Source organism: Lactuca saligna, chromosome 6 (assembly GCF_052625555.1).
Source record: "Lactuca saligna cultivar CGN05327 chromosome 6, ASM5262555v1, whole genome shotgun sequence".
NCBI classification, from domain to species: Eukaryota; Viridiplantae; Streptophyta; class Magnoliopsida; order Asterales; family Asteraceae; genus Lactuca; species Lactuca saligna.
Window position 1 is genome coordinate 102,524,940 of NC_136422.1, and position 72,089 is coordinate 102,597,028.

General features: G+C 37.1%; 1 protein-coding gene across 1 annotated transcript; it reads right to left on the bottom strand.

Moving 5' to 3' along the window:
* Window positions 1–24,245: 24,245 nt before the first annotated feature.
* LOC145002804 (phytyl ester synthase 1, chloroplastic-like) lies at window positions 24,246–58,433 on the bottom strand. Its single transcript, XM_078961998.1, has 18 exons — window positions 58,399–58,433; window positions 57,701–57,829; window positions 55,912–56,327; window positions 55,620–55,783; window positions 55,397–55,556; window positions 55,175–55,276; window positions 28,523–28,579; window positions 27,556–27,607; window positions 27,324–27,379; window positions 26,955–27,113; window positions 26,780–26,886; window positions 26,579–26,700; window positions 26,356–26,464; window positions 26,007–26,137; window positions 25,231–25,594; window positions 24,996–25,109; window positions 24,726–24,811; window positions 24,246–24,599 (listed from the first exon to the last, which is right to left on the bottom strand). The coding sequence occupies exons 1-18, from the start codon at window positions 58,431–58,433 to the stop codon at window positions 24,296–24,298; spliced, it is 2,667 nt and encodes an 888-aa protein (XP_078818124.1). The 3' UTR covers window positions 24,246–24,295.
* Window positions 58,434–72,089: the final 13,656 nt, after the last annotated feature.

The following is a 72,089-nucleotide window of genomic DNA, read 5'->3' on the forward strand; positions in this document are numbered from 1 at the left end:
CAGTTGCAAGGGGCATCTTGGTTTTCCAAGATCGATCTGAGATCAGGGTACCATCAGGTAAGAGTGCGGGATGAGGACGTCCAGAAGACAGCATTCAGGACGCGGTATGGGCATTACGAGTTCGTGGTGATGCCTTTTGGGCTCACCAATGCCCCGGCAGTGTTCATGGACCTCATGAACATGGTATGCAGGCCGATGCTGGATCGGTCTGTGATTGTATTTATCGACGACATCCTAGTATATTCGCGAACCAGAGAGCAACATGAGAGTCATTTGAGGGAGGTCCTTGAGGTACTGAGGTCGGAGAAGTTATATGCAAAATTCTCCAAATGTGACTTCTGGTTGCGGGAGGTCCAATTCCTTGGACATGTGGTTAATCAGGCAGGGATATTGGTCGATCCGGCCAAGGTGGAAGCAGTGATGAGTTGGGAGGCACCAAAGTCGCCTTCCGAGATCAGGAGTTTCCTTGGGTTGGCGGGGTACTATCGGAGGTTTATTAGGGACTTCTCCAAGATCGCAGTACCGCTCACCAGGTTGACCCGGAAGGGTGTTACATTCTCATGGGGACCCGAGCAGCAGACTTCCTTCGAGACACTTCGTCAGAGACTATGCGAAGCCCCGGTATTAGCTCTCCCGGAAGGGATGGAGGATTTTGTCGTATATTGCGACGCATCGATTTCGGGACTGGGTGCGGTGTTGATGCAGAGAGGTCATGTGATAGCTTATGCGTCGAGGCAGCTGAAGCCTCATGAGGCGAGATACCCCACACATGATTTAGAGTTGGGGGCAGTGGTGTTCGCTCTCAAAATATGGCGTCACTACCTGTACGGGGTTCGTTGTACTATATACACTGACCATAAGAGTTTGAAGTATCTGATGGATCAACCCAACCTAAATATGCGTCAGAGGAGATGGTTGGACGTGGTTAAGGATTATGATTGTGAGATCCTATACCACCCAGGCAAGGCTAATGTGGTAGCCGATGCATTGAGTCGTAAAGCGGGAAACACTCTATTGCGAGACGTATGTTTGAGACTGACAGTGATGACCCCGATATTGGACGCGATTCGTGGGGCGCAGGCCGAGGCTGTGAGATCCGAAATGCAGAAGAAAGAGAGAGTCGTTGGGTTAATCTCAGAGTTCGTTAAGGATAGACGAGGACTTCTGACGTTTCAGGGTCGGATTTGGGTACCATTCGTGGGCGGTACGCGTGCTACTTTGATGGAGGAGGCTCATAGGTCGAAATTCTCGATCCATCCCGGTGCTACGAAGATGTATTTGGACTTGAGGAGGGAATATTGGTGGCCTTGCATGAAAAGAGACGTCGCGTGGTTCGTTGAGAGGTGTTTGACCTGCCGTAGGGTCAAAGTCGAGCATCAGAGACCGCATGGTAAGTTGCAGCCTTTGGAGATTCCTGAGTGGAAGTGGGAACAGATTACTATGGATTTCATCACCAAATTGCCGAGAACTGCCAGAGGAGTCGATGCAATTTGGGTGATTGTGGATAGACTGACGAAAAGTGCACACTTCCTTGCCATCAGCGGAGAAGTTAGCGGAGTTATATGTGAGAGAAGTAGTATCTCGGCATGGAGTGCCGATCTCGATTGTTTCGGACCGTGATGTACGTTTCACTTCCAGGTTCTGGAAGAAATTTCATGAGGAGTTGGGTACTAAACTGCATTTTAGTACCGCATACCATCCCCAGACCGACGGACAGAGCGAGCGGACGATTCAAACGTTGGAGGACATGCTTCGAGCGTGTGTGTTAGACTTCGGGGGTAGCTGGGATGCGTATTTACCTTTGGCAGAGTTTTCCTACAACAACAGCCATCATTCGAGCATTGGTATGCCACCTTTTGAGTTGTTGTATGGTAGGAGGTGTCGGACTCCCATTTGCTGGGGAGAGGTGGGACAGAGAGTGATGGGTAGTACGGAAATCGTACTCCAGACGATAGAGCAGATTCAGCAAGTTAGGCAGAGATTATTGACCGCCCAGAGCCGACAGAAGAGTTATGCGGACAGACGCCGGTCCGAGCTGGAATTCCAGGTTGGCGATTTCGTTCTCCTGAAGGTTTCTCCTTGGAAGGGAGTGATCCGGTTTAGAAAGAGGGGCAAGTTGGGGCCTCGGTTCATAGGTCCATTTCGTGTGGTTGCGAGGGTAGGTCGGGTAGCCTATCGATTGGAGTTGCCAGCAGAGTTGGGAAAGATACATAATACCTTTCACGTATCACAGTTGAGGAAGTGCATAGCCGATGAATCGGCAGTGGTACCGTTAGAGGATATTCAGGTGGATGCGAGCCTGAATTACGCCGAGAGACCGGTAGCTATTAGGGATCGGAAGATCAAGGTTCTGCGGAACAAGGAAGTACCTCTGGTGTTGGTTCAGTGGCAAAATCGGAAAGGATCGGAGATGACTTGGGAGCCGGAGCGTGAGATGCGGGAGCAACATCCGGAGTTATTCGCAGAGTGAGACTTCGAGGACGAAGTCTAGTTCTAGTGGGGGAGAGTTGTAACAGCCCGGAATTTCAGGTATTGCTTTAAAAATTGCTTTGGGGGCATTTTTGGTTGGGACTCGGCGAGTTGGAGCCAGACTCGCCGAGTAGGGTCACAGACTTGGTCGCGGGTTCGCGACTGGACTCGACGAGTCCAGAATGGACTCGGCGAGTCGACGCTGCTCAGCAGAAACCCTAGCCGTTTGGTTGCGATCGTATATAACGCCTCTTAGGCCGTCATTGCCGTCTTTTGGTCGATTGGAGAAGCACCTAAACATCTGCGAACATTTAGAATCGAAGGGAAGGTGGTTGGGGCTTTGAAGGAATTGCTAGACAAGAAGAAGGAAAGTTTGGCCAAAGGAAGATCAAGTGGGTCGAGTTCTGAAGCTTGAGGACACAGAGAACACGTTCCAGGTATCATTTCGATTCGTTTCTGTTATTTTGATGTGTTCATGGATTTAGGGTTTAGGAAACCCATTTGGGTGGTTTGAGGGATTGTTATGCTGTTATACGAACGTTTATACTCCAGTAATAGAATGTCTAGAGGTACAGGAAGTCCCACGAGTGTGTGGTTCGGAATCATACGTAATTCAGGAAGCAGTTGATCGACTGCATGGCATGGACTCGCCGAGTCGTATGAACAGACTCGGCGAGTAGCTTGAAGATTTACTGGGACTCGCCGAGTTGCTCTTCAGACTCGGCGAGTAGCTTGAAGGTTCACTGGAACTCGCCGAGTTGTTCTTCAGACTCGGCGAGTGGAGTCGGGGTGGCCCCGCGATTCTTCCACGTGGATCTCGTCGAGTCAAGGGGGATACTCGACGAGTAGAAAAGGGAACATCAGGGAAAGTTGGGGAGGACGTCTCGACTCGTCGAGTCACCTTGGTACTCGACGAGTCCGGTCCAGTTGACCGTTGACCAGAGTTGACCTACAGAATGAAAAGATTATTAATAAGGGTATATGGTATTATAGGGAGTCTGCAGATCGGCGGATCGAGTGCGAGTGATTTCAAGAGTTGATAGTATTCATTACCACGAGGTGAGTCTTCTCACTATACTGTACCCGGAAGGGTTTGATTGTGTGACCGGAAGGTCGGATATGTTATGTGTTATATATGCTATATATGTGTTATGTGATATGTATGTTATGTTTGTTCTATGGGCCGGGAGGCAATGCACTATGTGACAGTAAGGCAAGGTCAGGCATGAAATAAGATATATGTGCTATATGTGTTTAAGTAATTGTATTATGTGTTGAATATGTTACGGGCCGGAAGGCAATCACCTCATGGGTCGGAAGGCGTTGTACTGTGGACCGGAAGGTCAGGGCCTGGAAAGGCGTGTATGTGTAAGTGGTATACTGGGGGACTCACTAAGCATTTATGCTTACAAGTTGTTATGTATGTGTTTCAGGTACTAGCGAGGACCGTGGGAAGGCGCCGACATGATGTATACACACTGCTGCTGATTGAGATCTTGTGGGATTTATTTATGTATTGATATGAAATATGAAATAAATATTTTGGTTGAATGAAATCACTTTATTTTAAATGAAAAATTTATTTGAAAATTTGCGTTGTTACAAATACAGTCCTTTCCAACAACTTACATCATACTTCCAACTTTCCCTGAGCAACCAATCTTTGGCGAACCTCAGATTGTCCTCGACAATTGCTTAATCACTTTAGTCATATCCAGTTCTAGACTTTTCCCTTCTCAATGCCCTGAGCATTTGGAAAATTTAGATAGGATGAATATTATAACACATGAAATCGATCCTATATCCGAAGCATATGGGACACGATTCATGATGTCTCACATAAAGACATGATACTAGACCATTCTTTTGCTACAATATTTTTTATTTGCCATGTTTCAAGATTTAACTATGAAGAGGGATGTCGTAGTCATAATTGAATTTTGAGAACGCAATATATATAGAATTTCCTTAAGTCGAACCATTCAGACATAAAATTCATATATATGTCCTTGACTAAAGATGATCAAAATCTCAATCCAAGCTTCTAGAATTGAAATGAAGTATAATTTTCTCTCCCTTAATTATAGCAAAACGACTTTTCAACCCCTGCAACTTCACGAATTGAAACTTTTGTTTTTCTATAATTAACATTGCTAGCTTGCAATCCTAATCATAATTATCATGCTCCCACTAACCCTTTCTTAGATAGCTCACATGTGCGTCTAAACAATTTTCAGAACTATGAAAAGGGATGACGTAATCATAGTCTCAATTGCTTAGGCATTTGCCATTTCTCACAAATCCATGTTAGTGTGCCGGTTAACCACACGCGCTCCACTAACGACTTTTGAAAATGCAAATAACACAATTCATATCTACATAAAATCTACTTAGTGAAAGCGTTTCCTCACCATCATTTTCATGAATCGGAGTGAAACCTTAAGACACTTAGATTTTATAGTGTATGATTTCCTATCCATGTGAATTTGTCAAAACCATAATCACAAGATAAGGTTAGTGACAAATTCAGCCTTACATGGATTAAACTTGTTCAATCTTAGTTTCTTGTCACCTTGGTAGCACAAGGCCCACCAATGCTTCCAAGTTGAACTCTGACAACTCACATGCAAATTCAACTTATTTGAAGTAGGTACAAAAATAAGAATTATGTCAACACGATAGGTTGCAAACCTTAAGTCGTGTGCTAGTGATAAATTACAGGTTTTACTCTTGATTAAATCTTGAAACTCTTTTAGGATCTTTAAGGCTCCTACTGTCCCCTTGACATATAAGTTTCCCTAGTCAAGAACCATTCCTTGAAAAAACAAATATTCAAGGGGTAGTGCGGATTCTTATCAAGACTAACACTTCACACAATTGGTCTTAGTTGGTCTTTGTCTCATCCAAGACATCACAACTTACCAATCTCAAATGTACAAGGGTAGAAAACATTTTACTCTTACATTTGACTAGTGTTAATAAATCTTCCTTTATGTCACTCAAGGTTACAATCTTAGAGTATGACTCTAAGAATTGTTTTGGAACGAAGTATGACTCATCTTCTTGATTTTAACCAATCCATTCGCCATAACAATGCACTAAGATGTCCTTAGAGTATGAATTTGTGATATGGTATCTTAATCATTAAGATGATCATGAAATATGATACTAAAGTACTCTCCCATCCTTTCAAATTTGAGAAACTTTTATCTTTCTGCCTATGTTGATTCTTCTCATTTGTTTTGTCATACATTGCATCCTTTCCAATGTTACAGAATTATACTTAACCTTATAAGTATAATCATATTTACTAATCTTTAGTAAATCATGACAAATCAATCTTTGTGGTGGACCTTGACCAGTGCACACCCAGTGTGCCTAATTCCTTAGTCCTTCAATTGACTCACATATACATGTGATCAAAGAATTAGTCTTAATTTTCAAAGATGAAAATTCTCATTCATCATACAATACAACTTGTATGATTCCAGGTTTCTGTCCAATTGAAACTTGGGTGATGAAAAACTTTCTTCATTTGGTAAATTCAGACACTACCACAAATGAAAGAATCAAATCCACTTTCCAATATTGCTATTACTGGAAACATATAAGCAACAATTTTCCACAGATGCCATTGTAAGGATATTTTTAAAAATAAATAAAATTAAAACCCTTTTTTTATTTTAAAACTTTGCGGAAAAACTTATCCTTACAATCCACATGAAAACCTTGTTGTTATCTATTCATAAGCAATATATTATAACTCTTAAGCAACAGCTCAAAATTCTGATTACCGAACCATGCGATCGAAACCCATCTTCACAATCAGAATCAACATATACTTACTTTAAGCTTCCTATCTTTTCTTTGATTCTTAAAACATCAGCATGTGACCCATTCACATTATGTAATAAGAATCTCCAAATAGGAACTTAATAGAGTTAGACAGTGGACTTTACCCGAAGTAGAGTCAAACCTCTTGACTTGATCAACCTTATGACCTTTCAGGCGAATAGGGAAGCTTCGCAATTTATGTCCCTTCCTTTGGCAACAAAACACATGGACCCTTTGGTAATGGCACATGAGACTATCTCAGAATTTGCCTTTCTCTTTACTATTTGGTCAACCGAGTTGACTATAGCCGATCCCTTTCCATTGGGAAGAGAAATCCTTTTCTAGATATCCAATGCTACCATTGTCAATGTCCATTTAAGACTTGGGAAGTTGTTCTTTTAATCAAATTTTCTTTACTAGTGTTCCAAATCTTTGCTGATTCCACAACACCAAGCAAATAGATAACATCATTAAGGGTTATGTCATAGTCTGTCTCATAGTAGTCCCAAATAGATTCACTATGTTACTAAGAAAGTGATTGAACATCCAACTTTCCCGAGACTTTGGCACCCAACTCTCCCGGCTTGTCAATATGTGACTTTTATCTCCAACATGTGAGCACACATAGACTACGCTTGCCAATAGGGATTGAGTGACTTTAAACTTTTCAAGAACTTGTGGGTTGAGGGAGAATAATTGGAGGAGGTGGAGGAAGTGAAGCATGATGTTGAGGGACACCATCTTCAAGAGATTTGGGAAGATCATAGTTATCTGAACCAGACATCTATAATGGGAGAAAATCAAGTTAGTTGGTTCAAAGTCCTTAATATACCACCCAATATGAAATATTAAGGCTAGGACCCAACACAATATTTTATAACTTGGAAAAGGGATGCCGTAATCCAAGCTAGAGAATATTTGAAGGTAGGCGAATGACGATTCACCAATTTCCACCATGAAAAACGAAATAATTTATTAGGTTTTAATTGGATTTGAAATTCCTAGATCTTTTGAGATTCATTGAACTTTTCAATGGCATGTTTCAATCTCGAGTGTGCCCTCTCAAATTTTGTGACTGTGATGCCGAGGATCACAAAACAAGGTGTGAATAACCATACCGATTCACTTGGTACCCTTAATATTATCACCTAATCAATGTGCCGGTTAACCACACACGCTCCATTGATCTATGACAAACATTAAGTCACCCTTCGTGATCCTTACTAGTCCAAGTTAGTGTGCCGGTTAACCACACACGCTCCACCAACGACTTGGTAAGGTACAAAGTGTGAATTCCATGGGCTAGCACCAAATTCACATTTTTCCTAAAGTAACTAAGATTGGGAATTAAATAAAACATATTTAGTTACTTTATAATAATCATTATACTTTTAATGAGAATTTAAAATCATTGTCCTACCCGTTCGGCTAACGACCCTCCACCGATCAAGCAAGCGGTGGGTGAGAGTGGACACCCATTAAGTCGCCATTTTATAGGCAACAACCTTATACCCACCTTATAGACCGACTTCGTGAATGAGGCCTACTAACGGTAAAACGACTTGTTCTTATACATACATATGTATATATATATATATATATATATATATATATATATATATATATATATATATATATATATATATATATATATAATTAACCATTAATGTTATAAATAGTATAAGTGTTGAATTTTAACTTTTAGAATTCTAAGTGTTGGAATTAAAGTTTATTAAAGTGTGTGAAACTTTTCCAAATTCCAAAACTTGAGGGCAAGTTTTGTAACTCTTCAAAACTTTTCATTTCATAACTTATGAATTAAAGGTTCATAAAATGAAGACCCTTCATTTTATGTAACTTATGTGTTTTTTAATGTGTGTTAAAGAAAAGTGACCTTTGGATATCCATAACTTGAGGACAAATTATGGACTCCATTAAAACACATAAATGATCAAGAATTAATCTAAACAATTCAGCAAATAATTCCTATCATCTTCTAAATTCATAAGAACATGAACATGATTATCAAAGTTTCAAGAATTATATGAACACATACAAAGCATGAAATTTTGATATATGCTATTGTAAATGGATTAGAACAACCATTACACCAACTAAAATAAGTTTTAAAACATCAAAACAGTTTAGGGTAAAGTTTCTAGTCCATTTCCAGCAGCAAAAGTCGAAAATCTGCATTCTGAACCTTCTACTCGCCGAGTGCACGAACCTACTCAGCGAGTAGGATGAATTTTGCCTTGGACTCAGCGAGTCCCCCCATGAACTCGGCGAGTCCATCATGCAGAAAGCAAAAAATTTCGACTTTTTTCACTATTTTGCATCAAGTATCAAACAAGCAAGCCTTGGCTCTGATACCACTGTTGGGTTTTGAGCAATCTAACACTTCCTAAGTGTGCATGCAACCCTAATAAACCTTGGATCTATGTTTGTCTAAATACATGCAAAATAATAATTTTGCAAGGTTCATAACCTATCTAACATGGCATGGGGTACTTTTAAACATAAAAGAGTTAGAAGAGATTACATACCTTTTTGATGAGTTTGATTCTTAAGGAGTTTGAGGGCCAAGCACCAATAGTGTGAATGCCTCAAATGGAATCACAAATCACCACAAACTCTTGGAAAACTTTGAGAGAGTATACACACACTAATTTCAGCCACACACAAACACACACAAGCTAGCTACACTAGTGTTCTTAGCAAGCCATTTCATGCAACATAAGCATGCTTATATAGTGTGCATGGTTAGGGTGAAACCCTAATAACCCATGTCTTTTCCTTTCCAAGGATACATGGGTTAAAAGCTCCATGGATCATCCATGGAATTCCATATTAGCTTAGCCCATTAACAAATGAGTGTTAGCCCACACCATATAAAACCAATAGCCCACAATCTAATTAGTCTTCCTTTTAATCTCTAAATTAATTCATAATTAATTTAAGACTAAGACTAATTAAATAACATGACTTCATATTAATATATTATAACTTATAATATATTAATAATCATATGTGTATAACTCTCATAAAATTATCCATAAATAGTTTGGATGAAATGCAACCCAAATGGACCATGCCGGGTCGGGTCAAGTATATACCAAATAAGTTATGGACTTAGACACCTTATCCAACAGAAAACATATACACTTACCTAAGAAATGACTCCTTGCCCAATGTACAGGAGGAATCTGCTTCAACCATTGACATGCCTCCTTATCATACTCACTAAACTCTTTCATCAAATGTTCAAACTCAGGAATGGTGGTTGCTGATGCACACCTCCATAAATGGTCCCTTTACTCAGTTTCCCCCCACTTCTTTCTCATATTGTCATGAATATGTCTAATACAATACCTATGCTCAGCATTGGGAAACAACTGATCAAATGCAATTTGTAATCCCTACATGACTCAACATACAATAATTATAATTAATTTCTTGGTAAAAAAACACAATCTAAATGATCAATTGATGAATTGTAATTTACCTTTTTCCTGTCACTTATGAAAGTATAGTTTGAGTTGCTCCCAAGCTCCAAGTCATCCCCAAGGTTTTCTAAAAACCACTTCCAGCTAGCTGTGTTTTTAGACTCAACAATTGCATAGACCAAAGGATAAATTCCATTGTTGGAATCTAGACCAACTGCTGTAAGAACCTGACCAGGGAATGGGCCTTTCATGAAGGCACCATCCAAACCTACTAAGTCTCTAAGACATGCTTTGAAACCTTTTTTTCAGTGGACCCAAGCATACATAAGTCCTTCTAAAATGCCTTGTTGGGGATGCAGGGTTGCCATTAGGACACACATCTATTTTGATTGTTGTGTCTGGGTTTGTAGCTTGAAGTTCAAGAGCATAGTCCCTCAACAACTCAAACTGTTTTGTGTAGTCCCCGGTTACATGCTTTCTTGCCATATCTTTTGCCCTAAACACCTTATCCATCGAAATACCCACCTGGTAGGTCTTTTGAAAGTGATCTTGTATGGATCTCAAAGGAATCTTCGGATCTGCCTCAACTTGATCTATGATTTTCTTGCAGATTAAAGAAGCACTACAATCTCTAAGTTTTCTTATTTGTAAGCATGTATGAGTTTGGTTTAAGGTCCTTATAAACCAGACAGATTCGGGGGTTTGACCTAGATGCATGTATATACCAACCACATGTTTCTTTTTGTGTATTTACTTCTTTTCCCTTGCTTTTTGAAGTGGTAGGTTGAGTCCCCACTTGACCTTTATTGATGACAGGTACAACTCCTTTGCACTGTGCCCTAAGCCTTTGATTGTAATTTTTTTAAAGAATAGATTCCTTCTTGTTTCTATTGCGTGCACATCAATTAACTCCTTTAATTCTATTTTACTTTTAAACTTTTGCCCCACTGAGAATGACTGTATATGTACTGACCCAAGGCTGCACCTTTTTTCTTTTCCCAAATTTTTTATGAGAGCTCTTCTTTCTTTGTCTTGGTCTGATCCTTCATCCAATGATTCGAACTCTTCATTGTTGATCACTTCCATATCTTCAGGTTCATGACCATCATTAATACATGATCCTTCAACATCACTTTCAACATTTAGAAAGAAGTTCTTCATGTCCACATCAACATCTTCTATATTGTTCTCCTCATCCATTATGTCATCCAGTTTATCTTCATTTTCTGATTGTTTCCCATCATGATCATCACCTTCATCCTTTTCATACTCTTCATCACTCTCTTCAGATTCATCATCCCCTTCATACTCTTCAACATCCTCATCACTTCCAATTAAATTTTCCATAAGGTTATCAAAAAACTCATTATATTGTTCATCATCATTAATAGGTGGGGTGTTGTAGCATCCATCAATATGGTCATTATCATGAACCCCAATCATCTCATCTACATTAGTAATATTTGAAGTAAATGGATTGTAGCATCCTTCAACAACAGTTGCAGCCTCATGAACCTCCTTAACTCCCTCATTAGTGTTTTACTTCTCTTTTAAATCATCAATATCCTCTAAATTAAGCCTCTTGCTACAAGAACCTTCCTCTCTTTTTGAATTCCCAACTCTACCCCTTATATACTCTAGAGAGAATGCATCAGTTTTACTCCCAAAAAGAATCAAAGACATGTACTCACCAATTGGCTCATCATTAACATGGTTCATATTTCTCAATGGAGATTCTAGATGAACTTCAGGCTCATATTTAGCCCCTTGATCATCATTTTGTGGTAATTCCTCAATGACAACTTTACCCTTTGCATTTGGAGACATGAAGTATGTGAGTAGATTTGTCTTCCCATGTTCTGTGTGTTGGGTTAGTGTCTAAGCTAGTAACCATATTTGGTAAATACTTGACCCGATTGTGCATGGTCCTTTTGGGTTGCCTTCACCAAAGCAACTTGACTGGAGAAATAATAGAGAAAAAGGTTATTATGATTTATTAATATGTTATAAGAATAATATATTAAAGGAGAAATCATATTTGTTTAATTAATATTGGTTAATAATTAATTAAGAATTAATTTTGTGATCAAATGTAATTAATTAAACTAGAGGGGCTGAATTGTAATTATGTGATAGTTACAAAATAGGGTAAGGATTATCCTAAGGATAGGTTGGACGAATTTAAGGTGATAAGGCCTTAGAATTCGTCCATGATAAGGATTCAAGGCTTATCTTATGGGTTGCTTGGTGGGCAAGCAACTAGATAAGGATAAGGACTGCAACCCTATCTCAACACCTATATAAACACCCCTTTGGCTCATGATTTCGTCCATACCTTCCCAAGGCTTCTTAGGGACGAATTTTTATACCTCTCCTCTCTCTCTCTCTATAGCCTCTCCAATTGCTCTTGGTGTTTGTGAGCCATTAGAGGCACTACACTTGTGGTGCTTGCTTTCAAGACTTAGGGTTTGAAGATTCAAGTTGTTATTACAATATAACTACAAGAGGTATGTAATCTAACATTCTTGGTTAATTTCGAAATTAGCAATCATCACTAGGGTTTTATTATGTGTTCATAATGTTGTGTATCTAATAGTGAAGACATAGATCCAAATCTAGGGTTGCATGCACACATATGATTGTTTGTATAAAACCCAACAGTGGTATCAGAGCCTTTGGTTATCTTGTTTTCAATTAGTTTATTCAATTGTATGAACTTGACATATTAGGGTTTATTTCCAATAAACCCTAGGAGGCTAAGTTTTTTCGAGATTAGGGTTTGCAAACCCTAATTTGCAAGAGTTTGAATAAGATCTTCAAATCCTTTCCTTAAACCCTTAAATTTCGAAATGTAGGGTTTGTCTTAATCCATTGATTTTCGAAATTAGCCTCCTCCCCAAGATAAGATCCTAAATTATAGGGATTTGGATTATCCCATATCTTGTAATTATCCTCTAATTGTTATATATGGTAATTATAGATTTTGCATTATCCTAACCATAATTTCGAAATCTAAAGAGATAATTAAGGGATTAGGATATCTTAAATGTATAAATGGTAATTATCCTCATGATTTAGATAATCCCTTATGATTTAATAATTAAATTAATAGTCTAATTCAAGATAATTATTAAATCAAGAGTTTAAATATTTAAAATTTTAATTTACATGTCATAAATTCGAAAAAAAATTTTAAGAGAAATTAAAACTAAATTGTTTTGAAAAGTTTCAAAACTTGCCCTCAAGTTTTGGAATTTAAATTTTGATTAAAAGTTTAATTTTGATGCATATTTAAATTCTAAACCCTAATGTTTTGAAATGTTTCAAAACTTTCCCTCAAGTTTTGGAATTTAAAAGTTGATTAAAAGTTTAATTTAGGAATGTTAAATTCTAAAACCCTAGTATTGTTTTGAAAAATTCAAATCACACCCTTATGGTTTTATTAATTAATTAAGGTGTATAATTAAAAGAAGTTTAATAAATCCATAAATGTCACAACTGGCATTTTGCTAGGAAATTCTATTCTCATATAAACATCATCCATTGTAAGAGCCTATACTCTAAGTGAATACTATACTCTATTCCTATTCAAATATATCTCATATGTTCAAATAAGGGTTGGAAACCCTAGGAATCCCGACTCAAGTTCTTTATGGACAAGGATTCTCTTATTGGGCCTAATGGACCAATAAACTTTCAAATCGACTATTCGGACTCTACTTGGACCCACAATCATGAAACTAGATTTTTTGGGCCATGTGGGCCTAAAATAATTCATTTTTATCTCTAATAGGCCTTCTTGGGCCATAAACTCCATTTCTTTTATTCAAAAGGGGTCGTGAAACGTCCTTTAGCGCAATGGGCCGAAAAATAATATTGGACATATGAAATTTGATCAATGCCAAGAAATTGAGCCCAAAACCATTTTTTTTCATCCCATTAGACCCATTTTCGGCCCAAGGTAAAAAAAGGGGGTAAATTACATGGTGACACATCATTTTTACATGTAGGGTTCCCATGCTAAATACCTTCCATGCAAAAACTAATCTCATGCATCAAGACTTCTATCACTTCAAACTTCTCTTCTCTTATCCCCTCTCTCCTTCTTAATCTCGGCCATAGAGACCAAAAATCACCCACACACTCATTTTACTCACAAAATCTCTTAAGGAAAGCTCTCAAGAACTCCTACAACTTCCTCTAAATTTCGAGATTTTAGGTGCATCTTCAAAGATTTTTTTCATCTAGATCATCATCCCTTGGTAATTTAATTACAAAATCTATTGTTTTGATTCAAGTTTATGCTAAGAATCCTTCCCTTACTCTCCAATTTTCATGACTATGGACCTTAGAACAACCATCATTTCAAAAAAAAAAAATTCACCAAGAACACAAGCTAGGCTCAAGCTTCTTCTTCTTCTTCATCTATATCTCAAAAACCCCCAAGGTGAGCTTCATACCCCCTTATTTTCGGTTTTTATAAGTTTTTGTGGGGGAGAATACAAGTAAAGGTGTAGATCCATCATTATGTGTATGTTTTGGTTGATTTCTATGCTTATATGTATGTTTTGTATGATTTTGATGCTAGATCTAGTTATGAATTGCTAAAAACCGAGATATATCTTATACTAGCATGAAATATACTACTACATACAAAGTATACCAAGAAAAATAGCTAAGTGGCTTAACAATACATACTTTGGGCTAAAAACTCATTTTTTTGACATAAATGTTAAAAATACAAAGTTAAAGGGCCCAAAATGAAATATTTCGAAATCTGATGGGTGAGATGAGTCAAAACAGATTCCATAATGTATTTTCTGAAAATATACTCTTTTGGAAGATCAAAAACATAAATTTCAAGCTTAATGGGCTAAAAATGACAATTTCGGCCCAATAGGGCCCATTATGCGAAATTTTCTGTTTTGGAGGGCCAAAACTGTGTTTTCCTGTAAAACAGTGGACTATTAGTGTTACATGTACTTTTCAAAGGTTTAAAACGCTTTTCAAATTTAAAAAGGACCAAAGTTGCAAAAATTTTCCAAATTGGGCCAAAAATGTAAAAATTGCGAAAAAGAGGGGTTATAACCGAGAAAACTGCAATTTCAGGGACTTAAACTGTTTTAAATGAAAAATATGCTGAAAAATATTAATTTCAATAATTTTTGGTGTTAAAATGTCAAGAAAAATGGTTTAAGGACTAAACCGGAAATTATTTTACCTAAAGGGGTGAAAAAGTAAATTTACAAAATTAAGAGGGGTTGTAAACAGAAAATTTTCAAGGGTAATTCAATACACTCGTTGTGAACAAAGATTGACACTACGACTTTCGATAAATTACAATACACAATATCACCAACAATCGTTATCAAACGAATTGATTCGGTCTCGAATCAATAACAAATCCAAAACTACTAACACTATAACGCTCAATACACATATGAAACTCTTGGAACTCTTTACTCTCGTGGAATTACTCAATACGTCGACGTACACTCCTTAGGCCCAAAGGTTGCAAATCATGCTTGTCGAGCCTAGCTAGCCCGATGACATGATCTTTAGGCCCAAAGGACACTTGCTTACATGTAGTTGGGTCTAATGCGACTCGACCACGTGTAAAAGGACTTTCAATGGCAAACATGCTGCTGGTCCCCAAGGGTCCTTCAATGCTGCTAGTAAAGTCGGTAACTCACGATTGTGGGTCGGGCTTCGGGCCCTTCGCAATTGCAATGGTCTTGAACGACGCAGGGAAATACCGAGGGTTTCGCACCTTCTCTTTTTCCCTCCGGTCGTGGGACTACACAAGTCCGGGAGGATTGAGTTGTGTGAATAAGTGCAAGCGACGCCCAAGGGATCGCTGGTACGGTTGTCGACTGTACGTTTTCATTAACGGACGTTACAACAATTCACCACCCACTGTATACTCAATGCCTCCGGAGCTCAACGAATACCTCTAACGTAACGAAATAACAGTACACAAACTAAGTAAAGCAAAGTGATAGGAAAACGTCAGGTTTTCCTAGGGTTTTCAACAAGTACACTTATGAACTACATGTCGAATTTTCACAACTCTTACGCTTACATCTATAGAATTCAAACAAGCATACTCACGGATCTTCACACTTTTTTTTTACGCTATACTATTTTCAGAAAATATCGGATTTTCTGGTGGTTTTCGAAACAATACAAACATTGGATTTCAAACATTACTTATGAACTCACCAACATTTCATATGTTCACGTTTTTCAAAATACTTATATTCTCAAGTAACAGATAAAATGAAGGGATAAGTGTACTCAGTGACGTTTTGCTGCTTGTTTAATTAGCACCGAAAAATCTACTTTTTGGGCTTCTAATGTTAGGGAACAATGTACTAAATGTAAACGCTACCAGTTGTATTATTCCAATGCTTGGTGATGTATGATGTTATGTTTCATGTATATTCATTGTGATGGTATTCAATTGAGTCACGACATCCCCCGGACATTTCCGCCGTCTGGTTCGGGGGTGTGACAATAAAAGTTTTGGTTTACAATTAAAAGTATAATTGTTATATTTGACCACCTAACATTTTAAAAGTGTAAAATACACCCTATACTATATATAACATTAAAAGTCTAACATTATATATATATATATATATATATATATATATATATATATATATATATATATATATATATATATGTATGAGTAAAAGTCAGTCTTACCGTTAGTAGGCCTCATTCACGAAGCCGGTCTATAAGGGGTGTTTAAGGAAATTACCTATAAAATGGCGATTGAATGGGTCTCCACCCTTACCCACTGCACTCTTAACTAGTGGAGGGTCGTTAGCCGAACGGGTAGGATAGGACAAAACTTTCCATTATAAGTATAATGAAGTACAAAAGTAATTAAATGTTTTACAAATTCCCAATCTTAGTTACTTAGGCAAAAGTGAATTGATGCAATTCCATGAAATTACACTTTGTGCCCTTGCGAAGATGTTAGTGGAGCGTGTGTGGTTTACCGGCACACTAAATGGTTCTAAGAAAAGGTAGCAAAGGGTGACTCAATGTTTGTCATAGTTCGGTGGAACGTGTGTGGCTTACCGACACATCGAATTTATGACTGTAACATGTGAGGGCGCCATGTAAGTTTGCATGGTTATTCACACCCGCTTTGTGATCCTCGGCATCCCAGTCACAAACAAGAGGGGCATATCGAGATTTAAACATGCCATTGAAAGTTCAATGAATCTCAAAGGATCTAGGAGTTTTCATAGATTTAAAACTTAAATTTCTTTTTCGTTTTCGTGGTGGAAATTAGTGAATCCTCGTTCACTTACCTTCAAATATTCTGCAATTAGGGTTACGACATCCCTCTCCCGAGTTGTGGAATTTTGTGTTGGGTCCTAGCCTTAGTATTTCATTTGGGTGATTTACTAAGGACTCAATCAATCAACTAACTTGAATTTGTTTCTCCCGTTTTGTAGATGTCAAAGTTCGACAACTATGGTCTTCCCAAATCCCGTGGAACAAGCATTCCACATGAAGATGGTATTCCACGATTCGATCAAGGAACAAGAAATCATGCTTCACTTCCTCCACCTCCTCCAATTGTTCTCCCTAACCCACAAGATCGAAGAATTGAAAGGTTCAATATCACTAAGCCCTATTGGAAATGAAACATGAAGATGGTAAATCCGTGTGTGCCCACAGTCTAGGAATGAAATCACACATCGATAGGTTGATTATGTTGGGTGTGTCATTTCCCGATGAGTTGGCTGTGAACTGGGTTCTGCAGTCACTCCCTGAATCATATAATGAGTTCAAAAGAAAGTATTATATGATGGATCATGATGATAACCTCATTGACCTAACTTACATGCTCATTGCTGCTGAATCAGAAATGATTTGGCGAAGTAATGGAGTGTATTTGTTGGGAAAGTCAACCGACCATGCTTCTAAGGATGTTTTAAGAGAAGCGACATGCGTTTGCTGCCAAGAGAAAGGGCGTTGGATCGGAGTCTGCCCCAAGAGCCTGAAGATTCCAAAGATGGGAGAGTCAAAGAGTATGGCTGTGCTTCAGGATCGGTGAAAAGAAAGGAAGCTTGATGAAAGAGCAAGATGAGTCTAATCACAAAGAAATGGATCTCGATCACATGGTCTTGAAGATTAGATTTTGAGCTTATATATTTATGATAGAATTGTTAGGAATATTCGACTACATAGTTTTCAATGGATTTTGCATTGTAAGGACAAATGTTTTCTGCTGCTTTTATAAATAAAATAAATTTTGTTTGACTTATTTATTTATTTGTTTATTTCCTTGCAATGAAATCGTTATGAAAATTGATGTTTACATATTTCTACAACGAATGGATATGATTCTTATTTATGGAAATGTCGAGAATTTACCAAATAGGGAGAGTTTCTCATCGCCCAAATTTCAATTAGACTGAAATTTGGAATCACGCAACTTGGTTGCATGATGAATGAGAAATTTCATATTTGGAAATTAGACTAATTCGTTGACAAAGTGTCAAGTGAAGGACTAGGAGATCGAGCACACAAAGTTGTGTGTTGATCAAGTCCACCATAAAAGTAACAAAGATATTCGTCATGATTTACTAAAGGTTAATAAATATGATAAGATTAAGTGTAATTCGGAATTGATTAAAAAGGTTTAAATCAATGGCAGAACGAATAAGAAGAATCAAGTAAAGGTTCTCCATTCTAAGAAGAAGGGAGAGTACCTTTTATGTTTTATGATAGGTCTTAATGATTAAGAACCATATCTCAAATGATCCTCTAAGTGAGTCTTAGTACAATTGTATGTTTAAGAAGAGGAATCAAGAATTGAAGAAATGGTTAAATGAAGAAGTCAATCATACTTCGTTTCAAAACAAGTCTTAGAGTTAAGATTGTGACAATGAGTGACAAGTATTAAAAGGTTTATAACGTTCATCAAATGTGGAAAGTTGTGATGTCTTGGAAAAGACAAAGACCAACCAGGACCAATTTATGAGGTGTTTTGATAAAAACTACACTAACTCTTGAATATTTGTTTGTCAAGAAATGTTTATTGACAAGAGAATCTTATATGTCAAGGAGTCAGTGGGAGTCTTAATGGTCTTGAAAGGTTTCAAGAACAAATCAAATAAACCTTATCGATCATCACTAGCACACGAGTTGATGTTAACAACCTATCGTGTTGACATTATTTTGTTTCTGTGCTGTTCCAATTGAGTTAATTATGCATGTGAGTCCTATGAGTTCTCATTTGAATGCATAAAAGGCAAGGACCTTGATCAATGGAACGTACATTGATAGGAAAAGGTGAGTTGCTTAACTACTTGGATGACATGGTGGGCAACCGTGCTACCCTAAGGCAAGAAATCAAGATTAAGAAAGTTCGATCCATATGAATTTGAATTTGTCGTAAACCTTGGTTTTAACAAATTCACATGGATAGGAACACATACACCGTTTAAATCTAAGTGTCATAAGATTTCCTCCTTCATGAAAATGATTGTAAGAAAATGCTTTCACTAAGAAAGATTTTAAGAAGATAGTGATTGTAAAATTGCATTCTCGAATTCGATTATGGTTACGGTATCCCTTTCAATGATTTGAATTGTGAGGTTTGGCAATTAGTCTTAATTGTTTAGACACGCATATGAACTATCTAAGGCAATGGTGTATAAGTTCAAGAAACATTGATAAAAGATTATCAAAGCACTAAGTATTAGAAACATGAACTTAAGAAATTCAATAAGTATTGTTTTTCTGAAAGTTAAGTTGTTTCTGAATACATGTCAAAGCTAGTGGGAGCATAAGTGTTATGTTTTATAATAATCATCATGATAGTGGGAGCATAAATTTTATGATTGTATGATTATTAAGGCACGTATTGCAACTTAGCAATATTAATTATAGAAAACAAGAGTTATACCTTGCAAAGTCGTAAGGGTTGTAAAGTTGTTTTGCTATAATTAAGGGAGAGAATATTATGATTCATTACAAATCTAAAGGCTTAGGTTGAGAAATGTTAATAAATTTAGTCAAAGGTACATAGTGTGTTCTTAAAATTTCGATTATGATTACGGCATTCCTCTTCACAATTCGAATTTTGAGAACATAGCAAATAAAACATTATGCATCGTGTACCATACGCTTCGGGTATAGTGTCGATTGCAAATGCTTTAATATTTGACCATTCTAAAATTTTCCAAAGGGACTAGAATCGGTTTTGACTAAAATAATTAAACAACTATCAAAGGACAATCCAAAGTTCGATGAGGATTGGTTGCTTGTGAGTAGTTGGAAGCATGGTATTGGATGGACCATATCGACATTATTATGAATAGAAAAGATTCTATTAAGAATGAGTTGTCATATGGAAAATATGGAGATGTTTCCATATTGGATGGACCATATCGACATTATTATGAATAGATAAGATTCTATTAAGAATAAGTTGTCATATGGAAAATATGGAAACATGTCCATATTGGGAATTGAATATTGAAAATCTATGTCTAGATTAGAAACATTTATGCAAAAGGATGTTCAAAGGAATGTAATTTGAGTGAGAGATATCATATCTAAGGAATTGTCTTGTAACAATATCCGATAGAGGACTTTGTAATATCATTGGCAATAGTCTTTGTGACTTTGGTGCAGTGACGTTACGAAAGGATCATTGCATAAAATGTTAGAATCTAACATATTCTATAAGTAACAAGAATTTGATATTCTTTCACTTATGGAAAAGGATTTGGAGTTGTGAAATGAGAATGATTGGAAATGTGTTCAATTTGATCTATTTCACAAAGAAAGAACCATAGGTAAACATTGTGTGCATGCGGAAGAGCATGGGACAAGTGTAATAATTTAAGTAAGAAATTGATTACCCGAAACGACAAATAATGAGTAATCGATATGGTGATAAATAAAAGGTGTTTTATTTATGCTCAAAGGGCTGAGGCCATATGGGTTAGTATTATTCTTGTGTTTCACTTTGCATGTTTTGACTTCCTGAATAATTTAATTGATTAAGAACAGTCAAATTATTCGAACGGGCCACAGTCGTTCATATGTTGGAAGTAGGTATGAATGAAGACTGTCATGAATTGATTTGTAGATTTTCTAGAGCATATTAGACATAGCAAAGGTTTGCTACAACGTTCATGAGTGCTTATGAATATGATTTTGAGCATTGGATTAAACCCACGTTCACTTGGATCGCTTCATGGATTTTATCACGAGCGATTGGTGAGACGATAATATCTTGTATTCTTGAAACCGAGATGTGTGAGCTGTATCTTGCGAATTGGTTTCACATTGATAATATGTAAACGCACCGATAAATCGGTGTTATAAAACTTATTGTTGTGTGTGATTTGGTGAGTGAGTGCAAGCAAACATTGAGTCGAAGTTTATCCATTCCTTTTACCCAAATTGGGATAAAAGCGATATCTGTGGGCCCCTCGATGATTTAGTGATGACAAACGTAAATGCTCGGCCGGGCTAGGGCTGATTTGATTTGTTCAATTAGTCGGTCATCGTAAATCGGAAATCGAGAAACAACACATAGACTGAGAGAATAATTTCAATCCATGTCTCATCTCTATACGATATCTAGAATGGAGGAATATATGATCCCTTATCTGAAGGACAGGTTACTGATAAGATCAGAGTTTGACAGCGTCTTTGAGAGCTACGATTGCAAATCGAGGTGTACTTACATTTGTAGTTACTAGACTTATCCAAGTGGGAGACTGTTGGATTAGTGTTTAAGCCAGTAACCATATTTGGTAAATACTTGACCCGATTGTGCATGGTCCTTTTGGGTTGCCTTCACCAAAGCAACTTGACTGGAGAAATAATAGAGAAAGAGGTTATTATGATTTATTAATATGTTATAAGAATAATATATTAAAGGAGAAATCATATTTGTTTAATTAATATTGATCAATAATTAATTAAGAATTAATTTTGTGATCAAATGTAATTAATTAAACTAGAGGGGCTGAATTGTAATTATGTGATAGTTACAAAATAGGGTAAGGATTATCCTAAGGATAGGTTGGACGAATTTAAGGTGATAAGGCCTTAGAATTCGTCCATGATAAGGATTCAAGGCTTATCTTATGGGTTGCTTGGTGGGCAAGCAACTAGATAAGGATAAGGACTGAAACCCTATCTCAACACCTATATAAACACCCCTCCAATCATGATTTCGTCCATACCTTCCCAAGGCTTCTTAAGGACGAGTTTTTATACCTCTCCTCTCTCTTTATAGCCTCTCCAATTGCTCTTGGTGTTTGTGAGCCATTAAAGGCACTACACTAGTGGTGCTTGCTTTCAAGACTTAGGGTTTGATGATTCAAGTTGTCATTACAATATAACAACAAGAGGTATGTAATTTAACCTTCTTGGTTAATTTCGAAATTAGCAATCATCATTAGGATTTTATTATGTGTTCATAATGTTGTGTATCTAATAGTGAAGACATAGATCCAAATCTAGGGTTGCATGCACACATAGGATTGTTTGTATAAAACCCAACACTGTGTACACCTCAATCAACTTGTTATTTTGAATAAATTTAGAAAGATTGATAACATCCTGATCATTCCCTAAAGCTCTAAGACCAAATTGAAAGTCACCACTGGGTATCCTGAAATGGTAGTATATCACTGGGGATTCATCAGTCAATTCAATCATCCGTGGGTCTGGGTAACCTAGGTCAAGCATTATGGCATTAAGTTCATGTACAGAAAACTCATCTATGTCCACATAATCAACATAACATACTTCACCTCCAGTATACTTTATGTCAGGTAACTTAGTAAACTTCCCACCGTGATGAAGCGTAATACTAAACCATGTGGGTGCACCCGCTACAAGTCAAAATTGTACATGATAACAAAGTCAAAATTTGGTGGATTTTAGTATAAATCAAGGGTAAAATGAAAAATAGGAATGTTTAAGAAAACAGAGCAACTTACCATATAAGGATGATACGTCGGCAACTTCATTTTTTGGTCTGATCTGCCACATTACGTACACCATTTCGACTTTAAAGTATGACCTTGTCTCCTTTTGCTTCGATTAGGTTCTTTGGATAACGAAATATGTTTTTTTGCAGGTTTAATGGAGCAGAAGGAAGAAGGAGGGAGGTGGGGAGTTGATGGGTGTTTGGGATTGTAAATGAGGGATAAAAGGTAGAAGGAAACGTTGACATTTGTATGCAAAAATGATCCATGTAAGTAAAAAGACAGAAATACCCTCACGTGCAAGGCACATGAGGGGGTTAACGGATTTTTTTAACGGGTGTTAAGTATAGGGACCATTCTCACAAACAAACCAGTCCAAAAGGACTACAAAACCAAAAAACCTCGTGGTTTGGACCAGAACCCCAAAAAAATGCATACCACAGAGATCATTTTTGCAATTTTGTCATCCAAAAAAATAACACTTACTAATAGATAAATATTATATTTTAAAAATAATATTTATTAATATATAATAATCCAACAAAAAAGAATTAATGCAATAAAGAAAGAAATTAAGAAAATCATTTAAAAAATAATAATAATAAAGTAATATTTATTAATATATAAATATAATATATTAAAAATAATATTTATTAATATATAATAATACAATAAAAAAAGTTAAAACGAAAAAAGTAATTAAAATAATTAATATATAATACTTAAATGAAAAAGAAAAATTGCATAATTGATCCTTATAGTTTGGTAAAAAGATAAACTTCAAAAATGGTCCCAAGGGTAAATCAATCATTTGCTAAAAGTTAACAGTCATGTTATTAAACTTAACGAGATTGGGACCAAAACTGCACCAAAACCATCAAATAGGGACCTTTTTTGTTAATAAAAGTTTTTTGGACTTACCCACAGAAATTGACAAACCATAGGGACCATTTTTACAATTTTATCTATTATTAATCAAAAGCAATCTACTTCGATGGCAAAAAGAATTATGGTTGATTATTACTATTTAAGAAACCAAAAGGAATGATGTTGATCTATTTGTTCTTAGAAGTGTTTGGGAAATTTTTCTTTTGATTTTGCTACTAGTTCGGCTCATGGTTGTTCAGGGGGATTTTATCAATGTGGCATCCGTCTTTATTTATTTATTTATTTATTTATTTATTAATTAAAAACAAGATTATTTGCACTAATAATGTGGTTATTGTCCAAGGGGAATGGATGCTTTCTAAATTTCAATGTTTTATAGTTAATGTTTATGCTCCTTGGGAGGAAGGCCAAAAAAAAAAAAGTTATGGAGCTTTCTTTTGGCGTTTATGAATAAGAATAATGTGACTTACATGTTTTTTTCGGTGATTTCAATGTTGTCTTAAGTACGAACGAGAGATTATAAAATAAAATACCTTTAACTAAAAAAAAGTACCAAACTATAACATATATATAAATGAAAACTGAATACTATAATACACAAATACATGAAAGTACATTGCTATTTCCTGCATTTAGCCAATTATAAAATACAGTATCCAAGTCATGTGTCATCTAAGGTTCAAATGTCGGAACTTGATCGAAAGGAGTTTGTGTTTTTGCTTGATACACAACCCTCTTCACAAATCCTCGATAAGGATCCTCCTCTCGCTTCTTAATCAAATACGCAATATTCTTTTCAACCTCATTCTTTATTTGCAAGTACAATGCATTCGCGTTCTCTTTGTCCTTCAATATCTTCTCAAGTCCCTTTGTTTTTATAGGCTTCCCAAAAAGATAGTAAAATCGCCCGGGAATCTTGGGTATAACCAATGGTAAATGAAGTTGTTGGTTAGCAACCTCCCCTTCCTTATCTTGCCTATTTACCATAACAAAACAAATCTCAAATTTCATTACTCACATTATTATATTATTAAACACATGTTCAACATTTAACAAAATGGTTAAACATAAGTAAAACATAAAGAAAAAAGTTTGTGTTTACCTCAAAAGAAGTGATTTCTCATTACTTTCTTCTAAATAGTCACTGACTGCAGCATTTTTCTTCCAGTCATTGTAATCCAAGATCATCTGCATATATTTTAAACCATCAAAATAAAATCATATCCATGGAGATACAGATTACATATATACAATCTACTTTCAAAAAAAAATCTTATCAAACAAAAGAATTGTACTTTTTAAAACCTATTGGCTTCCTAAAAAAATAATAATAATAATTACGATTATCTAAAAAAAAAAAGTTATTTCTTACTTCTGACACATCATCTTCCCCTACACATCCGAAAGGTACAATAGTGGCCCCAAACTTTGCAGCCATTCTTACAAACTCTTGTTGTTCAGGCCAAAATAACTTATGAACTTCACCCTGAGAAACAATTAAAACATCAACACACACTTTTACAACAAAGCCTTATAGAAAGTAGATTGCTATTTATTGCATTTAACCCTTGAAAATATAAGCCAGATGAAGTGGTGAGGTGGCGGACCTTACGGTGGAGGGCTTCACGTGCGCCGCCAGGGTAAAGAAGCACGTATGATTTGGTAGAAAATAATTTAAAAAAATTGATCGGAGTCACAGGCAACATTCCAAAGACTCGTAAAATAATTGAAATATATGGAATCCCGGATTGAATGTCAAGTTTAAGACCTTCTGGATGCCCTAATCCACGAAGAATTATTTTTTTTTCTTTCAAAAATTGTAAGAGAAGTATTAAAAGATCGAGCCCCATGAGCATATGATTCCCAACAAATAATACGGGGCCCTCTTTTGGAATCCCGTTTAATCCCGTTACTATTTTTTCATCCTCCATTGTTGAAAGCATCACTGGACTTGTAGCAAGGTGATATAACCTGTATTAGTGAGATTAGATGATATATATATATATATATATATATATATATATATATATATATATATAATGAGTGTTTCTTTTTTATTTAATGTAGAAACTAGAAAGAAATGAGTGAATATAGGCTATTCAAGCATCCAATTTTCATTTCTTCCTATTACAAGTTACAACTTTGTAGTTTATGCAACTAAAGAAATGTCATTGAAGTATAAAGGGATATAAAAGGGTAGATTTTTTAATAAGAAAAAACTGAAAGCAGAATGCTTTAATATAAAGCAATGAACGTAAGATGTTATGATACGCATATAAATGAAAGTACATTGTTATTTCATACGAAGCAACTTTCTCAAGATGAAATAAAAAAAATTTAAAAGAAAAAGAAAACTGAAATAGGCACATGTTGAGTTAGTTACCAATGGCCTTCGGTTTCCTTTTTGTACTCTGACATACTGGGAGGGAGATGATCCTTGACCTCATCATGGAATGAGGTATGTCTGTATTTTGAAGAACCTTTTATAATTGTTAATAAATTCCTATCATTTTCCTGCACTAAAAATACAAATAAATCACCTAATACTATCAATGAGCAATCGACACATATTTTGTTGTAAGTAAAGATGTGTTGATTGAGTCAAGTAGTCATGTATTGATAAGAATCTCAAGTTTTTGTTCATAAAAGGGCATTTAATGAGGATGAAAAAAAAAAAAAAGATTATACATTGATCAATATAAAAGAACCAAAAGTATAAGAGTTCACATTACCAATAGGATCATGTGACCTTTTCCTTTTAAGAAGTGTAAGCTGCAATTTTTTAACAATCCTGTAAGCCTTAGTGCCTCATCTTCACTAGGGAGTAGCTTATCCTTATAACTGAAAAGTTATTCCACCAAATTAATAAATTATTATGACACTAATAAAAGAGATGATGATAATAATAACTAATTTTTTATAATAGTAATAATGATGCTCGAGGAAGAAAGAAACCTAGCCAAAACCAAAACTTCAGCAGTAATGGAATGAAGATGAGAATTAGCATATGCAGCAGCTGATTTAAGTAGTTTCAATCGCCAAATAAGAGCATCTTTTGGTAATATATCAACTAAACCCTGCCAACAAATAAACATACTCTTATCAGATGAACATAAGTTGAGTATAAGCTCAAAGAAAGAGGTCACATTCACATACACGTATTGTAGATAAGAAGATTGAACTCAAGGCGCCATAAAGTAGATTAGGAAGAGACTCGATTAGAAAAAGAAAAGTTGGAAGTTGTGATTTCTCAAAAGAAGTTGCTGAAACAGATAGAAGAAAGATGGGTGATTGGATTTTAAAAAAATAAAAATTAATTAGAAATACTGACCTGGATTCACAAGTATAATTACCAAGTCAATTGTAGGATTATGAGCAGCAACTGCAAGAGCTAAACATCCACCAAAGGAATCTCCAACCAGATAAATTGGCTTCTTTGGAGATGAAGCATGCTCCAGCCTCACACTTTCTTCAACAAATTTAATCAAATCTTCATGCAACAAAATTCATGAATTAAATCAGTTTCTACTAATGTGTGTGTGTGTCTATGTACATGAATTTAATCAAGTAGTTACTTTTTGGTTCGGTTTATATATATATATATATATATATATATATATATATATATATATATATATATATATATATATATATATATATATATATATATATATATATATATGCAAGTGAAACTAAATACCTTCAAGTGATGTTCTATCTTGAACAGGAATATGCAAAGCTCGAACTTCAAAAACTCTGTAATAAAGCAAGCTGCATGTTATAAGCTAGTATTGCAAAGGATTGGATATGAAATAGTAAATACCAATCCTTTTATAAGAGCAAAGATGATTACAAGAATGACAATGATTTCATATTCTTTAAAAGGTTTACACTATTATTAAGAAAATGGTTACATGCGAGTAGTGACTCACTTCCCAAGAGCTTTCTCGTGCAAAATGAGTCCCAATCCAGTTCCATCCAATCCTGAATGAATTAAAACAACCAAACATTAAAAGTGAATCGAAGCTCAAATTACAAAATATCACAAAGGGTTGCTTGCAAGTTGCAACTTTACAGAACCAATCAAAGATCATTGGATTCATCATCATATAAGATTACCACTTACACAAGAATTGCAAACAAAATGTTATCTGTGTTGATTGAATTGAAGACTCTTGAAATTTTTAATTAATTACCAGGTAAATACAAAAGAACAGGTGAATCCTTCAATGGTGTACCACATGAGATAGGGCAAAACCACCGTGGTGGTCCACCATCAGGTTTAATAATATCAACGGCCAATTTATAGAAATCTTCACCACTCTGAGACCCAAACCCATCATCCCATAAAACTTCTAATTTTTCAGAAACATCTTCCTTTCTTTTCTTTCCTATAACTTCATAACTTAGCCTAGTCCTCTCACCAACAGAAGGTAATTCATCAACTCTTAAAGAATCCGATAATACTACAGGATCCTCACGAGATATACTCCTAACAAGAACTTGTGATCTGGATTTACAACCAGCATTAAGAGCTAAATGAGGTGGAAGTGGAACCCAAAAGGTGTTTGCGATCATTGCTTTCACAACAAATGGCTCAAAATTAGAGTTCAAAACCCTAGTTAGAATCGACAGATTAGTTGCTGCAGGCTTTGGTATTTGTTTTTTTGATTCAAAATAGAAAATTTAGCTTGAAGCGAATATATAAATCGTTTCAGTGATAATAAACCCATGAAGAAAGAAACAAAATTAAGACTAAGAAAAAAACGATACGACAAGTTCTATGATATTGTTTGGGAGACTGGAACTAGGAAACGAATCAATTGACGGCAAAACATAGTTAGAATAGTAGTGAAACAAAAATAGGGATAAAATATGCTTAGTTGAAATGTTATTTACCTGAAAGAAATAATGCAGTTGCAGAAGAAGAATGTAGAGCTTTCCATATATGGGCATCTCACCAAGCTACTACTTTGATGGAATGCATACGTTTGCTCTCTTACGCCTTACTCCCGAAGGATATGTGATATTGAGGACAGAGAGGGAAGTTGACGCCTTACTCCCGAGGGATATGTGATATCGAGGAAAGAGAGGGAAGTTTTAAGTGTTTTTTTTTTTTTTTTTTTTTTTTTTCACGGAAACACAAAAACTTATAAATACAAAAACTTACAAATTTTCTTTTATTTCCTTCTAACTAGGAAATATAGAATAAGAACAAATTTCTTCCCCTCCTTTCCCTCTTTTTTTTATTGAATTTACAAAAAATAGAGTTGAGGAAAACCGAAACTGCAAAACCGAAACCGAACCAAAACGGATAAAACCGAAACCGAACCCAAACCGTTGGGTTTGGGTATAAATTTCCAAAAACCAAAAAATGGGTTTTGGGTTCGGTTTTAATACTTAAAATCATCCCATAGGAATCGACTCAGCCCATTGGGTTGAACCTGACTTAAAATCGACTTGTTATATATATTTTATGCGAATTATATATATATATATATATATATATATATATATATATATATATATATATATATATATATATATATATATATATATTTCGCGAGTATATAACATAAAAAGATCATTGGTTCAATGGTAAATTGCTTTGATGTTGAACATTGTTGTCTCGAGTTCGAATCAAGCACCTTACACTTGGTTAGTTTTTATTCTCAAAGCTAACTCATCATTGTCCCACATCACCCAAGCACTCTCCCTTATCATCCACAATAAGAAAAGTTTCAAGAATCATAAGGTTGGATTGTGACGAAACTGCACAAATGGTCCCTATGGTTAACTGAAAATTGTCACTTTGGTCCAAAAAAGTTTCGACTAGCACCAAAGGTCCAAACTTTTCATTTTGTTGTGAGTTTGGTCCGATTTGTTTTGAACTTTTTTATAAAGATGATTTTGCCCTTGGTTTTTGATTTGTTAGTTTTTTATTTATTTAAATATTTTTCTGATTAAAAGAAAATTTAAAATACCAAATCTCTCTCTCTCTCTCTCTCTCTCTCTTTCTCTCTCTCTCTCTCTCTCTCTCTCTCTCTCTCGCACAACGATTATTCAAGAACAACATATACAATCAAAAACACATTCCCTTTTCCCTTGGTCTTCCTCCCTGCAACTCAAACCCACCAACAATCTTTCTATTTTGGAAGAAATCAATTTATGAGCATCTTCTCCAGCCCAACACATATTGAACTCGCATTTTGTTGTCATATCTCTATCCGATCTACCATCTGCCCACCGATCGGCTCCACCCCTTTTCCTCTTAATGGCAAATCAACTCAGATCGACTTCCACTTGTACCCATAAACCTTGGATTGCATAGTAGAAAGCTTCTTTCTGTATTCTCTATTCGAAGTGAGTCACGAAGATTAGTTTGAAGTTCAAATTGGAGATATCGATACTCAAATCTTCAAGAAGCTTCATCAGGTTATCATTATGCCCCTCACCGTGAATATGTTGAACTATTGTTTGATTTGTTTGAACCTTAAGTCTGCAATATTATTTGATTTATGAACCCTATCTTTATATGTGTATCTGGATTTATGTGTACTATTGTGGCTCAGTGGTAATTTATAGATACCTCCATCAGATTTAACCATCTTGAATCTAATAACGAAGAAGCAGTGGAGGAAGATTGTGATCTATTTGTTCCTCTCGTATCTCTCTTGTCTTACAGAACCAACAAAGCTCTAATACCAGCAAATTCAAGCAACAAACTCAATGATTCTTCTGCTTTAATGGCGAAAAAGTCCAAACACAACCACCAACAACACCAAATCTCCCCTGAATGATGAACCAATTATGAGATGATGCAACCCATTTAGATTCACCCCCAAAACACATCAACGAATTGATAGATTTTGGGGAGGCCCACATAGACCCGACAAAGGAATAAATCTGATTCTATGGTTTGTGGTTTCAGGTGAAGCTATTAGTGGTGTGGTGCGTGCGATGGAAGTGGTGAGTAGTTTTGCAGGTCTTGGTGGTTTTGAGGAACGAATTAGCGAGAGTCGTATCTTTGGAGGTTCACCAAAAGAAGCTTGACATGAGATCTAGGTTTTATTGGAAAAAGTTCAAAATGAGATCTGGTGTTGTTCTGGTTCTGATGGCAAATTCTTGTATCTAATTTGATGTTCTTGATGAATTTTTGGGGAAGAAACCATTAAAGAGCTCCTTGGAAAGGAATGATTCGATTTAGGAAACAAGAAAACTAAACCCATGATACATCGGGTTGTTCGAGATTCTTGCTCGGATTGGTCCAAAGACTTATAGGCTGCAGCTGCCTGTAGAGCTCAGCAACGTACACCTTGTGTTCAGCGTATCGAATCTGAAAAAGTGACTATCAAGAAAAGCTCTTGTCATCCCTTTAGAAGAGATCGAAATAAACAAGAATATCCTGTCCGTCGAAGAACCAGTCGAGGTATTGGATAGGGAATTAAAGCGTACAAAACAAAGCCACATTCCGATTGTGAAGGATCGATGGAACGCCAAGCATGGATCGGAATTCACATATAAACGTGAAGACCAGATGAAGCAGAAGTACCCTCACCTATTCTCTCATTCATGATCCTATTTTTCGAAAGAATTTCGGGACAAAATTCCCTCTAACGGGGGGATGATGTCACAACTGGTATTTTGCTAGGAAATTATATTCCCATGTAAGCATCATCCATTGTAAAGGCCTATACTCTATTCTCGTTCAAATACATCTCATATGTTCAACTAAGGATTGGAAACCTTAGAAATCCTAATTTAAGATTATTATGGACTAGTATTTCCTTATTGGGCCTAACGGACCAATAAGCATCCAACTCGACCATTTTGGGCTTGGAAACCCTAATTGGATTCTAAATGGACCAAATTCACAAATCTATAACATTTTGGATCATTTTGGCCTAGAATGATTCATTCTAACCCTAATGGGCCTTATTGGGCAATAACAACTCCAATTAACCTTAATGGACTTTAGAACCCATCCATTTATGCCATTTAGGTCGTAAACACACTTAAGGGCCCAATGGGCCGAATTATTTTAGGCTTCATAACTTCGAACCAAGTCAAGAAAGGAGCCCAAAACCATTCTATCATCTTGTCAAGCCCATTCTCGGCCCAACTTATAAAAAAAATGAATAAATCTAATTAATTCATACAAAGACACCTTATTATGGGCTATAGGATTTTTAGGCACATTACCCACCATGTAACAAGAAATCCTATACTTCCATGCTACCACACTTCTACATAATCTCCTTCTTTCCCTCTTTTTCATACTCTCGGCTATCACCACCATCATTTAACTTTCAATGATCTCTTCCATTTTACTCTCAAACTCAAGGAAATTCACTCACCTTTTCCCTTCAAATTTTCGAGTAATACAAGTGTGAATCAAGAGGATCATTGCAAGTTTTTCTCTAACTTGGTAAGTTATTGTCAAACACAGGTATCTTCTTTCATCATAACATGAACAACTCCTTCTCACATGGTTTTATTCCATGATCACACCTTAGAAGCTTCATAAACTCGAGATCCACAACAAAGGTGTGCTAAGACCCAAAAATCTCTTCATTTCTTCATCAAAATTCGAAATCTTCAAACAAGGTGAGTTCATACCCCCTTGTTTTCTGTTTTTACTTGTTTTTTTTTTTTTCGGGGGGGGGGGGGGGGGGGGGAGAATACAAGTCTTATGTGTAGATCTATGTATATATGCATGATTATGTGTGTTTTCTTGAAACATTTGGTGATTTTGTGTTGATTTCTTCACTAATCTAAAAATATGTTAAGAAACTTGAAGTGTATCACTAGGATCCTCATATGAAACATGAGTAAAGTATGTTTTATCTCATATAATACATGTAAACTTGTAGATCTGGTATTTGTATACTTGATATAGCAAAAATGAGTGTTGGGTTCAAAGATCTATAAACTAAACTCACAAACAGCCCTTGACAGAAAAGTTTTGGTCCAATCTCGAACTGTTTTTACCCTCTTAATGGAAGTATTTTTCAAAACTGTTTTACATGGATAAAGTTCAGATTTACACCTTTAAAATGACTACTCTCACGTTTTCATACGATTTTTTCTACAATTTTTGGTGAAATTTACAAAACTGCCTATCAAATTTGAAATACTTTCGGACCAACCTGTGAAGGTGAGAAACTTTACACTAGTTTGAGGGCATCAAAAATTTTAAGAAACATTGTGAACAAAGTAGACAAAATATCCAAACTTCCAGAGCTTACGGATCCAAATTTCGACTTACGATGAATTTTCTACAAATTTTCCAAAAACTAGGTTGGAAAAGCCCAAAACCAGAAAAATGTGCATTTTCACAAAAATCAAGCCAAAATGATATTTTTGACAAAAATGAGTTTATGAATGTTATTTTTACCACAAACTAGTCATCAACACAAGTTTTGAACTAAAATGAAGACTAAAGTGTTACTCTTACAAAATTGGGCTTTAATCGCAAATTTTTTGCTTATTGGGCCAAGAACGTCATTTTTACAAAAAGTGGGGTTTAGATATCAATTATGTAAATAATCAAGCTAAAATAAACAAAACAATAACAAACAGGTTAAAAACGATATTCATATCCTTATTACCACAAAAACAGTTGTAGCTACTCTTCCGATTCCTATGAAACCGATTTCTGCAACAACAATTACCACAAAAACAATTACCAAAGGTATTGTTATTGGAGGAAACGAAGGAGGTTCAAGCTCAAAACCTCAAAAAGATGTTGTAGGAAGAGGAAAAGGAATATTATATGAAAAATCAAAGGAGGAGTTGAAAGCTGAGGCTGAGGCTGAAATGGAGAGGATGAGACAAGTTCAGAGTATAATGAGACAAAGGGCAAGTGATCCTCCCTCCATGAACAAAGGAGATCCTGCAAAACTTTACTCTTATGAAACAATAGAGTCAAAAGTTGTGTGTAGGGAGATGTATGAGTTCGAGAAGAAGCCAAAAAGAAGTTATGATATTGCGAACTTAGATCATTGCCAATTGGATTTCCCGATAAATGAAATGTTGTTCATCAATCAATATAAGATCAGTGAGAAATTTGATAATCCGAATGATTATACTCAAATGAAAATCAGATTTCATGCAGTCTTGGGGAAGAATCAAGATGAAGTTTGGTCCTTGATGAAAATCAAAAAGGTGGTGACAATAAAGAAGGATATTTTGTTTGAAGAGATGCTTCAAAATTTTCGATATTTTGTTATCAGAGCTGACAACAAACAATATGACTTCACAGTTGCTGACTTTCCATTGATGAACTGCAATGATTTAATTCAAGTAGCACTGATCCTGAAGCATATGGAAGAAAACAATCTTAAAGTCTCTGATACAGATGTATTCAAGGTTGGCTTCGCACATGTGAAGACATTCATTGATAACTATTTCGATTGTTTAGCTCTCACAGATGAAGAATTAGCAAATGTGCTCGGAAGGGAAGTGAAAGTTCCATGGGAGGAGACTTTGACTCAATCTGCTTTGTCAAAGTATGGTGTTGGTGAAATATGCCTGAAACCTTTTGGCATGGTGTTTTCTGGAAGGGATACAAAAGGAAATCCGAAGAAGTTTTTGTTCAAAGTCTCAGAGATTGAAAGATATAATTCTTCGCAATATACGCACTTCATTGTACGTATGAATAATTGCAAGAAGAATAACGAAGGAGACAAGAAAGATTTGAAGAAGGTGATCTCCTGGTATGGAGAAGTGCGAAGGACAATTCACTCTGCAATTCAAAAGCTTATGAGTTGAATTGCATCGACTGTTTACAAAGGGGGAGAATGTTGATGTATATTGTAAAAAGTCGAATAGAGTGTTTTGTGTAGTTTCACATTTTATGTTATTTTACTAAGTCATTTTTTATGCGAAGTGAAAATGTATAGACTTAGTATATTTTTTGTTTGTTCCCTATAAATAGGGACTTAGGCTAGAAGTAGAGTATACGAATGCTAGAACTCTCTTCTGCTTATTTTGTAATCAGTCTTAATCAATATGAGATCTGATTAATATTTACTCTTTGTGTTCTTCATCTTTAATCGTTCAAATCTATCTTTTCTTTTCAAAATTCTCGATAACAATTCTCATCAAGTGGCCCATTTTTATGTGTAAGAGGTCATGTATGTGTTTATTGGGCCTCATTGACCCATTAACATGTGCGACGGACCTTGGATACTATTTGTGTGCTATTTGGACCTATAAATACTTTACATGTGAAATGGGCCTTAGTTGTCCTTTCATATATATTTCGGGCCCATGTTATATAATTTCATTCCATTTGGGTCTTGAAATGATTTACATGTTTAGCGATGCCTTAGTGGTTCACTTACATAAATCATTGGTCCTGGAATGAGTTTATACCTTTTTCTTCGCGTAAATTCGATTAAGGATCTAGCGAGTTTTTGTCAGTTGGCACCTATTAAGTGTACAATCGTAGCCTGTAGTTATAACCAGAGTCTCTTGGAGGGAGAATGGGGATTTGTGTATAGATCTATACGGGGATGACACCCCACACCTGAGCTGTTCGCTACAGTTAGACTAACTCAGTCTAGGGTGACGAAAACCTTATAATCAAAGTCAAAACCGGCATCCAACGATGCCAAGACAGGTGAAATTGTCATTATTTAGTATGGTTATGACGGCTCGCTTAGAGGAATTAACGTTATGAAGTTTACGGAACACTTTTTTTTATAGGCAACATCGGGTTGTCTGGGAACATTCTCTTTACATGCTCTTACATTCTCTATACATTCTCTTTACCTTTTTAGTCAAATAAACAATAACATACATGCATTAATACAAGATTTAACACAAACACACTAAACAGTTTTCAGAAAATATCGGATTTTCTGGTGGTTTTCAAAGTTATACAAATCATTTTCACAAACATGCTTATGAACTCACCAACATTTTTATGTTGACCGTTTTTCAAAATAACTTGTATTCTTAGGAAACCGTTGAAGCAAGATGAACGACACAAACTAATGGATATTGTGTTATATTTTGTTTCATCATACTCTTACTATTTTGGCATGTAATATTTAAATACAATACTCGATGTAAACAATGAATGTTGTTATATTACATGTGTGATGATGATGATGATGATGTTATGTTTCAATTATATTCACTGTAATGATATTTCAAGATGAAGTCACGCACAAGCCCCCGGACGTTTCCACCGTCTGGTTCGGGGGTGTGACAAAAGCTTTCTCTATTAAGTGTATATGTGTATTGATTAAGAATGTGAGAGACCACAATATGAATGTATTTGTGAAATTGTCTGATTTTAATTTTGACAAGAAGTTGTGTGGGTTTTTTTAGGAAGAAAATCATTACACATATGAGAGAGAGAGAGAGAGAAAGGTGGGCCTATTTTTATATTTAATAATAATAATTTTAAAAAATGAAAGAAAAATGAAAACTAAATTCATTAAGGGTGTAGTGGTCTTTTTAGTTTGGACAGGGACCAAAACTGCATGTAAACCAGCTCAAAAGGACCATAAATCCAAGAAAGCCGAGGTTTAAACTAAAACCCCAAAAAAATGCATACCATAGGAACCATTTTTGCAACTTTGTCTATAATGTATTTATGTTTTTTACATATTTATGTATTTTTTAAAGTTTTATATGTATATGTTTAATTATTTTTTATGTATTTTAAATGTATAAATATTTTTTTTATGTATTTATATGTATTTTTAAAATTTTTACATATTTTTTTATTATGTGGGTATGATTGTTTATTTTATGTGTTTTTTTTTTATTTATTATGTATTTATATGTATTTTTACGTATTTATGTATTTTTTTAGTTATATATATATATATATATATATATATATATATATATATATATATATATATATATATATGTGATTTTATGTATTTTAAATGTATAATCATATTATTTTTACGTATTTGTATATTTTTTACTTCAAGTCGTCTTAACTATTTCATCTAATTCGCACAACTTCCACATAATTTAAGTTTTTCTCATTTGATGTTTAATTTCAAGATAAACAAATGAGAAAAGCTTAAAATATGTAGATATGTAGGAAAACCATATAGATATACTCGAAAAAGATATACACATTGGATGAAATGGTGAATACAACTTGAAGTAAAATATATATAAATACATAAAAAAAACACAGTTATACATTTAAAATACATAAACATCTATATAAAAAACTTTAAAAAAATACATAAATACGTATAAATAAGTAATACTTAAAAAAACACATAAAAATATGTAGAATACTTAAATATATATATATAAATACGTAAAAATACGTTTATACATTTAAATTACATAAAAATACATAAACATCTATATATAAATTTTATTTAAAAATACATAAATATGTAATACATAAAAAAATACTTAAAAATAAATAAAAAATATGTAAAATACTTTAAAATACATATAAATACGTTAAAAATATGTTTATAAAATTAAAATACAAAAAAATGTAAACATATACATATAAAAAACTTCAATAAATACATAAATACAACCATACAAAACCAAGCATCAACACAAACACTTATGCCTGGCCCAAAACTGTAAAGATATCGGCAAGCTGATCAATTGTCTTTACAAAATGAACTTCTATGTTTCCATCTTCAACGTGATCTTTGATAAAATGGTAGCGAAGAACAATGTGTTTGGTTTTCGAATGTTGCACATGATTATGACAAATTCGTATGGCACTTTGTGAATCACAATACAACGAAAATTTCTTCATGTTGATTGCATAATCACACAGTTGACTTTGAATCCATATGATTTGAGAAATGCAAGCTGCAACAGCAACATATTCTGCTTCTTCCGTGGAAATCAAAACACATGTTTGTTTCTTCGATTACCAGCTCACAATTTTCCCATCTAATAATTGACATCTGCCACTTGTGCTTTTATGTGACAACCTGAAATTTTCCATTCTAATCAAACCATTTTAATCCAATAGAAGTAGAGCAGTTACAATGAAAATTCAGGCTTAGAATATAAGTTTGGCAGTTTTAGGGTTTTACACCAAAAAGGGGTATTAGGAGAGTGGTTGCACAAGGATTTTGTGCAACACTGTAAATTTCATTACCCTAGAATCATTAGAATCCATTCCGAGAATAGAAATATTTTCTGCCAAAAATCTCAGGACTATAAATAGAATTCTGAACCAAATTGGTTCATTAGTTGAATTCCATTTAGAGAAAAGCCCATTTCTCTCTCACGTATCTTCGGGTTTTCATCCCAGATTGTGAGTCTACTTCCCTAGATGTGTTTTAATACTTGTTATATGCTTAATAACATTATTTACATGTCCAAAACACAAGATCCGGGAGTTTACCGCCCAAGAACGTTCTTGGGGAGTAAACTCCAAAATCAAGCCTAAAGGCCACCTAGTCCCATTTCCATGTTGGGCATCTAACTAAGGACTTAGTGTATGATCATTAGAGGCTGGAAACAAATCAAAACCATGTAGTTTGAGGAGTTTACGGCCAAGGAACATCTCTTGGGCCGTAAACTCCAAGTAAAGGGCACAAATGAGTGCCTTGTGATCCCCAGCCTTAGAACAAAAACCTAGAAGCTTTAAACTCATGATTTATGCCATCAAAACCCTTAGAAATCATTTCTATAAGGGAGTTTACGACCAAGAAGCTCCTTGGGCCGTAAACTCCAAGTTTTGTGTTCCTAAGTGCCTTTAAACTTGTCCTAAGGCTTAGACTTTATTTTGGCATGTACCCCTAAAAGATTAGAACCTAGAAAACTCATGGAAACTCAAGTGTGGAAGAGTTTACGGCCAAGAGTATTTCTTGGGCCGTAAACTCCTATTAAGGGGTCAAAGGACACCCTAGACACTTCCTTAGGCCAAGAGACTTTTAGGGCAAGTACCTAGAGGAGTTTTGGACTAGTTAAAATTCTTAGAACCTCATGTGTGAGGGAGTTTACGGCCCAAAGAGTTCTATGGCCGTAAACTCCATCAAATGGTCCCATTTAGTGCCATAAACCTTCTTTAAGCCAATGGTTGAAGCCTAGACTTATTCCTAGAAATGTTGGAGACTTGAAAGGACAATAAGAACCCTCCCAAGGGAGTTTACGGCCGTAAACTCCAAGGGAAAAGGGGTCTTTGGGCCGTAAACTCCCCAAAGGAGTCAATATGGTGCCCAAACACTTGTAAAGCCTTGAAACAATTCCCCTCTAAGGTTGTAGTACTTCTAAACTCCATTTCATGACTTGTTTGAGAGTTTACGGCCAGGAGCTTACTCCCCTGGGCCGTAAACTCTAATGAATATGGTCTTTTGACCTTAAACTTCCATTAGGGGAATTGCACTCCTTTGTTGCAACCCATTAGCCTCCTAGCACTTGACCAAAAGTGTTGTCCTCGCGCTTAAATGTTTATACTTGTATGATTAGTGATTAAATCTCTAATTATTTATATACATATGTCTTCATATGTAATTAGGATCATTGTATGTGTCTAAGTCTCCACTTGACACCAAGCACTTGTCCGATCCTTCCGTACGATAACAGTCCGTGCAATTCCAGTCACTTACTGCAGGTGAGTTTATACCCCTTAACTAATGTTTTAAACTCTTTTTAAATGTTTTATGGGGGGGGGGGGGATACAAGTAGAATCATGCTACTTATTATGTCAATCACATGTGATTAGTAAGTAGGATTATATTACTTATTATATCGATCACATGTGATTAATATACAACATTCAAACGATTTGGCTACTCATTAGCCGTTTTACTAAACAATTTCCTTCAAATGACTTTTTATAAACATTTTAAATGTTTTAAACTCCTTTTTACACTGTACAGCTTACTCCGTACATTACCTTTCAAACTTATTTACATCTAGGTTTCAAACAAATGTTTCCTTATACTTAAACTGTTTTATTAAACTTATGCCTTCAAATTGTTTTATAGATTGACACCAAGTCGATATTTTTCTTAAAATAATACTTATATTTCAAATTTCTTACAAAGCTTATTTATGATTTTATATTATAAATTGCATGCCTCTATATGTATAGTTATATAAGAAATGTTTAAAAGACTTAGGAAGGCTATCCACCCTATTTCCTTTTCGCGCCTTGAGATGTGGTCTGGTGGGATATTGGGTATTCGTCCGAAAGTCGTTTAAATATTAGTTATATATCATGTGTACATATATAGTCATAAAAGGTCCTTCCAGTTCATCCTATGCCCTTGGGTAGCAAGGGTATACATCCATGTCCATACGTACCATTTAGATTACTAGAAAGCTACCATATGGGTAGTTCAGGAAGATGCTAGAACAATTACTAGAACGAGATATCATATAAATGAGTCAGTTCATTCATGAGTCAATACCTTCTAGAACATTACAGTACATTACTATACTTGCTAGATAGAGAGAACACACATTTCAGCTAGCACTTTTACATAAGTACATATACATGATTACTTTTACATGATTACACTTACATGAGCACATTTACATAAGTACATATACATGTTTACTTTTACATGATCATACTTATAAGAGCACTGTTACATAGATATATCAGGAGGAGTCCTATTACATTTTATATGTATCGACTCTGTTATCAAAATCCTCATTCTTACCTTTACTTTGTGATTTCAATCACATAATCGACGACATAGATTGGATTTATTATCCTAGTACCCAAGGATACAATTGTGGGATTTACCATTCCTAAAATCTCTGTTAGCTATAGAGGTGAAAGTACATCCACGGATGTCAACGGTTGGTACCATTACAGGTATACGATTAAGGGATTAACTATTCCTATACCCAGCTGTTAGCAACAGAGGTAAGAGTACGTCTACGGATGTCTTAAAGTTAACAATGATAGTTACCTTAGTACCAAAGGGTAATATTCAGGTTAGTTGTATTATTGCCTTTATTTTGTGACTCATTCACATAACCAATGAGGTGAATTATATGTAAGTATCTTAGTACCAAAGGATACAAATTCTTATAATGATAATAATAGTAACACAGTTAGGTCTTGGTAGAAGACTACAATCAAAACAGTTAGGTCTTGGTAGAAGACTACAATCAAAACAGTTAGGTCTTGGTAGAAGACTACATTCAGAACAGTTAGGTCTTGGTAGAAGATTACATTGAGAACAGTCAAGTCTTGGTAGAAGACTCCTTTTGTTACTAATAGGAATCATAGGGATTCTAGGGTTTTTCAAACATTTACAGTTATTCTACAAACATTTTCATACTTATTCGAGCTTTCTTTCAAAACAATGTCAAGTCTTAAAAATTATAAGTTTTACAAATTAAGACACATTAATACTTATGATCTCACCAGCTTCAAAGCTGATACTCGCTTTCAAAATTACTTGTATCCTCAGGTCGTCATAGACAGGTACCGATGCAAGAAGAAAGGAAGATGGAGCTTGTTCAAGACTTATCTTTCATTTTGATTTATGCTTTAGTGTTTATCAAAATTTGACAGAACACATTTGTATAATAATTATATTATTAATGCAATGGATGATGTTGTTGCTTGTTTACTACTTTACATTGTTGTTGATATTATACATGACGTCCTCCGCCCCAGAACGTTTCCGCCGTTCCTGGTTTTGGGGTGTGACATTTTACGATCAAGATTACAACCTCCTAAATCAGAATCTGAGAATGCTTGTACGAAAAGCCTGTCTTCGAAAGATACCACAGTCCTAACGAAGTTGTTACCTTGAGATAGCGAAATATATTCTTGACTGTCGTTAAATGAGGTTCCCTTGGATTTGATTGATACCTAGCACAACTGCACACCTAAAACATAATATAAGGTCGACTTGTCATGAGGTAAAGTAACGGACCTATCATGCTTCGATACAATGTGAGATCAACAACTGGTTTATCTAACAAATGATTAATCCTTTTTCCAACTTCCATCGGTACTCTTAACTTTGTGTTATTCGTCATTCCGAACTTTTCAAGCAGATTTCTTGTATACTTCTGTTGTTTGATAAATATTCATTATCTACTTTGATGAATATTTAATCCCAGGAAGTTGTTTATCTTCCCCATCATGCTCATTGTTGGGCTGAAAATTATTTTTTAGATTGCGTCTTTTGGGCTCGACTGATTATGTTACTCTGTATTCCGGTTTGGGCCTGTCCAACCGTGAACCTTTTATGTTTTGTATATAAGTTTACGCTTGCATGCATATTAGGTTAAGGTTTTTAGAGATCTAAGTATAGCGATACATCTAGACGATAACAGGTTTCTTTGATCATTCTTGTAACCTTCCAATCCTCTACAGTTGATGTTCTTAATCGAGCTCTTCTGAGGATTTTGTTTAATCATTCGACACGTTTGATTCCATCTTGACTTATTCTTTTTATTACGTTCTTATCGTTTACGTTTATATACTTGCTCAAGATCTAATCGATCTTTATAGATTAAAGGTTAGTTTAATCTCATCAATTGGTATAAGAGCAGGAGGCTGTGTAATTGATACACATCTTTTCTGTGAAAAAGATTTCCATTAGGGTTTTCCGCAATTATCAATATTTATTGAGCCGTCATCTCTTTATTGACGTATCTTGATATTTATTGTTTTGCCCTAATCTGCTTTATTACAAGTCTGATCTTTGAACATGTTTTTACGATCATAATGGACGCGACGCAATCAAACCTTATTAATATTTCCAACAGCATCGGTTCGACGACAAAGATTCCAATCTTATACACCCATGACTATGAAGTATGGGCACATCACTTTGAAGACTACGTGATTGGATCGGAGGATAATGGGTATCTCATATGGGAAGCCATCACCAATGGACCGTTTTCTCATTCTGCATCGTCCAGAATCATCAAGACACAAAAGGAGTACAATGATCTGCTAAAGGACGTGAAGGACATTGCACAAGATGAAAAGGATAAATTCCAGTGCAATATCAAGGCATTAAGGTTGATCAGATTCGCCCTTCAGTCTGACACATTCAGGTTGGTTAGCTCATGCACGACGACAAAGGAAGTTTGGGATAGACTTCGTGAACTGTACTCTACAGACGAGGATCTTGAACATTCTATTCAAACTTTGCTTTTATCTGAGTTTGGAGAATTCAGGCAAGGAGCTGAAGAAACGGTGACCCAGACGTTTGATCGCTTCAATCATCTTCTCAGCAAGATGATCAAACACGATATTGAAAGGAAGCTTATCGAACAGAAAGTTACTTTCTTGAACGGATTGAGATATGAATGGAGAGCAGTAGTTTCCACAGTCAAAGCTCATGAGCAGTTTAAATCATACTCTTTGGCGAAAATGGTGGGTATTCTTAAGTCCCAAGAGAAGATTGTGATGCAAGAAAAGGACGTCGTTTCTAGTCTTGGTTCGTTGGCCCTCCTATCTAAAAGTAAAGCTGTGATGGAAGATGAAGACCTTAACCTGGAGGAATATGATCTCATGTCTGAGGATTACGCCATGATGGTGTCTAATCCCAAGAGGTTCATAAAGAAGAGATTCCCCAGCAACAAAAACCGAAACTGGCAGGGAAGTTACAGCTCTGAAAAAGTGAATAATGAACCGAAGGCTGAGGAGCACAAGAAGGAACCGAAGGTGGATGGCGATTCCGGAGTAAGCTGTTTCTACTGTGGTGGGAAAAACCACTATGCCAAGGACTGTGTCCTTAAGAAGATGGCTGAAAAAGATGATGGAAATGATGAGGAAGCTGTGTTGCAGAAAAGATTGGACGAACTGAGAAAGAAGAAGTCTACCGCTAATCCTTCTGTTAATGCTCTTATTGTGCAGGGTTCGGTTAAAGGTGACGAGTTCGGTAGCACGGAAGTTTGGTCTACCGACTCAGAAGACGATGAAGTGAGGAAGCCTACCCATGGAAAGGCTTATGTGGCTAAGGAGGAAAGCAGTGGAGGAAGATGCTTCATGGTGACTGACGTATCTCAAATGAGGGGATACAACACCGATGGAGGAAGCGATGGACCAAAGATACAGGAGGATATGTGTTTTGCGGCCAAACCACTTAGCTAACAGTTCAGTGAGCTCGATGAACTGATAAAGAAGGTACAATCTGTCTTTATTTCATGCAAAGTACCCTCATCCTCATATGAGAAAGATCTAAAAAACGTTAATACAAGAATTTCTCATCTAGATAGTAGCTTAACTCAAACTCGAGTCACCAATTCTAACCTAACTGATCAATTGAGCAGGGTGGCGTCGAAGAGTGAGGAGCGGAGAATGTGGATAGAGTTAAAGGAGTCGGAATTAGTCAAAGTTAAAGATGAAAACATTTATTTGCAAAGAGACAATTTAAAATTGTTAAAACAGCGGAATGTTTTTTGTTTAATTGCTAAACGTTTGTATTCTAATATTACTCAGCTTCACTTGGATTGTGAAGTAGGCCAAAAGATCCACCGCATGATTTTGCCCTTCCTAGAGTTTAAGGAAGATGAAATCGATGCCGAAGCCTACAATTGTGAGAGTGTGATATCGTCTGATGATGTCAATCCGACCTACATGTATGGACTGGACAAAATTGAGTCCTTCATTAAATCCAAAGACCACAAGGACATGCTTAAAAATCTTTTGGATGAAAATGACAGACTTAAACTGAGAACCGAAACCATGCAAAAATTTGACTCTTTAAACGCCAACGTAAGCTCAGAAAACAAAATTGATGTTGAAAATGCATCTGAGCTTAACGAGGACGAAAACACGAGTGAAATTTCTGTAGAGGACATGGTTGCTGCTTAGAATTTATTAAAACCGAACCTGAAAACCACAAGAATCTTATTTCTGAAAATTCAGTGGAGTTCGCTCGGTTGTCCCATCAAAAGTCCCCATTATTAGTTGAGAAAGCAGTTGTGTATCAAAAGGTCAGGACCACTCCGAATCAAGTATACAAGGTGACAGGAGTTACCGAACATCAAACAGCTGAACTCACAGCTATTGTAAACAAAGACAATGCTGATGGCTGCGATGAATACTTCTGGGAAGCTCCAATAGATAATGCAAACGAAACCATTGGTTTATCTGAAAGAACCTCCTGGAAGAGCAAAGGAAGATACATACCTGAACCCTTGAATAAGCCGGACAATTTCGATGAGCCAAGTACCAGTGGTACAAAAGATATTCCTCAGAAGGATGATCGTTCGGTAAAGGAAGACATTCTCTCTACTCCTCCGGCTCAAAGTAAAACTCCAGCAGTTCAAAAGGAACCAGCCGAGGAGACACCGAAATCGAAAGCAAATGTTCATCATCAACCTACACAGATGAGGAATAGGAAGAAAGAAAGGAACAATAGATACAGGAAGAACCTTTCTGAAAGGAAACAATTCTGGCATTCCCAGAATGCATATTTCTCACACCAAGACAAGAATCTAAAGTATGAAAACAATCCTGTAGGAAAGCTTGAAAGTCACAAAAACCGAAAGCCAAGGTTCGGTTCACAAGAAGATATCAACCAAAGGCAAAGGTTTGGTTCTGAAGTCAAAAGAGAACAAAACTCTAAGGTCAGTCTCTCCAACGGTCAAAAGCAAAAGGGGCACCTAGAGTCTCCAGCCAGGAAATCCTCTCAATCCAAACCCTCTCGTTCTAATTCTTCTCGTTCTTCTAATTCTTCTACTTCCTCTAATTCGTCTCCATCTTGCTCTAAAGCTAATTCCGCTTGTTCTCAAAAATCTCATTCGTCAGCTGAACAAAAGGGAAAGCAGAAGGTCAATGAATCTAAACCAGAGTCCAAACCGACCACACCCAATCCTAACAAAATAAAAGTTTTTACCATTAAAAGAAAAGATGAAACAACTCTTATAAAACGAACTTATCTTGTTGACATCTCTCTTACTGTTCCCGTTCCCATGCAAAGCTCACGTGGACCCAAGAAACTTTGGGTTCCTAAATCTGCCTAATTTTTGCAGGTTATAAGTGACGAGCAGTTCGACGAAGAATGGTACATCGATAGTGGCTGCTCACGTCACATGACAGGGAGGAAAAAAGAGCTTAGGGAATACAGGTCTCTTGCAAATGGTGGCAACGTCAAGTTTGGAAATAATTCCTTCGGCACCATAAAGGGATACGGGATGATAACAAATAGGGACTTTACTATAAGGAAGGTGGCTTATGTGGAAGGACTCCAACACAACCTCATTAGTGTATCTCAGCTTGTTGGAGGTACAGGTCTCAAAGTCACGTTCGATGATGAAGGTTCTGAAATCATAGAGAAAAAGACAAAGAAAGTGGTTCTCAAGTCAGAGTGAAAGGGTGAAATGTTTCCCTTAAACCTTAAACCCATCAAAGGAAACCCAGCTATATGCTTGTTGTCAAAAGCTCAATCCGATGAAAGCTGGTTGTGGCACCGAAGATTATCTCATCTCAATTTTAAAGATATCAACCGACTTGTCACTGGAAGTCATGTTAGGGGTCTTCCATTGCTCAAGTTCGACAGAGATCATCTGTGTGCTGCATGCGAAATGGGGAAGCAGAGTCGTCAAAGTCACCCATCTATAATCAACACAAAAGTTGTTGAACCACTCGAATTACTTCATATCGATTTGTGTGGTCCTTCATCTATCGAAAGCATCGGTGGTAGCAAGTATATTCTTGTTATTATTGATGACTTTTCACGATTTACATGGGTGTTCTTTCTAAAGCTCAAATCTGAAGCGACTCAGAAGCTGAAAGTGTTTATCAAGCAAATTGAAGTACAGCTCAAGAAAGTTGTTCGCAACATCAGAAGCGACAATGTTCTCGAATTCAAGAACAGGGAGTTTGAAGAATTTCTTGCAGAAAAAGGAATTAGTCACAATTTTTCAGCTCCCTACACACCGCAACAGAACGGAATAGTCGAAAGACGAAACCGATCTTTGTGTGAAGCTACCCGAACTATGCTAAGTTTCGCTTCCTTACCTCTTTATTTTTGGGCTGATGCTATTTCGGCTGCTTGTTTTACACAGAACAGGTCCTATCTCAACAAGAGGTTCAAGCTCACTCCATATGAGATACTGAACAACAGAAATCCCAATGTGAAATTTTTCCATGTGTTCGGCTCAAGGTGTTTCATCTTTAATTCTAAAGAACACCGCTACAAGTTTGATGTCAAAGCCGACGAGGGAATTTTTCTGGGTTACTCTCTCACATCCAAGGCGTACAGGGTCCTAAACAAGCGTTCGAGAAGGATTGAAGAAACATACTATGTGACCTTTGATGATACCTATGTCAAGAAGCTGCAAGCCAAAGAAGACACCGCAGGGGAAATCTTTCCTCTAACTAACAAAGTCACAGTTTCGGTCGCCAATTTATACGAGACATTTCTGGAGCTCTTTGACGAACCAGAGAAAGCTTCACTCTCCGAAGCAGGTGCAGCAGACAACAAACTTGATCACATGAAGCAGATTGTCGAAGATGCTGCAAGAAGAATGCATGAAGGGGAATCAACCCCTAACGTCTCTCCATCCATCAACGATTCCGTCGAGGGGGAGCCAAGCTCTCATGTCGAGGGGGAGCCAAGCCCACAAGTCGAGGGGGAGCCAAGCTCACAAGTCCAGGGGGAGCCCAATTCTACAACTTCAACCGAAGGTCCTTCTTCAACCGAAGGTGCTTCTCCAACCGAAGGTGCTTCAGCACATGGAAGCTCAATACCACAAGAAACACCTGAACTTCAGGTTTCTCAAAGCTCATCAATTGAGGGGGAACATAATGATATGATGCTCGGTTACGATAGCCAATCTGAGCCAGAAGAAATGATCAATGCTGAACTAGATCCAACCTTTGATCCGAATTACCCTCCTCTTATCAAATGGACCAGAGATCATCCTGTATCTCAAGTAGTTGGCGATGTTTCTGAAAAGGTTCTGACCCGATCACAACTGAAGGCAAAACAGACATCCTTATTTTCAAAGGTTGAGTTTTGTATGTTTAACTCATTCATATCAAAAGTTGAACCAAAGACAGTTAATACTGCCCTAGATCACTCTGATTGGGTTCAAGCAATGCAAGACGAACTGAACGAATTTGAAAGGAACAAAGTCTGGCGCCTCATTCCAACTCCTCCAAATGCTTCGGTTGTTGGTCTCAAATGGGTCTTTAGGAACAAAATGGACAAAGAAGGTAATGTTATAAGGAACAAGGCTCGTCTGGTGGTAAAAGGATACTGTCAGGAGGAATGGATAGACTATGAAGAGACTTTCGCTCCAGTAGCTAGGCTAGAATCTGTTAGAATATTTCTGGCTTATGCTGCTCATAAGAACTTTGAGGTTTTCCAAATGGACGTCAAGTGTGCATTTCTCAATGGAGAACTCGAAGAAACTGTGTACGTGGAGCAACCTCCTGGGTTCGTGAACGAAAAGCATCCAAATCATTGCTATATTCTGGACAAAGCTATGTACGGCCTCAAGCAAGCTCCGAGGGCCTGGTATGAAACGCTTACAAAATTTTTAAAGATGTCTAAATTTAAACAAGGTTCGGTTGACCCAACCTTCTTTCGCAAAAAGGAAGGTAACCACCTGATGATAGTTCAAATTTATGTCGATGACATTATCTTTGGCTCCACGAATCTCAGCTTAACAGCTGAATTCAGAAAGCTAATGGAGACTAAGTTTGAAATGAGCTCAATGGGTCCTATTAACTTTTTCCTTGGTTTAAACATAAGACAGGGACCCGAAGGCATCTTTATTAATCAGGAAGCTTACACGAAGACTCTCCTAGCAAAGTTTGGTATGATGGGAGACACAAAAGTCAAAGTCCCAATGGCATTCGGCACCAAGCTTACCCCATCCCTAGACAAACCGGCTGTCGATATCACGCTCTATCGTCAAATGATTGGCTCACTAATGTATCTAACTGCTAGCAGACCTGATATAATGTTTTCTGTGTGTTATTGTGCTTGATTTCAGGCAAACCCACACGAACCTCACATGCTTGCAGTGAAGAACATCTTACGATATCTCAAGCGAACCACCTCCTTAGGTCTATGGTATCCATCCAACTCAGGCTTCTTTGTTCAAGCCTATTCTGATGCTGACCTTGGAGGATGTGGACTCGACCGTAAAAGCACAACTGGTGGCTGTCAATTTCTTGACGGGAAGTTAGTCAGCTGGCAATCCAAGAAACAAACGTGCGTGTCGTTGTCTACTGCTGAAGCAGAATACATTGCAGCTGCATCCTGCACATCACAAGTGATTTGGATCCAAAGTCAACTTCGAGACTACGGACTCAATATGAAGAAGATCCCACTATATTGTGACTCTGAAAGTGCAATTAGGATCTGTCATAACCCAGTGCAACACTCCAAAACCAAACACATAGCACTGAGGTATCACTTCATCAAAGATCACGTGGAAGATGGAAACGTCGAAGTTCACTTCGTAAGAACCACTAATCAACTGGCTGATGTCTTTACAAAAGCTCTTCCTGAAGCATCATTCAATCAAATATTGCAAGGCTTGGGTATGATGGTTGCAGAGTCGGTCCCAAATCCTCAAATCTCTATTTAAGAATCAAGGAACCGAAGCAAACAGACCGCTCTGTTGCTCTCTGCTCTGGCACTTTACCGGAACCGAAACAACCAGACCGCTCGGTCACTCTCTGCTCTGGTAAAATAAAGGAACCGAAACAACCAGACCGCTCGGTCACTCTCTGCTCTGGTAAAATAAAGGAACCGAAACAACCAGACCGCTCGGTCCCTCTCTATCCCAGTAATTTAAAGGCGCTCAAGCAAACAGCACGCTCAGTCTCTCTCTGCTCTAAAAGATTTACGGAACTGACCAACAGAGACCGCTCGGTTCTTCTCGATTCTGAAACTATCACCGAAATAAACAGATCGACCGGCCTATCTCTGCTTCCTCATTTTGTACAAATTTTATCTTTCTGTTTTTATTTATTTTTTAGAAAATTCCAAAATTCCATTAAAAAAAAAAACATTTTATCTTTATGTTTTTATTTATTTTTCAGAAAATTCCAAAATTCCAAAAATATTTTATCTTTCTGTTTTTATTTATTTTTCAGAAAATTCCAAAATTCCAAAATTCCATTCAAAAAAAAAAAACATTTTATCTTTCTGTTTTTATTTATTTTTCAGAAAATTCCAAAATTCCAAATATATTTTATATTTCTGTTTTTATTTATTTTTCAGAAAATTCCAAAATTACAAAAACATGTTATCTTTCTAGTAGGTGTACGTTTTGCACAGGTGAATACAAGCATCTCCTTCTATAATGTTTACCCAGGTATGTTTTATCTTTATCAGACTAGTTAAACGTCCTTAGAAGCATGATGCTGTATGTTGTCGCAAGCCTCTATGACCTCGAACATGCCTTAATGATTCGATCAACACCTATCGTTTCTTCCCAATCAGGCTATTCTCTCACACTCGGTCAAGAGCTACCTTCCTCTACTCATCTGAAACATGAGTTGCTCTGCTTTGTCCCATTTCTGTAGCAAAAGGTACGATCGGTCTCTTTACCCTCTCCTCATCTTCTTCATTTGCCTTCGATTCCCCAAAGTAACCCTTGATGCTTTCGGTCTTTACCACTGAGGCTTATGGTTGCACAACATCTGTGTTTATGATCTTAGATTCGTTTACCACGTTCTAAGTGAAACCCAAAATCCAACACCTGAAATGAATTGACGGTGAGTGATAAACTCAAGCTATTACTTGGAAATCTCCTTTTCTTTTTGTGTGATCTTTTATGAAATTGTCTCCACCTAAGACATTTCTTCCCAAAGAGGTCCAGTTTAATTTTTCCTTGAGATTTCTGTCTAAACCATTCACGTCACGAAATACTTCCCACCTACCTGTTCAACAGATCTCATCGGTCTCACAGGTAACTCTGCCAACACTCAGTTTTATGTCAAGACTTGATGCTTGGTTTGAGTTCAGCCACCCTTCAGCCATTATCAAAAGATGCCTTTCATTGTTTGTTAAAAGACAACTGATCGTATTTCTCGGGACACCACACAAGCACTTCAGGTCACTCTTGGCTTTGAAGGAAGCGATTCTTGCTCGGAATCTTCCGCTTTCTGTCTTCTTACTAGACAACACTCACATCCCAAACACATTTGATTTATTTCTTTATCTTTCACACTCTTATGCACGAAAATTATTTTTTTCCAACATTCTGATTGCTGTTTGGTATATGGTTTTAAGTTTCAGTTGTAACCAAAAAAGGGCACAAGGAATTTCAAACGGTACGAAAATGATTTGGGCGCGTGCAAATGATTCGTTTCACACCCACGTGTGCTGACGGATTCCTGGGATACACCATAACTTCCAATCGCGCTTTTTCAGCCGATGTTTTGGTTTCTTCATCATCACGATTTTCTCTCTCCTAAGAACGGTATAAATAAGGCGTGATCGTGTTCTTTGGCATTTACCTCTCAAGAATTCTCTCTCTGAAAAAGTTACCACTATTCATCTTCTTCCACAACTCAACAATGGCGACTTCTTCTTCCGTACAAGATCAATCTGCATCCTCCTCTTTGCTCTCAATCAAACCTAATCAGAATTTGATCATAGAGATGACCCCATTCCTTTATGACTCATACATGCCATACGTGGTGGAATGCCTCAAATATTCCCCATTGCTGTTGGCACTGACGCAAGTGGAGGCCGTTCCCATGTCCCTACTCTCCCAAGTCTACACAACGGCCAACTTCGACAAACATAAAGACCACATCTTCTTCACCATTCACGACAAGAAAACCTCGGTGTCCAAATCACGGTTTTTCTCTCTTCTAGGGCTTGCCGTCGACTCCTCCGTGATCTCACCGAACTTCATCTCCACGGCGCAACTTTTTTCAATGATGTATGAGATGGGGTATACGGATGTTCTTACCTCCATTGCTAAGGTCAAGAAATCCTATCTTCCGTCTCAATGGAACGGATTGCTTACCCTTCTAATTAAGGGTTTAGCGGAGAGATGTGGTGGTTCTGACACCACAAGCAAAGGGTTTCTGACCATCTTGTATGGTCTTTACAACGGTATTAATCTCGATTATGGGTCCATAATCTGGGCTCAAGTTGTTCAGAGTCTCAACACAACTACCAGGTACTCCGAGATATCGTGCGGCAGGTTTTGGACGCTTATTACCAGAAGGGCCATGGATTCCCTTGACATCCCAGTAATGAAGGATGCTCTTACGGCTTCAATTGCCACTTACCACACCAAGAAGATCATAGTCTCCGATCCAAGTAAGTTTTCTCACTATGGACTGATCCCTGAGTCCATGTACAGGTGCGTCACGCCACACAGCAAAATCATGGCTGACTACAGCACCAGAACACCCTTGCCTCCTAGGGTTCTGTCTGAGGAACAACGCGCTGCTCTCGATGCCCTTGATCAACCTGCCAACCGTGGCAAGCGAGCGAGCAAAAAGGAGAAAGCGGAGAAGAAAGAAACCGCACCAAAGAAGGAGAGAAAGAGAAGGTCCTCCAAACACAAATCTGAGGCAGAGGCACCTTCTCAATCAAAATCGAAAAAGGTAAAGAAGATGGCTAAAAGAGCCAAAGGGTCTCCTTCTTCTGAATCAGAACCGAATGCACCATTAGAAACAGAAGCTGCTGAACCTCAAACTGAAACCACACCTGTTCAGTCTCCTCAACAACCAGCTTCACCAGCATCTCCTCAAATTCCCAAATCACCCTCTCCACCTACATCTCCCCAACTTACCAAATCACCCACTCCTCCTACTTCACCAAAAATTCCAACCCCACCTCAATCACCCACACAGAAGGTCACACTTTCTGTTCCTATATCCATCCCCCAAACCACAACAGAACCTAACATTCCCTTATCTGTTTCTCAACCTTCATCCTCTATCTCCACGCCCATTATCACTGAATCTGTTACCATCACCTCTTCCCAACCACTAGTAACGGTCAATGTATCTGATACAGGGGCTGCTACTGTGGTTGAAACCCCGGTCATCAACCTTCCCCCATCTCCGTCTCCATCCTCCAATTCCGGTGCTACCTTGGGGGGCGATGATGAAGAGTTCGACTCCATTTATTATAGCCCCTACCGGATCCCTACAGACACAGATGCCGATACCCCTGTTTCAAGTCAACAGATTCAGGAAATTCACGCCAAACTTGACAGTCTGCTAGCTGACAGTAAAGCCTACGGGGGTGTTGTGCTCGAAGCCTTCATAGAATCTGCGATCAAGACGTACACTGACGCCTTGGATCGTTCAACTGACGCCATAGATAACTCAGCTGCTTCATGCTCAAAAGCCACCAAGGAAGTTTCTGAGGTTGTTCACACAACTCAGATCTTTCTTGATTCTCTAAAAGCTCACGCTGACTCTAGTGCGGCCAAATTTCAAGTGTCTGTAGACTCTTTCGAGGCTACCCTTCAGGATGAAACCACTAAATTTGAGGCTCTGCGCGCTGACCTCAAAACTGAATCCACTTCATTTCTCAAATCTTTGGATTCACGTTTTGCCTCTCTGGCAGCCGAGAGCACCCTGAAGGAAGATCTTGTCAAGCACTAGGCAACCATCAACCTACAAAAGATCCAACTGGCCCAGGCATAACGGGAAATTACTTTGCTACAGACTCAGCGGGCAGTTCTTCAAAGTTGCGCTGGTGATGTCAAGAATATGCTAACAAATGTTCTTGACACCCATGATCCCTTCCTAACCCTCACTATTAGACAGCATCTCCAGGCGAAACTCCTTCCTGCTATTAATATCTTAAGTGAAATGAAGGGTGTCTCAGAGAAGCTTGTTCTTCCGAGACAAGGGGGAGAGGAAGGTGTGTCCAAGACAGAACCGAAGGTTAATGTAGCTTCGGGTTCTGGTAAACAAGTCCTAGTTGAGAGTGAATCAGATTCAGACGAAACTATCACTGAAGCTCTTCAACGCAAGAAAAGGGACAAAGAGCTTGATGAAACTCTAAGGATAGCTCGTGAGGCTGAGGCCAGAGAAAGAAAGATTAGGGAAGATGAGGAGGCCATTCAAGCCAAGAAAACTCTATTCCCAGATTGGGACAGAGACACACTCATCACTCAAGCGATTGAGTTTCCTTCCATATATTGGTTGGAACCGATTGCATCCTTTGAGTGTGAAAATACAAAAGACTCGCAGTTCGACATGCCCATCACGCGCAAAGCTTTCACTTTTCATTGCTTTGATGTCACTGCCGATGTCCCTCATCCGAACCTGAAGGTTGACAGAGAGCTCATAGATTTCTATCTGAAATATGGTCAACCGCAGTACTTGACATGGAGCGCTCAGAAAATCATTAAAGTCAAGGTACTTAAACCGACACAGGCTGGGAAATTTGTGAACGTTAATTTCAAAATCAACAGAGGAACGGCCAACACCGAACATCTTATTTCTCTGGCAGATCTTCCCAGTCTGAATCCGCATGATTGGATTTTTCTATACAACATTCTTCTCTCCAACCAAAGAGAGTATGAACCAATTCTTAAACATCTTAAAAGAATGTTGGCTTCCTATGTCCATGAGCTCGCTATTATGGATCTAAGAATTAGCAAAAGTTATGAACAAGAAACCGACCGTCAAGCCCACTTCCAAGACCGGAGATGTTCATAAAATGAAGATAGGGCAAATTGATTCTTCCAATCTGACGGTTATGTTCACTAGGGGCGACAAGCATAAGTTTCTGTTTGCTTTGGTAGACAAACATCTGTTTTCTACAGATTGTCTGGAGCATATTATCAATATCATTCACCGATGCAAACAGAACTCAACAGCAGACAAGAAGAACTTTACTGACATGCTTCGTTGGTATATTACCTTCAGGCATCATATTCTGGCTTTAATACCGAAGATTTTTGAAACGGTAAAGAAGCCCTCTGCTGTGAAAAGAGAATGAAGGTCTCGCTCCAAATTGACGCAAAGGGGGAGATTGTTGGGCTGAAAATTATTTTTTAGATTGCGTCTTTTGGGCTCGACTGATTATGTTACTCTGTATTCCGGTTTGGGCCTGTCCAACCGTGAACCTTTTATGTTTTGTATATAAGTTTACGCTTGCATGCATATTAGGTTAAGGTTTTTAGAGATCTAAGTATAGCGATACATCTAGACGATAACATGTTTCTTTGATCATTCTTGTAACCTTCCAATCCTCTACAGTTGATGTTCTTAATCGAGCTCTTCTGAGGATTTTGTTTAATCATTCGACACGTTTGATTCCATCTTGACTTATTCTTTTTATTGCGTTCTTATCGTTTACGTTTATATACTTGTTCAAGATCTAATCGATCTTTATAGATTAAAGGTTAGTTTAATCTCATCACTCATCTCAAATTGGCTTTTCATCAGATTTTTTACTTCTCTTGACAAAGCAGTGTTAGTAGAGCCAAAAATAATATCATCGACTTAATTTTAAACAAGAATTAGATTATTCCCGACTTTCTTTCAAAAGAGAGTTGGATCAACTGACCCTTGTTTAAATTTTGATTGCTTTAAAAATTTGGTAAGAGTTCCATATCAGGCTCTTGGTGCTTGTTTTAACCCATAAACAACTTTATCTAAAATATAACAATGATCAGGAAATTCTTCATTTATAAAACCTGGGGGTTGTTCAACGTACACTGTCTCTTCAAGTTCACCATTGAGAAATGCACACTTAACATCCATCTGGTAGACATCAAAATCCTTGTGTGCTGCATAGGCTAAAAATATTCAAACAACCTCGAGTCTTGCGATAGGGGCGAAGGTTTCCTCATAGTCTATTCCATCTTGTTGCGAATAACCTTTAACTACAAGCCTAACCTTATTTCTCACGATGTTACCTTCTTTATATGTTTTGTTTTTGAAAATCCATTTAATACCAATTATCAAAGTATCTTGTGGTTTGGGAACAAGTCTCCACACTTTGTTTCTTTCGAACTCAGCCAGTTCAGACTTCATAGCAACAATCTCATCAGGCTCATCCATAGCATTCTTAACAGACTTTGGTTCAATTTTCGATATAAAAACATTGAACATACAAAATTCTTGGTGAGTATTTAGTACCTCATTTTTTGCACGAATTTGAGCCCTCGTTAATACTCCAGCTTGTGGATCACCAAGAATTTGTTCATGTGGATGATTTCGAGTCCATTTATCCATTGGAGGATATTTAGGATCAAAGTCCAATGGTGCATCTTCGAATTCTTCTTCATGCTCCATGTCATTTCCTGCATTCGACACATTGTCAACAAAATCATGAAAAACATCATTTGCAGAAATTTGTATTGAGCCATTTTGCTCCTTTTCAACAACAAAATGATCATTTGTATGACCCCCCCTCTCTCAACATATGTACTTTCTTGATTTTTCACGTTGTCGAATGTTTGCTCCCCTTCAACTCCAACAGTCAAACTTAATTTCTCCCCCTCCACTCGAGCATTAGGCTGAGTTGTGACACCATCAACATGTATAGGAGAATTTGTTGTTAAGTTTAAATCAACAATTGGTTGTAATATTGTCAAATCCTCAGTGTGTTTCGATGCTTCAGGAATTCGATTATCCTCAGCATTAACTTTCGCATCAATAGCCCTATCAGGAGTACCAAAAATTAAATCATAATCGAAATCTAACGAATTAATACTGTCATATTCATCATTTGATTCATTAATGATTGGTTTTTGTTTAAAACATTTTTTGACTATTTTTAAATAGTGACCATCGAATGTAAGATTAAAGATCTCTTCAATCTTCCTTGTTTGCTTGTTAAGCACCCTGTATGACATAGAATTATGAGAATAGCCTTAAAATATTCCTTCATCAGCCTTAGACTGAAATTTCGAAAGATTATCCTTAAGATTCATAATGAAGCACCTTATGGGTTTTGAGCACAACATCAATCCTATGGTGTACATGCAAACCCTAAAGCTTTAGATCTAGTTTGTCTAATGAACATGCAATAATCATCCAAAGCTCATAAACCCTAGATCTAGCATACAATAATCAAATTAGCATATAAATTAGGGTTTAGATCTTACCTTGATTGTTATGTAGCAATAAAAATCTCAATTCTTCTTGATCTTGACTCTTGAAAGCTTAGTGCTTCAAATGTTGCACCTCTAATGGAATCACAAACACCATGAGCAATAAGCTGAACAAAGAGAAGTAGGAGAAGGCACAAAATGTCCAATAACCCTTAGGGATCACTTAGCCACGTTTTTGGGGCCTTAGGGGTTTCTTATATAGTGAGGCTATTAGGGTTATGAAACAAGGAAACCCTAACTTGACTGATTAAGCTCTAAATAGCCCATGGACTCCCTCCTTAGAGGCCTTGGATGAATTCTTATGGGTTTCCTCATAGATTTCGTCCACTCCAACCTCTATGGAGTCCATTAACCCATTTACACAACTATCTTATAATTACAATATCAATGCCCTTTATTTAATTAATCTCTTTTAGTCACAAAACTAATTCTTAATTAATTATTTACTAATATTAATTAAACAATATGAGTTATCCTTTAATATATTATTCTTATAATATATTAATAAATCATAATCAATCCTCTTTCTCCTTAATTCATCCTATCGGTTGATATGGTGAAGGCAACCCAAAAGGACCATGCTCACAATCGGGTCAAGTACATACCAAAATAGTTATAGTCTTAGACACTAAATCCAATAACACCTGCAACCAAAAACATGGAAAATTTTAACATTAGGTTTTTTGTTGTTAATGATTTCATATGGGGTGATATCAAATCGTCGATGAAAGAAAGACCGATTTTGAGTAAAAACAATCGGTTGAAACAGCTTCATCCCAAAGATATTGTGGAAGATTCACATAAGTCAACATCGTTCTTGATGCTTCACAAAGCGAACGATTTCTCCTTTCGACAACACCATTCTGTTGACGTGTGTAAAGAGACAAGAAATTGTGTGATATTCCTTTATCAACCAAAAACGAATCAAGTATCTTGTTCTTAAATTTTGACCCATAATTGTTCTTGATCTTTCAAACCTTTTTCTTTAGACTTAAATCGATGTGTTTGATGAAATCAATCATCACTTAAGCTGTTTTTAATTTTAAAGGAAGAAAATATACCCAAGTAAACCTAGAAAAACCATCAATAATAACAAAAATGTACCTCTTTTTGTCAAGTGTTTCAACTATCAAATGTCCACAAAGGTTAATATGAAGAAGTTCCAAAGGTTCGATGATCTTCGAATCAATCACAATTGGATGTCCTTGTCGATACTGTTTTCCTTGTCGCAAGCTACAAATAAAGTAACATTATCAAATGTTAATACTGGCAAACCTCGAACAAGATCTTTTACCACTAATTTATTCAACTCTTAAAATTCAAATAAGAAAATCTTTGATGCCACAACCAGCTAATGTCAGAGGAAGCCTTCTGTAACACCCAGTCTTAGGTACGCATTTAATTTCACGTCAAATATCATATTTTACTCTTGGACTCGACGAGTTTGGGGCTCAACTCATCGAGTAGGATGGACTCCGAGTCGGGGATTAAGTGACCCACTTGACGAGTTGGAAGACAGACTCGGCGAGTAGGAGCTGTCTGGGTGAAACCATAAGCTTGAGGGTTTGCACCCTATTTAAACATCTTACGAGGTTCCACCCCAGCCTCCATCACCTCTAGAGCATTACACTTGAAACCCTAATCTTCCATAAGTGATCTTGAGCTTTCTTGGTTGTTTTGAGTGTTTCTTGGTGTGTTTTGAAGCTAGAGCAAGAAATGGAAGTTAGAAGATCCAAGGGAGAAGGAATAGATCCAGGATCAACAACATTTTCTCCTTACTTTTTGATAATCAATCTTCATACCTGACTTGTAGTTTCTTATATCTCTTTGTGGTCATTTGTATGGAGTTTTGGTCCAAGTATCTTGATCCTTGGGACTTGGACGTCCCAAGTTAATATATATTCGGATCTGGAACCTTGGACCCTCCTCATGGCATAAAGGTGCCATCTTTATGGCCATGAGAACCCCATGTATGAAATAAACCCCATTTTTGGTCCTTTGAGCATAAAAATCACATGCATGTACGTAAAGTTCATGACTTTACGTGTTATATCAACTTAAGGAGCCCAGATCTACCTGTTGGATGAGAGTTGTACATCAAAATACCTAGTTTTGGACATGGACATTAGTCGACTCGGCGAGTCGTTTTTGGGACCCGGCGAGTTGGGGGTTTGGGTTTCCAACCTTTTATGATTCAAGGGAATCAAGTTTAGTCTAGAAAGGATTTAGATGAGTCCAGAGGAAGGACTTAGTGAAATGGACATAACTATGGACCTGGAAGCCATGGGACTCGGCGAGTGTATGAACGCACTCGGCGAGTCCAAGGCCATCTCCCAACCCATGAAGATGGACTCGACTAGTTGTTCATACAACTTGGCGAGTCACAGACTAGACACGTTCATATGGCGAAGATAAACTCAACGAGTTCAAGGAGGAACTCGACAAGTGAGTTAAAGATTGTCCCAATGATATCATTGAAGGAGAAATCGTCGAGTTCTTGCTAGACTCGACGAGTTGAGTCGGGCTGAGGGACAGGAACTCGACGAGTTGGCGGGCCAACTCGGCGAGTCGTGTCAACTGGATGTTGACTCTGATTAGGATATTGATTCTAGCCAGGGGTAAAATAGTCATTTTACCCTAAGATCAGTTACTAGTTCTTGACTATGTGTCTTTATCTAAGTTATAGTTGGAGAGTCGTCGGAGCAGCAGACAGGGATTTCTTGTTGGATTAATGTCTAAGTCCATAACTATAATTGGTAAGACTTGACCCGACCCGGCATGGTCCATTTGGGTTGCATGGCATCATGCACTTGGATAGACTAAATAAGACACTTATGGTTATTAATATATTATAAGTTCTAGTATATTAATAATAAGAATAATAATATTTAATTAGTATTGATCGAGAATTAATTTAGAATTAATTATGTGATCAAAAGAAGACTAATTAAATATATGGGTTGATTGTGTGAATCATCCATACTTATATAGTGGGCTAATGCTCCATGGATTATCTAGTTGGGTTGAACCCATAGGATACTCCATGGAGGTTACATAACCCGTGGGTGATGGAAATGAAAGGTCATGACAGTTAGGGCTTACATGGTGTAACCCTAATTGTAACACACTATATAAGCATCATATTATTCACCAAAATTGGCCACTAGTGTGTGTAAAAGAAGGGCTAGCCGATTTCATAAGTTGTATAATTCTCTCAAGTTATTCCAAGTGTATTTGGTGTTGTGTGAACCATTTGAGGTGTCACACTTGAGCCACTAGGAACTCAAGTTTCATGAAGACATTCTACATCAAAAAGGTATGTATTCTATCTTGTTATATTCATTATTTTGTATGCTAGATTAGGATAATACCTTGGATGTTCATAATTGCATGTATAATAGAGAAAAAATAGATCCAAGGTATTTAGGGTTGCATGTACACTTAGGAGTGTTAGAATGCTCAAAACCCTACAGTGGTATCAGATCCTAGGCTTGTTTTCTTGTTATACTTGCAAAAGTAGCTGAAAAATCGAGTTTTGATGATGTCTGCACAGCAGACTCGCCGAGTCCAAGGCATAATGCATCCAACTCGCCAAGTTGGTTCGTGCACCCGACGAGTTGGACCCCCTGACAGCATATATTCGATTGTTTTGTCTAGAATTGGACTAGGATCATTAACCTAAGTTGTTTTTGGACTTATAAACTTTTTTTTGATGTGGTAATGTTCATGCTAATCAAATTTCAAAGATAATTGTCAAAAGTTTCATGTTTTGTATTAGTTTAAAGTGTTACTCTAATTTCATGAAAAAGGTTGATTTCAATTATCTTGTTCGTATGAGTTGCTTAAATTAATAGAAAATGTTGTTTGATCCATTTTAATCTAAGAGTTGATGCTAAAATGTGTTTTTGTAACTTGTCCTCAAGTTATATTAAAAGACACATTTAAGATTCATAAAACTCATAAAAGTTGGCAATGGTTACAAAAAATGAAGAGTCTTGTCATCATTAATTGGATTTATGACTCCATAACTTGTCCTTAAGTTATGGAGGTTCAAGAGTCACTTCATTAAAGAATAAAATGTGTAACCTTAATAATTCCATAAGTTTATAAAATAAAGAAAAGTTACGTTATTTTATTAAGTTTAAAGTTTTCCATAACTTGTCTTCAAGTTATGGAACTTGAAGAGTTTTTAATTAAAACTACTTTAAACACATAAGTTATGGAATTAATTAGTTTTGAATATTTTCAAAACTTGCCCTCAAGTTTTGGAATTTGAAAAGTTTTCTCTTATGAATACTTTAATTCCAAGTTAATCCCTTAGAATTTTAAAAGTTAAAATTCAACCCTTATACTATTATAATATTATAAGTTAATAATAATATATATGTATAAGAGCAAGTCAGTCTTACCGTTAGTAGGCCTCATTCACGAAGCCGGTCTATAAGGGGGGTATAAGGTTGTTGCCTATAAAATGGCAACTTAATGGGTGTCCACTCTCACCCACCGCTTCCTTGACTGGTGGAGGATCGTTAGCCAAACGGGTAGGACAAGGACTAGAATTCTCCTTTCATTAAAAGTATTAATGATAAATACTAAGTAACTAAACCATTTATAAATACCCAATCTTAGTTACTTAGGAAAATGTGAATAAGGTGCTAATCCATGAAATTACACTTTGCACTTTGTTTAAGTCGGTTAGTGGAGCGTGTGTGGTTAACTGGCACACTAACTCGTATTTAACAAGGTAGGCAAAGGGTAACTTAATGTTTATCATAGTATCGATGGAGCGTGTGTGTTTAATCGACACATCGATTGAGGGGTAAACACTTAAGGGTACCAAGTAATTTGCATGGTTACTTCACACCTTGTTTTGTGATCCTCGGCATCCCAATCACAAAACCTGAAGGGCACACTCGAGATTGAAACATGTCATTGAACAGTTCAATGAATCTCAAAAGAATCTAGGAGTTTCAAAACCAATTAAAACTTAATAATACGTTTCGTTTATCTTGGTGGAATTTGGTGAATCGTCATTCACCTACCTTCAAATATTTTATAGCTTGGATTACGGCATCCCTCTTCCGAGTTATAAAATAGTTTGTAAGGTCCTAGCCTTAATATCTCAAATTGGGTGTTATATTAAGGACTTTAAATCAACTATCTTGAATATCGCCCAAAAGATGTCTGGTTTAGACATTTATGATCTTCCCAAATCTCTTGAAACAAGCTTTCCTAAATGAAGATGATGTCCCATGGAAATCATACTTCTTGAAAATTTTAAGGTCACTCAAACCCTATTGGCAAGTAAAGGTCTATGTGTGGTCACATCTTGGAGATGTAGTCACATATTGACAAGCCGGGAGAGTTGGGTGTCAAAGTCTTGGGATAGTTGGTGGTACAACTACTTTCTAAGTCACATAGTGAGTTCTTTTGGAACATCTATGAAATAGACTATGACAAGACCCTTAATGATCTTATCTATTTGCTAAGATCAACTTCCTAAAACTTTATGGACATTGATAATGATGACATTGGATATCTAGTAAAGCTCTCTCTCTTCCCAATGGAAAGGGATCAGCCATAGTCAACTTGGTTGACCAAATGGTAAAGAGAAAGGCTAAGTCTGTGATAGTCCCATGTTCCATTACCAAAGTGTCCATATGTTAAATTCCCAAAGGAAGGGGAATTGGTTGCAAAGCTGCCAATTTACCTAAGGATGTTAAAGTCAATAAGTTTGACTCTACTTTAGGTAAAGTCCACTATCTGACTCTGCTAAGTTTCTATTCTGAGATTCTTGATACATGATGTGACTGGGTCACATGTTGATGTTTTACGAATCAACGAGAACTGAAGAAACTTAAAGAAAGAATATGCTGAATCTGATCGCGTAGATGGATTTCTATCGCATAGTTTGAAGATTGGATTATTGAGCTACTTCTTAGGAGTTATGATAAATTGCTTAGGAATAGATAACAACAAGTTTTCATATACATTTTCATTGTAAGGATTAGTTTTTCCGCAAAGTTTTTAAAATAAAAGGAAATTTTGATTTTATTTATTTTAAAATATCCGTACAATGGCATTTGTGGAGATTTTTGTTGCTTATAAGATTCCATTAAGAGCAAGAGTGGAAATATGAATTTGATTCTTTCATTTGTGGTAGTGTCTAAATTTACCAAAGAAGGAAAGATCCTCATCACCCAAGCTTCAATTGGACCGGAACTTGGAATCATGCAAGTTGTATAGCATGATGAATGAGAACTTTCAAGCATTGGAAAAGTTAAGACTAACTACTTCTTCACATGGATGTGTGAGTCAAGTAACGAACTAAGGGATAGAGTACACATTCTTGTGCACTGATTAAGTCCACCACAAAAGATCGAGAAGACTATTCGTCATGAGTTACTTAAGTTCAGTAAATATAATTATACTTACAAGTTTAAGTATAATTCTGAAACATTGGAAAAGTATCAATGTAAGGCATAACGAATAAGAAGAGTCAAATTAGGCAGAAAGATAAAAGTTTCTCAAATCAGAAAAGATGGGAGAGTACGTTAGTATCAGTTTTGTGATCATCTTAATGATTAAGAATCCATATCAAAATTAGTTCTCTAAGGAAATCTTAGTGCATTCTTATGACTAAGAAGAGGAACTTGAAATTTTAAAATGGTTAAATCAAGAAGATGAGTCATACTTTGTTCCAAGACAAGTCTTAGAGTCATACTCCAAGATTGTAATTTGAGTGACATGTCTTGAAGTGTTTGTCTTGATAAAGAATCTAAACTATCTCTTGAATATTTGACAAGATAGTCTGATATGTCAAGAGGATAGTGGGAGTCTTAAAGGTCTTGAAAGTCTCAAGAACTAATCAAGGAAAAAACCTGTAGTTTAACACTAGCACACAATGTGACGTTTATAACCTATCGTGTTGACATATTTCTATTTCTGTGCCCATTCCAGTTAAAGTTGGCTTTGCATAGGAGTTCTTAGAGTTCTCAATTGGTTGCACAACAACTTGGAAGCAATGGTAGGACCTTGAGCTACCAGATGGCAAGAAATTAAGATTGAGTTCAGTCCATATGAGTTTGGATTTGTTGTTTTCCTTGTCTTGTGACTATGGTTTTGATAATTCACATGGATAAGAGCACATACACCATTAAATCTAAGTTTCATAAGGTTTCTCTTCGATTCATGAAAATGATGGTGAGGAAACACTTTCACTAAGTAGGTTTTAGCTAGATAGCAATTGTGATATTTGCATTCTCAAAGTCGTTAGTGGAGCGTGTGTGGTTAACCGACACACTAACATAGACTTGTGAGAAGTGGCAAAGGTCTAAAAAATTGAGACTATGATTACGGTATCCCTTTTCATAGTTCTAAAATTGTTTAGACACACCTATAAGCTATCTAATTAAATGTGTATGATTTTGATAAAGTTTTATCAAAGCAATCTAGTATCAGAAATCTAAACTTTGGTAAGAAAGTCAATGAAGTATTGATTTGTAGAAGTCCAACTAATTTCTGGATACATGTCAAAGCTAGTGGGATCATAAGTGTTATGCTAATAATCATTATGTTAGTGGGAGCATGATAATTATGATAATTATTGTAAGTTAGCAATGTTAATTATAGAAAACAAAAAGTTTCAATTGGGAAAAAGTTGTTTTGCTATAATTAAGGTAGAGGAAATTGTACTTCATCTCCAATCTATAAGCTTAGACCGTGAGGTTTTAATCATTTAGTCAAGGATATATATATATATATATATATATATATATATATATATATATATATATATATATATATATATATATATATATATATATATATATATATAAATTTCATCTTGGAATGGCTCAACATAAGGAAATTTTGTATATGGGTCTATTATTTGCGTTCTAAAATTCGATTATGATTACGGCATCCCTTTGCATAATCTGAATTATGAGAACTTGGCAAATTGAAATTGAAATATTATAGAAAAGGACTGGTTTAGTCTTTATGTGAGACATCATGAATCGTGTCCCATGTGCTTCGGATATAGGATCGATTACATGTGCTATATTCATCCTTTCTAAAATTTTCCAAATGCCTGGGGCATTAAGAAGGGAAAAGGTCTGGAATTGGATATGACTAAAAGGATTAAACAATTGTCGAGGACAATCTAAGGTTACCAAAGATTGGTTGCTCAAGGACAGTTAGAAGTATAGTGATAATTTTGGAAGGACCATATTGACATAATCTGTAAGGAGGCAACTCTTGTTCAGAAGTGATAGTCAATGGAATATGGACATGTTTCAAAGTTAGAAATTATTCAATCTGTGTAAGATTAGGAAACTTAATGCAAGAAGGATGTTTCCAAGGAGTTGATGTCCTTTGGAATACTCTGTAATGATTGTTTCCAAGTCTTTATGAATTTGTGCATAATCATTGAAAGAGGATCGATGCATATAAGTTTAGAATCTAACAGATTTCGGTAAATGGCATGAATTTGGAATTCTTGCATTTGCGGTAGGGATTTTGGACTGTGAAATGAGAATCATTAGAGTTATGTTCAATTGATCTATTTCACAAAGTAAAGATCATAGACAAACATAGTATGCATACTTGGTGTGTGGCATGACTAGTGTTTAGAAATACATAGTGTACATGCTTGGAGCAAGGGACAACTATTGTTTGAATTCAAGAATAAAGTTGATAGTTGAAACAGTATACAATGAATAATGTGTAATCATATGGTGATAAATAAAAGGTGTTTTATTTATATTCATAAGTTCTGAGACCATATTGGATTCGATTATTATTGTGTTTCACTTTGCATGTTTTGACTTCCAGAATAACTAGGTCATTGTTCTGATTGACTTAGTTATTCAAACTATCCACAGTCAGTCATATGTTGGAAGTAGATATGAATTAAGACTGTCATGGGTTGGATTGTAGAGGTCTAAGATGTTGGACAAAGGGCTACAACAATCATGAGTGCTAATAAGTTATGAGTATTGGATTCAACCCGCGCTCATTGGAATCATTTCATGGATTTTTATCACAAGTGATCATGAGATAATAATATCTTATATTCTTCAAACCTAGAGATATGAGTTGTTACTATGAGTTGATAGTACATTGATTGCACGAAACCGCATTGGTAACTCGATGTTATAAAACATGCCTTTGTATATGATTCAACAAGTAGTAGAACAAGCCATATGAGTCAAAGTTTATCCATTCCTTTTACCTTCGGATAAAAGCGATATATGTGGGCCCCTCGGTGATTTAATGATGGCACATGTGAGTGCTTGGCCAAGCCAGGATTGATTTGATCTGTTCAATCAATCAGTCATCAAGAATCGGAAATCAGGAAACAACAGATGGACAGAGAGAATGATTTACAATCCATGTCTCAGTCCATATGATATCTAGAATGGAGGAATGTATGATCACTTATCTAATGGACAAGTCATTGACAAAGGTCAGAGATCATCGGCAAGGTCAGAGTTCGACAGAAGCTTTTGAGAGCTACGATTTCCAGTCGGTTCTTGAAGTCATTCGCAATAATAGTTTTAGACTTATCCAAGTGGGGGATTGTTGGATTAATGTCTAAGTCCATAACTATAATTGGTAAGACTTGACCCGACCCGACATGGTCCATTTGGGTTGCATGGCATCATGGACTTGGATAGACTAAGTGAGAGAAATAAGACACTTATGCTTATTAATATATTATAAGTTCTAGTATATTAATAATAAGAATAATAATATTTAATTAGTATTGATCAAGAATTAATTTAGAATTAATTATGTGATCAAAATAAGACTAATTAAATATATGGGTTGATTGTGTGAATCATCCATACTTATATAGTGGGCTAATGCTCCATGGATTATCTAGTTGGGTTGAACCCATAGGATACTCCATGGAGGTTACATAACCCATGGGTCATGGAAATGAAAGGTCATGACAATTAGGGCTTACATGGTGTAACCTAATTGTAACACACTATATAAGCATCATATTATTCACCAAATTTGGCCACTAGTGTGTGTAAACGAAGGGCTAGCCGATTTCATAAGTTGGAGAATTCTCTCAAGTTATTCCAAGTGTATTTGGTGTTGTGTGAACCATTTGAGGTGTCACACTTGAGGCACTAGGCACTCAAGCTTCATGAAGACATTCTACATCAAAAAGGTATGTATTCTATCTTGTTATATTCATTATTTTATATGCTAGATTAGGATGATACCTTGGATGTTCATAATTGCATGTATAATAGAGAAAACATAGATCCAAGGTATTTAGGGTTGCATGTACACTTAGGAGTGTTAGAATGCTCAAAACCCTACATTTCTCACTCAGAGTTTTAGTAGCCAGTCACACGATGTGAGTTTCCCTTTAGTAGGAATGGGTCTAAGGCATCAAATACGACCCGTAGCGTGTTATGATTGGTAGTTGAGTGTGGGTGGGGCCCGTATCTTGTAGTTAGCTGAGTGTGGGCGAGGGTCGTATTTTCCGGTAGCAGAGTTTGATTATGATATAAGTCTAAATGATAGATCTAGTTATACTGGTTTTCTTTGTGATACTTGTATGTCTGACTAGTAGTTGAGTGTAGGCGGGACCCGTATCTCATAGCAGCCGTGTGTGGGCGGGGCCCGTCTCTTGAGTAGCTGAGTGTGGGCGGGGCCCGTATCCTAGAGTTAGCAGAGTGTGGGCGGGGCCCGTATCTCCTAGTTAGTGGCGTGTGGGTAGGGCCCGTATCTCCATGAGGGTGGGTGGGGCCCGTATCTCCTAATTGCATGTTATATGTGTATGGTATGTGGTAGTTTGCGGGAGTTCACTAAGCTTCGTGCTTACAGTTTCGGTTTTGATTTCAGGTACTTCAGCTAGCAAAGGGAAGGGCTCGAGTTGATGGCATGACACATACCACAATTTCTATTAGCCTGGGAGCTTACTCTGATATTTATTATGAAACAGTTATATGTTGAGAGATTCTATGAGATTTTGGAGATACACGTTTGATGATTTGATTTTGTGATGATAATATTATGTTGTTAAATGATTTCAAAAATGAAATTTTTGGCTTGTATTTTTGAGATGTTACAAGTTGGTATCAGAGCCTTGGTTTGAGGGATTCGAACACACTTTTGGGTGTGTCTGAACTCAAACTATTGAAATGGTATAAAGTTTTCAAAAGAAAAGAGTTTAGAAAAGCGAAAGGGATTTAAAAAAAATGGAAAGAACTTTGAAAAAAAAAAGGTGTGGTACATGCAATCAGCCGAGCTCAAGTAAGTACTCCTAAATTACCCATACAAGTTTATGTATGATTTTCAGATTTAGTAGAACAGCATGCTAGATTAGAACTAAGGATCTAGGAAGGATGCCTTATGTGCCTGCTATATGTGTTTCAGCTTATGAGAACTACATGCTAGTACAGATTGTCAGTATGATAGCAGAGTAGTATGTGCTTGATTATGTGTACTCGATGCTCGAATATTGCTTGCTTTGTGCTTTTAGGAGTCTTAGTTATTTGTTACTAACTAGTAAATGAATATGCTACGTTACATATTGCAAGGATTAGATAATTTTAGAAGGTTAGGTCTAGCTCTATTGCGCAGCTCTTGTTTGAGTCCAACCATTGTAGGGTAGGACCTCTCATTCGAAGAATTATCTAGTCTTAGTGATATGTAATAGTATTCACTAGCCAGTTAGAGGGAGGTAGCAGAGACTTCTTATGCAACTGATAGCGGAGAGTGGGTCAGGATTTCCCTAGGGCGAGCCTAGGAAGAGTTCAAAATGAGATCAATAGTAGTAGCATAGGGGACTTGGTGGAGTCAAGGCAGTTCTTGGGGAAAGTACGAATAGATGTGGAAGGTGGTATGGGCCCATACTACTGAAAGCAGAGGATCTGTACTCGAATCAAGGAAGGCTGAGACAAGACTAGAGAACTTGTAGTATATGTGATCCCTTTAGTTATATTAGTATTCCGATGTTTGTCATAATGTGTTTTCAGAATGGTGGGTCTACGCCCTAGACAAGCAGTTGGCAGTTCAAGTGAGGGATCAGGTTCAGGCTCGGGAGCTGAGCAGCTAGATGAGTAGACTAGGAAGTTTCTATCCTTATAGATCACTCGCACTATACTTGAGCAGACTCCTGTGATATTCGGTTCGATCAAGGAGGGTATTCTGGAGCTTATGGATGAGAGATTGAGCGCGTTCCGTGCTGAGGTGGCGGCCATGATGGGGTTACGCACGCTCACCTTCCGGGAGTTCAGAGCCTGTGGAGCTCCCGATTATCATGGGGCTCGAGACCCTATTGCTAGTACCCGATGGTTGGCAGATGTAGCCAACGCGTTCCGCACCAGTAGATGTCCCGAGGGGGACAAGGTTAGATTGACATCCTGCCTTCTGAAGGACAGGGCACGAGATTGGTAGGAAGAGATTCGAAGAGCTATTGGTGATGATGTTGTGTTGGATGCGATGACCTGGGGTGATTTCACGACCAGGTTTAGGGTCGATTTTGCACTCGTCATTGAGGTGCAGCAGCTTGCTAGAGAGTTTTAGGACCTCCAGCAGACGACAGAGACTGTGGCGGAGATTACCGCCAAGTTTAGGGAGAGGTCCCTTCTTGTTCTGCAGTATGCGGCGGACGAGGAGATGAAAAAGGCTTGATATCATGAGATGCTACGAAGTGATATTCGCTAGTTTGTGAGCCGATCCAGCTGTAAGACACTAGAGGATATGATAGTAATGGCTCAATAGAAAGAGATTGATTTGGAGATGGAGAGGAGGAGGAAGCCAGGGTCGGTACCTGGCACTAAGAGCTCGGGCAAGAAGCCCAAAATAGATTCCAGAGGGAAGGGCCAACATGGTCGAGGCCACTGCGGCAAGTATGGCAGGTCGCATGAGGGCACATGCAGGGCAGGGAGTTTGGGCTGCTTTAAGTGCGGACGAACAAGACATGTGAGCAAAGACTGTACTGCTGCTTCTACTACTACTAGCACCACATTATCTGATCTGATTTGCTTTCAGTGTAATCAGAGGGGCCGTAAGAGGTCCTAGTGTCCGATTTTGGCAGCGACAGGGAAGGTGATGGCACCCGCCCCTGCTACATTGAGGATTACAGACGGCCTTCAGGGCCAGGCTGAGACACAGTGACGAAGAGCAGAGCCTTCCAGTTGACAGCAGAGGAGGCACGTGCAGCTCCTGATGTGGTTATGGGTATGTACCTTCTCCATTACCTCTTATTTAACTCTGATTATTGCTCATATTTTGTGTTGCTTATAGGATCGTTCTTAGTGAACGACATTTCAACTATAGTATTGTTTGATTCAGGGGCTACCCTATCATTTGTTTCGCTTACGCCTAGCAAGCGATTTAGTAGAGCTCCGGGGGAGATGGACTGCCCACTTGATGTGGATATAACAGATGATAGGACCTTCAGGGTCGCGAGGGCTCATAGAGGATGTACGCTACGGTTATTTGATGAAATGTTCTCAGTGGAGTTGGTTCCGATTCCCCTGTGAGGGAACAAGGTTATAGTGGGTATGGATTGGTTGAGCCCTAACGGGGTAGTGATTGATTGTGAGCTTCAGCTAGTGAGGGTTCGCACTCCCAGGGGGGGAGAGTTAGTGATTCAGGGCGAGAAGCCACAACGCAGATCGATTCTTTGCTCAACGGCGAGAGCAAGGCACTACTTTCAGTAAGGATGCGCATGACATGTTGCATATGTCATGGATACCCGGGATAAGGGTAAGGCGATAGTTGATGATATACCAGTGGTGCGAGAGTATCCGGATGGATTCCCAAAGGATTTTCCTGGTATACCTCCGGAGAGATAGGTTGAGTTTCGGATTGACTTGGTCCCTGGTGCGGCTCTAATAGCCAAGGCACAATATCGGCTGGCTCCTCCAGAGATGCAGGAGTTGTCTACGCAGCTGCAGGAGCTGCTAGACAAGGGTTTTATTAGTCCGAGTAATTTGCCATATGGAGCACCGATCCTATTTATGAAGAAGAATGACGGGTCGCATCGCATGTGTATTGATTACCGGGAGCTGAATAAGGTAACGGTACAAAACCGTTACCCACTCCCGAGGATAGAAGATTTGTTCGATCAGCTTTAGGGAGCATATTGGTTCTCCAAGATTGATCTATGGTCCGGTTATCACCAGGTGCGGGTCAGAGATGGTAATATACAGAAGACCACTTTTAGGACCCGCTATGGTCATTATGAGTTTGTGGTGATGCCGTTTGGGCTCACGATTTCTCCAGCCGCGTTCATGGATCTCATGAACCGGGTGTCCAAGCTGATGTTGGACCGGTCTGTGATAGTATTCATTGATGACATATTAGTCTATTCCAAGACTCAGGAGTAGCATGAGGAGCACCTGAGGGAGATACTAGAGACCTTGAACAGGGAGAGTGTAACATCCTAAAATTCAAGCCCGAAAATTTCATTTTAAATTAAGTATAACATAAGTCATAACACCATAACATTGCCAATAAAGGAAATCATAAACTCATGTCTCAAAAATCCATATCATCAGTACAATAAAAGTCAGAGTACAATCCCAGAAAGTCCGATGCAGAATCATGTGTGTGTGTGATGCGATGCTACACCGCCGGCTCCTTTCCCTTAGATGAAGAGGTACCTGAAACCAAAACTGAAACCGTAAGCACAAAGCTTAGTGAGTTCCCCCATCATACCACATACCATACAATATCGTCGGTATCTTTCAACCAGTAACTTCCATCGGTATCTTTCAACTGGTAATCATCATCGGTATCTTTCGACCGATAATCATCGTTGGTATCTTTCAACCGGTAATCATCATCGATATCTTTCAACCGGTAATCATCATCGGTATCTTTCAACCCGTATTCATCATCGGTAACTTTCAATCGGTAACTGGGGACTATTCGACCCCTACCACTAGCATACAACAACAAGATATAAACATACAATCAGGCATATCAGGGTACTGAACTACCCTTCGGTCCTAAGGACCGCTGTCAGGGAACCTGATCCTTACTTTACACATAACATATCATACAGATAATTCTTATGACCAAAGCACATAACCAAACCAAGATTATTATCACAAAGACAATCATCTCCTAAATACCCCTCTTTGGTGGGCCGGCATTGTGGCCTTATACCCACCCCTACTGGAAGGTAACTCACCTCAATTTCGTGCAGTGTTTGAACTGTCCACGACGTACAAGTCGACTCCTTTTGACTCCTCAATCCCTACACGCTAACCTTCAAGTTAGCACACATAACGTGAAACCCTAAATAGGGTTAGTTTAAGTCCAATCAAAGTCAACTTCAAGTTGACCCGACTCACCAAGTTGGGCCGTCAACTTGTCGAGTCCCTAACCTTTTACCCGTCCTTATCCACGACACGAGTCGTCGAGTTTGGCAACGACTCAACGAGTTCCTCATCTTTACGAACATCGAATGAACCTTCATCCGACTCGTCGAGTTGTATGAACAACTCGA

Excerpts from the sequence above, each read along its gene's own strand:
- LOC145002804 (XM_078961998.1), bottom strand. The coding sequence starts at position 58,433 with ATGACCACAAAGAGATATAAGAAACTACAAGTCAG. Across the intron at positions 26,887-26,954 it reads AATTATACTTGTGAATCCAG|CAACTTCTTTTGAGAAATCA; the intron begins GTCAGTATTTCT and ends TATCTGTTTCAG. Across the intron at positions 26,465-26,578 it reads GAAGTTTTGGTTTTGGCTAG|TTATAAGGATAAGCTACTCC; the intron begins GTTTCTTTCTTC and ends ATAACTTTTCAG.